Source organism: Anomaloglossus baeobatrachus, chromosome 5, assembly GCF_048569485.1.
Source record: "Anomaloglossus baeobatrachus isolate aAnoBae1 chromosome 5, aAnoBae1.hap1, whole genome shotgun sequence".
NCBI classification, from domain to species: domain Eukaryota; kingdom Metazoa; phylum Chordata; class Amphibia; order Anura; family Aromobatidae; genus Anomaloglossus; species Anomaloglossus baeobatrachus.
In genome coordinates, this window is record NC_134357.1 from 153,977,963 (window position 1) to 154,050,051 (window position 72,089).

Genomic DNA, 72,089 nt, shown 5'->3' on the forward strand with positions numbered 1-72,089 from the left:
GATGTTTTGGGCCACAAAGAAAGAAATGAAGTAATGTAACTCTCATGGCTCAGTTTGGAGATTCGATACAGTGACCTGTTGTTGCACGGTCAGTTCCTCTGTCTGCTTTTCTTGCCTGTCTAAATGCTTATGGTTTTAATTGTCATTGTTTTCTCTTCCTGCTCTCTCCTATCCAAGTGTTTCTCATTTTCCTGTTTATGTCTCCCTATCAAAGTCGTAGTTGACTTTTATATGTTCACCTTTCACTGCACTTAGGGTATGTGCGCACGTTGCGTACAGTTCACTGCAGAAATTTCTGCAGCGATCTGAAGTGCACATGTGCGCTTTAAATCGCTGCAGAAATGTCCGTAGTGAAGCCGATTCCATGCGCTCTGCCTGCAGCTCCTCCCATAGACAGAGCAGGAGCTACCGGCAAAGCGCACGGAAGAAGTGACATGTCACTTCTTTTTGCGCAGCGCTTCGGCAGTAGCCGAAGCGCTGCGCTCTAAAACGCCACGTGTGCACGGCCCCTGCACAATCTCCATAGACTGTGCAGGGGACGCAGGACGCATGCAGTTACGCTGCGCTACAAAGCGCAGCGTAACTGCATGTATTTACGCAACGTGCGCACATACACTTACAGTTGGGTGCAGGTACAGTATCTTTCTTTAGTAAATCTCCCTTTTTCCATTACCCAACCATGTGCGAGAGTATTTACGTTCATAACAATAACATTGAGAATCCTAACATTTTCTAATATACATGCTGTAAGGGCTCTTTTCCACTTGTGTACTGCTTCCAATGTGAGATCATCGGAAGCGATATGCTAATGACCCTCTGCTGCGGTATCAGCCAAGGGTCATGCGACTGTGATGCGATCTTGAGATGGCATCACATCACAGCTACGGAGAAGAGGGAGGGAGCACTTTCTCCCATCTCCTCCGATCTCTGTCTCTGCGTGCACCGCACTGCAGTCGCATAACGTGCAAGTGCAGTGTGATTTTACACACACGTGAGCCGAGACTCGGTGCAAAACGCAGCATGCTGCGATTGCACCGAGAGCCGATTCGTGTGGAGAAAATACAGGACAGAGGAAACTGTCTCATTGATCAACACTGGTGCGAGTGCAATCTGATTTTTTATCGGATTGATCTCACACCAGGAAATCGCGAGTGGAACAGAGCCCTAAGGATGTATTTCACAACCGTGGTGGTTGTCACTTGAATGCTCATAAACAATTTCTATACTTGAAGTCACATTCTGCGTAATTTGTCTTTCACTTTTCTTACAAGTATGAAAATTGCATATGGGTAGTCATGTTGTTAGGTCCGAGTGATGGTGGATCCTCTGGGCCGTGTACCGGATTCCCCCAGTGAAGCAACCTGGAGCTAACCCCTATACAGGGACTGTCCAGTCACCCCACCAGAGGGCCTAGGTACATGGTAGCCGGAGTACTAGCGGAACCGGGGTAGCGTCCCACAGGGAAAGGGTAAAACGGAGTCCAGTATGGGTGCCGGTTAGGAAGCTCAGGCGGGATCCGGGTTAGCTGGGTGTGACGGGAAGGCAGCTGGGTGAAGTCGGAGATACCAGAAAGGCACAGGCTGCCGAAACGGTGGTTGGATTCCCCACCGACGGACACCGGAGAACCTCTTGGCATTACTGGATTGAGGGACCGGTTATGGAGGCAGAGCAGGCTCTACAGAAGAGACAAAGTTTTAGTACGAGTAAGGCACAAGGGACCTGGACTTCTAGCTTGCAGAACTCGACGAACAGGCGACGCCCTCCAGGCAGGAAGCTCTTAATATACCTGACCCTGACTGATGCAATATCCTGTTAGGGAGTGCAGGGCCTTTAAGAGGAGGTCAGTGACCGCGTGCGTGCCCTAATGCACATGCGCGACGCCCGGGTGCCGGAGGCTAGAGCAGAGAGCGGTGCCGAGGAGGACGTGTGGCTGGAGGCAGGGGACCCGGGGACCGGAGCGGTGAGTGAGGAACGACGTCGGGACCCGGGGAGCGTGACAGTACCCCCCCTCCCAGGCCCCCCTCCCCGCAACCGGGACATGAAGGCACGAATCAGAGGAGTACCCACGTTCTCCCGGGGTTCCCAGGACCTATCCTTGGGACCATAACCTGCCCAGTCGACCAGGAAGTACTGCCGTCCCCTGACGGTCATCATGGCCACGATATCTCTTACCGCATAGATGTCATCATCGGCTATGGGAGGAGGAGGACAGGCATCAGAGGAGAAGGGACCGAGGACAACAGGTTTCAGCAAGGACACATGGGAGGAGTTGGGTATCCGCATGGAGGGAGGAAGCTGCAACTTGTAGGATACCTCATTGATCTTCCTGAGGACCTTGAAGGGACCTATGTACCGCGGACCCAGCTTGTACGATGGAATTTTGAGTCGGACGTACTTGGAAGCAAGCCAGACCAAGTGCCCAGGAGAGAAGCGATGAGGATAAAGATGTCTCTTGTCCGCATGTTTCTTCATTCGTGCAGCAGCATGTCTCAGGGAGGTCTTGACTGAGCCCCATATAGTGGAGAAGTCTCTGGCTAGGGCATCTGCTGCAGGTACATCGGAAGCTGGAGAGACTGGTAGCGGCACAGAAGGCTGGAGACCATAGACAACATGGAAGGGAGAACTGGAGGTGGATTCGCTGACCTGGTGGTTATGAGGGAATTCAGCCCAAGGAAGGAGCGTGGACCAGTTGTCCTGGTGGACGTTGACGTAGTGACGAAGGAAGGTAGTCATGATCTGGTTGACTCGTTCCACTTGTCCGTTTGACTGAGGGTGGTAGGCAGAGGAAAAGTCCAGAGACACCCCCAGGTGTTCACAGAGAGCCCTCCAGAAGCGTGAGGTGAATTGGGTTCCTCTGTCGGACACGATTTGGGCAGGAAAGCCATGCAGCCGGAAGATGTGCTGTATGAAGGCGTCCGCGAGCTCTTGAGCAGAGGGCAATCCGGCCATAGGAACAAAATGAGCCATTTTCGAGAACTGGTCCACCACGACCCAGATGACCGTATGTCCGGAGGACAAGGGCAAGTCCGTGACAAAGTCCATGGCTATGTGTTGCCATGGAATGGAAGGAGTCGGCAGAGGGAGAAGAGGACCAAAGGGCAGGTGCTTAGGCGTCTTGTTCCGGGCACAGGAGGAACATGCAGAGACGAAGGCGGTGACATCCGTACGAAGAGACGGCCACCAATAGTGACGGGCGATGACGCCCCAGGTTTTCTTCTGGCCGGCGTGTACGGCCACTTTCGAGGAGTGTCCCCATTGGAGGACCTTGAGTCGGTCGGTCTCCATGACGTAAGTCTTCCCAGGAGGGATCTGTGCCAGAGAGACGGGAGCCACCGGGATGACCTTGCTAGGACAGATGATGGGCTGGTTTGGCTCCTCCTCTTGATCTACCGGAACGAAGGACCGAGACAGGGCATCCGCCCGTACGTTCTTGTCCGCGGGTCGGCAGTGTAACTGAAAGTCAAACCTGGCGAAGAAGAGAGACCAACGCGCTTGGCGCGGATTCAGCCTTTGAGCGGAGCGTATATACTCCAGGTTTCTGTGGTCAGTGTAGATGATCACCGGGTAAACTGCTCCCTCCAAGAGATATCGCCATTCCTCCAACGCCATCTTAACGGCCAGGAGCTCTCGATCACCAATGGTATAATTGTGTTCTGGGGCTGAGAAGATCTTGGAGAAGAAGCCGCAGGTGACCATCTTCCCGGTGGCGGACTTCTGCATAAGTACGGCTCCTGCCCCTGCAGAGGAGGCGTCAACCTCCAGGGTGAATTGGCGGTTCAACTCAGGACGGTGAAGGACGGGAGAAGAAGCAAAGGACCGCTTCAGAGAGCAGAAGGTGGCTTCGGCCTCGGGTGTCCAAGCCTTCGGATTGGCCCCCTTCTTGGTCAGGGCGGAGAGCGGAGCAGTTAGGGTCGAGAAGTGAGGGACGAACTGGCGATAGTAGTTAGCAAAACCGAGGAAACGTTGGATGGCTTTTAGTCCCGAAGGAGGAGGCCAGTCGAGGATAGCAGAGACCTTCCCGGGATCCATCTGCAGTCCGGTGTCCGATATTACATAGCCCAAAAAGGGAAGGGATGATTGTTCGAACACACACTTCTCGTGTTTGGCGTATAAGTGATTCTTCCTCAGCCTCTGTAGCACGATCTGCACGTGCTCTCTGTGGGTACGTAGGTCTGGGGAGTAGATTAAAATGTCGTCCAGGTATACGACTACACAGACATAGAGGAGGTCCCTGAACACGTCGTTCACCAGCTCCTGTAAGACTGCCGGAGCATTGCAAAGGCCGAAGGGCATCACGCAATATTCATAGTGCCCGTCCCGGGTGTTGAAGGCGGTCTTCCACTCGTCCCCGGAGCGTATGCGAACCAGGTTGTAGGCCCCACGGAGATCCAATTTGGTGAATATACGGGCTCCCTGGAGCCGATCGAAGAGTTCAGGGATGAGAGGCAGGGGGTATTTGTTTTTCACTGTGATCTGGTTCAGTCCCCAGTAATCGATACAGGGCCGTAGGTCGCCTTCTTTTTTCTTGACGAAGAAGAAGCCCGCACCAGCCAGGGACGAGGACCTTCGAATAAACCCCCGTGCCAGGTTCTCGGTGATGTAGTCAGACATGGCGCGGGTCTCAGCAGGGGACAAAGGGTATATCCGTCCCCGAGGGGGTGTGGTTTCCGGCAGAAGGTCAATGGCACAGTCGTAGGGTCGATGTGGAGGCAATACCTCTGACTCCTTTTTATCGAACACATCTGCGAAGGACCAATAGGCTGGAGGAAGACCAGGTAAGGAGTCCGGGGCCGGAGGACGACGGACGGGCTGGACTGACTGGAGGCAGTTCTCATGACAAGATGAGCCCCAGCGGATGATTTCTCCAGTACGCCAGCTGACTGTAGGTTCATGTACCCGTAACCAGGGTAAACCCAGCAGAAGCGGATGAGACATGCGTGGCAGGACATAGAAGGCGATTTCTTCGGTGTGTAGCGCACCGATACGCAGTTTCACAGGTTTAGTGACGAACAGGACGGGGTCAGAGAGGGGTTCCCCATCCACAGAGGCTATCACAAGCGGTGTCTGCAGCGGGGTGACAGGTAATTGGTACTTGTCCACTGTGGCCTGGTGGATGAAGTTACCCGCTGCCCCGGAGTCGATATATGCCTCTGCCGTGAAGCGGGTTTCTCCTGTTGTCACCAGTACAGTCCATGTCACTGGGTCAGAGAGCTTCCCAGTACCTAGGGTGGCCTCTCCTACCAACCCTAGGCTTTGGAGTTTCCCGGTTTCTCTGGGCAGGCACGCACCTGGTGTGCGCCGTCTCCACAATAGAAGCAGAGACCCTTGGCGGCTCGTTCCGCTCGACGCTGCTCGGAGGACCGTAGCCGGTCCACTTGCATGGGCTCCATGGGCTCATAGATGGAGGAGCCAGAGAGCCCGGATGAGGAGAGGATAGGCTTCTGTGGAGAAGCAGAGTGCCTTACAGGGCGCCGCTCGCGGGACATTTCCTTAGCCCTTTCTTGAAAGCGGAGGTCTATCCGGGTTGCGAGGGCGATCAGGGCGTCCAAGGTGGAGGGGACGTATCGGCCGGCCAGCTCGTCCTTGATACGACTGGTAAGCCCCTCCCAGAAGGCGGCAGTCAAGGCTTCATTGTTCCACCCCAACTCAGATGCCAGCGTGCGGAACCGGATGGCATACTGACCTACTGTCAAAGTTCCTTGGCGTAGCCTGAGGAGGGATGAGGCGGACGAAGAGGCACGCCCGGGTTCATCGAACGCGGTACGGAAGGTGTGCAGGAAGTCCTGGATGTTGGTGGTTACTGGATCTTCCCTCTCCCACAAGGGGTTCATTCATGCCAGTGCTTCACCCTCCAGATGAGACATGACGAAGGCTACCTTAGCTTGGTTGGAAGCGAAGAGATGTGGGAGCAGTTTGAAGTGCAGGGAGCACTGGTTCAAGAACCCACGGCAGTTCTTGGGGTCCCCGGCATACCGAGGCGGAGAGGCTAGTCTCAGTTACGAGGTCGCAGAAGATGTCCCTACGGGAGCCGTGGATGTGGCGGAAGTGGACAGGGACGTGGCTGTGGATTGCAGTGTGTTCAGGCGGGTGTCCACTGACGTCATGAAGGCCAACATACGGGATTGGGTCTCTCGCTGATGTACCAGCTCCTGCTGCAATCCGGCCAGTTGGGATGCTAGTGCTTCGGCGGGATCCATGGCCTGTTCTTTCTGTTAGGTCCGAGTGATGGTTGATCCTCTGGGCCGTGTACCGGACTCCCCCAGTGAAGCAACCTGGAGCTAACCCCTATACAGGGACTGTCCAGTCACCCCACCAGAGGGCCTAGGTACACGGTAGCCGGAGTACTAGCGGAACCAGGGTAGCGTCCCACAGGGAAAGGGTAAAACGGAGTCTTTGGAGCCACAGAGTCCTTGGAGACAATTACGGGAGTCTAGTATGGGTGCCGGTTAGGAAGCTCAGGCGGGATCCGGGTTAGCTGGGTGTGACGGGAAGGCAGCTGGGTGAAGTCGGAGATACCAGAAAGGCACAGGCTGCCGAAACGGTGGTTGGATTCCCCGCCGACGAACACCGGAGAACCTCTTGGCAATACTGGATTCAGGGACCGGTTACGGAGGCAGAGCAGGCTCTACAGAAGAGACAAAGTTTTAGTACGAGTAAGGCACAAGGGACCTGGACTTCTAGCTTGCAGAACTCGACGAACAGGCGACGCCCCCCAGGCAGGAAGCTCTTAATATACCTGACCCTGACTGATGCAATATCCTGTTAGGAAGTGCAGGGCCTTTAAGAGGAGGTCAGTGACCGCGCGCGTGCCCTAATGCACATGCGCGATGCCCGGGTGCCGGAGGCCAGATCAGGGAGCGGTGCTGAGGAGGACGTGTGGCTGGAGGCAGGGGACCCGGGGACCGGAGCGGTGAGTGAGGAACGACGTCGGGACCCGGGGAGCGTGACACATGTGTTGACTGATGGGGCTATGGTAAAAAGTGCAATCCTAACAGTGTTCATGAAACACACTGTACACTACATTGCTAGTTTTCTTTGTGGCCCAGAAAACACTTTTAAGCAACTATGAAGACTTTTGTTTACATAGCGGTGCCCCATATGGCTGCTGACTTTCAAAAGCATGGCTGAATCCTTCTTAACTCTATGTAGAAATGGGAAGTCTCTTCCCTGTGTAATGGCCCAGTCACACACGACTTACCAACAATCCCGAAAACGATGCGACCTGATAGGGATCGCTGGTAAGTCACTGGGAGGTTGCTGTTGAGATGTCACACAGTCAGACCTTACCAGCGATGCAGGAATGATACAGGTCGCAGTAGCGACCTGTATAACGATCTCAGCAGTCACTGGGACCCTGTCACAGAGTGTCAAACACAGCATGTGTCCTGCCCAGCAGGACATCACCTTTGAAGAAAATGGCCTGGATCATTCTGCAACGACTAGAGATCTCACAGCAGGGGTCTGATCGCTGGTAGGTGTCACACATAACAAGATTGCTAACGGGATCGCTACTGCGTCACAGAAACCGTGACTCAGCAGTGATCTCGCTAGCGATCTCGTTATGTGTGACGGTACCTTTAGTCATTCCCCTCTTCAACTCATGACCCAGCAGCACCGATCCTTCCCCCCCTATGGGGAACGTGGCAGTGATGACTCATGCAAGAAAAAGAGACTTCCTTCAGCTAGTATATTTTTAATCATGGGATATCATAGACTTAAAGGAAAAGAAAATAATTAACTGGGTAGAAGGGCAAAAGGAGCAAATGTAAGTACATAGTGCTATATAATGTGATGCACTATATTGAGAGAATAAAACTTTTGAAGTAAGTGCTTCTTTAACTAACTTCTATTCACTCTTTACGTAGGAGAGTAGTAAACAACATTTCTGTCATTGTTAAATTCTAAATCTTCCGCCTTGCACTGTGCAGCAGAAATCAAGTAGAACTATATTTTGTGGGTCGGTAAAGTTATGGCTATGACAAAGATAATATATTTTTTTCTTATCTTTTATTACTTTTGTAGAACAAATGAACTGACCGTCATACGTTTTCAGTTTTTCTAATAAGACTCTGTGAGGGCTTTTATTTATGTGACAAGGACAAGCTGCAGTTTTCTTTGCTACCATTATGTGGTGCTTGCAACTTTCTTTATAGCATTTTATAACACTCTCTTAAGAGACAAATTTAACAAAAGAAATGGAACTTTATATTTATTTTTAAGTAGAACTAAAGTTTAGTGTGTATATATACTATATATATACTGTATATATAGCAAAAATTAAGAGACCACTGCAAAATTTTCAATTTTTCTGATTTTTCTCTTTATATTTATATTTTTGAGTAAAATGGAAATTGTTCCTTTATTCTATAAACTACTGACATGTCACCGAATAAATTTTGTATTTATTTTCTGAAAATGAGAAATGGTCAAAATAAGAAAACAATGTATTGCTTTCAGATCTCAAATAATGCAACCAAATTTATACTTCACCAGCAAAGTCCAGAGTAGTAAAAGGACGGCACTCACCGGGATCCAGCAATTATCTTTTATTTAGAAAAGGTGCTTTTAAGATGGCAGGAGCAGAGCAGACAGCGAGCCCCCTCACGGACGACGGCCGTTTCCCGTATGGATACGCTTCCTCGGGTCCATGTGGACAGGCATAGACCGGTGACACAGCCCTCTCATAAGGTGCCGGTCTATGCCTGTCCACATGGACCTGAGGAAGCGTATCCATAAGCGAAACGGCCGTTGTCCGTGAAGGGGCTCGCTGTCTGCTCTGCTCCTGCCAACTTAAATGCACCTTTTCTAAATAAAAGATAATTGCTGGATCCCGGTGAGTGCCGTCCTTTTACTACTCTGGACTTTGTTGGTGAACGCATACCTGCTGTGGACGTGCACCTTATCGCCAGCTACGTGGAGGTTCCTTGTCCATATCGTGGATTATTTCCCTTGCTGATGCATGTGGGTGGGTGGTGTGGCAATTATCTTTCGTGGATTTATCTAACCAAATTTATAGTGCCTCGCATGGGCCGTCATGCTGTGTTAGAGTCCAGGAGAATTCGTTTAAGGCTACATTCACACGACCGATCCGATTTTGTGGTCAGCAAAAACTGTCCGTTTTTTTTCACGTATGCATCAGTGTGGCATCCGTGTGACATCCTTTCCGTTCCGTATACGGTCCGTGTGTTAGCCGTGTGTCATCCGTGTGCCTTCCATTTTTTTTGTGGACCGCAAAAAACGGAAGCAGCAAGAAAGATAAATAGAGGAGTGGATATAGAGATAGATAGATAGATAGATAGATAGATAGATAGATATAGAGACAGAGAGATAGAGGGATGAATGAATCAATGAATAGAGTGATAGATAGATAGATACATAGATAGATAGATACATAGATAGATAGATAGATAGATAGATAGATGAGAAAGACATACTGTATATAATGTCCTACCCCTCTGCATATTCTAAGCTGGCACCCTTTAGTGACTTTCATGTGGCACTAAAGGGTGCTTAGCCGTGTATTTGGCCAAAAAATAAATAATTTTTTAAAAAAAATGACGTGGGGTCCCCCATATTTTTTGTAGCCAGCTAGGGTAAAGCAGACAGCTGCAGCCTGCAAACCACAGCTGGCAGCTTCAACTTGGCTGGTAATCCAAAACAGAGGGCACCCCACGCTGTTATTTTAAATTAAATAAATAATTTAAAACATTAAACACGGGGTCCCCTCCAAATTGGATCACCAACCAAGGTAAAGCGGACAGCTGTGGTCTGATATTCTCAGACTAGGAAGGTCAACCGTTATTGGACACTCCCCAGCCTAAAAATAGCAGGCTACAGCCGCCCCAGAAGTGGCGCATCCATTAGACGTGCAATCCTGGAGCTTTGCCCCAACTCATCTCGTTGCCCTGGTGTGGTTGCAAATGGGGTAATAAATGGGGTTGATACCAGATGTGTAATGTCACCTGGCATCAAGCCCTGGGGTTAGTGATGTCACGCGTATATCAGATACCTGACATCACCAACCCAGTCAGTAATAAAAAAAAAAATAGACAACAAAAAAGTTTTATTTGAAAAAAGACTCCCAAAACATTCCCTCTTTCACCAATTTATTGAAAAGAACAATCAAATCCGTGTCCAGCGTAATCCAATAAGGGGGTCCCACGACGATCCATACCATAGTCAATGTCTGTCCCAGTCAATGAAGGAACAGAATGTTCCCCACTGGCTGAGAGAGCAGTGCAGTGACCTGTACTAACATCAATGGGTCAGCCCAGGTCACTGCAGGGGATGACGAGCGCTGCCATCAGGAGGTTAGATGAGATCATTACCTGCTGTGACGATCTCCTGCTCTCCTGACGTCAATGCTGTCACTGACTTCTATGCCCACCGTGTTCATAGTAAAGAATCGTGGGAGCCCCTGATGTCACCGATAGTGACAGTCACGAGCCGCCTGCGAGACGTGAGAACGCGGTGGGCAATGGAAGGCAGTGACAGCGCTGAGGTCAGGAGAGCAGGAGATCGTCACAGCAGGTAATGATCTCATCTAACCTCCTGACAGCAGCACTCGTCATCCTCGCGGCTGCCTGCACTGCAGTGTGAGAAGCTGCTGACACTACAGTGCGGGCAGACACTGACACACTGCAGTGCGGGTATATGCTGACATTGCAGTGCATGCATATGCTGACACTGCAGTGCGGGCATATGCTGACATTGCAGTGCGTGCATATGCTGACACATTGCAGTGCGGGCATATGCTGACATTGCAGTACGTGCATATGCTGACACTGCAGTGCGGGTATATGGTGACATTGCAGTGCGTGCATATGCTGACACATTGCAGTGCAGGTATATGCTGACATTGCAGTGCGTGCATATGCTGACACTGCAGTGTGGGCATATGCTGACACATTGCAGTGCGGGCATTTTCTAACACATTGTAGTGCAGGCAAATGCTGACACACTGCAGTGCGGGCAGCTGCGGGGCTGGTGGGGGAGCGGGACACAGACTGCACGGGCACCTGGAGGTCACACGGAACTGCTTCCGTGTGGCTTCCAGGGATTTTGAGGGCCCATTGACTTGTATTGAATCACGGTCCGTTATTACGGAACAGAATAGGACATGTTCTATAATAACGGAACGGACATACGGCATCCGATGTGTTTTTTTGTAGGATCGGATGCACACGGAGGTGCTTCCGTGTACCATCCGATCCTACACAAAAGACATTGAAAAGATAGTCCTGTCCGTGGGTCCGCAAAAAAACAGGAACTGACCAGGACAAATGGAACAGTCATGTCAATGAGCCCTAAAGTGGTTGCGAGATGGTACATTGTTCCCACATTATCTAATACCTGGAGCACCTCCTCCTCAGATCAATGCTGGAGATGCAAGGGGGCCAGAGGGTCTTTTCTTCATGTGTGGTGGACATGTCCGATTTTACAACCCTTTTGGAAGATTATGTCTCAACTATTATCTGAACTTACAGGCAAAGCGGTGCACTTGGACCTGAGACAAATCTTTTAAATCTTCCAATGTGGCCTAAAGATAGGACCAACTTAAAACTGGTGACATTCGTGGGTTCGGCCTGTAAGCTTCTTATAGCTCAAATGTGGTGCACAACAAAGACACCAACCCTCACACAACTTCTGCTGAAAATTGATCAATTATATTATGCAGAAGAACTCTCAGCCCTTACACAGCAGAATATGCCCTCATTTACACGAGTTTGGAATGCTTGGCTAGTCTACAGGTCTAAACCCTATTTCCTAGCAATCACAGCGGAGAGGGGGGCGTGTGAAGTAACCCAGCAAAAGGAGACAGAATAGAGGCCCATGAGACACTTTTCTCTTCAAAAGGGGTGAACGAACTACTGATAGAGCATTTAATATACTAAGTATTGGATGAATGGAACCTAGACCAACTCTTCTTTCCTATCATCTCTTACTATTTATCTAATTCCTTGACCCACTAACTTCTTTTCAGGGCTGAATTTCCTGAGTTAAATTGTTGTTCTCTCTGATTTCAGCCATCATTTCTTACCTTACAACTCTTTTTGTATTAACTATGAAAAATAGATACATAATAATTTAGAAAACACGTAAATGATCTTGCTCTGGTTTAGCCCACTACCCTATTGAAAGTTTTTACTCTAGGTTTAGTTTTGAGTATATATGTATTGATGGGATTCAATTATAGTGGGATGAGCTAACAGTAATATGATTAATTGCAATTATGCTAAATTTGACTGTGTTTACTGTTTACTTTGTAATGCTAAAATTGTATCAATAAATAAAACATTAAAACAAACAGATCTCAAATAATGCAAAGAAAACAAGTTCATAATCATTTAGAAACAACAATACTAACGTTTTAACTCAGGAAGAGTTCAGAAATCAACTTCTGGTGCAAAAATTTAAGCAGTTCTTTGTTTGATGGCTTGTGACTATCTATCTTCCTCTTGGTTACATTCCAGAGGTTTTCAATGGGGTTCAGGTCTGGAGATTGGGCTGGCCATGACAGGGTTTTGATGTGGTGGTCTTTCATTCACACATTGATTGACCTAGCTGTGTGGCATGGTGCATTGTCCAGCTGGAAAAAAACAGTCCTCAGAGTTGAGGAACATTGCCTGAGCAGAAGGAAGCAACTGTTTTTCCAGGATAACCTTGTAGGTGGCTTGATTCATAAGTCCTTCGCAAAGTTTAATCTGCCCAATTCCAGCCTTGCTAAAGCATCCTCAGATCATCACCGATCCTCCACCAACTTTCACAGTGGGTGCAAGACAATGTGGCTTGTACTCTCGTCAGGCCTTCGTCTAACCATTAGACAACCAGGTGTTGGTCAAAACTGCAAATTAGACTCATCAGAGAAGATTACCTTACTCCAGTCTTCTATGGTCCAATCCTTATGGTTTTTGGCAAACGTCAGCCTGGCTCTCCTTTGCTTCTCATTCATGAAAGGCTTTTTTCTAGCTTTACATGACTTGAGCCCTGTCTCTAGGAGCCTGTTATGAACTGTTCTTGCCGTGCACTTCACCCCAGCTGCCATTTGCCATTCCTTTTGTAGGTCACTTGATGTCTGTGATGGGGGTGTACAAGAGAGCAAAGGATGGACGAGGCCGAGGAACGATCCAACAGGTTTATTAACAGGAATACAGGAACAGCACACGATTAGTCCACATAAAACAGATTCGGGGGCCCTTCCCGACAATCCTCGGACCGGATAACAAAGCAATCGTCCTTACAGTAGTCCAAAGAGTTCCACACAATTCCACGGGCCGCCACACAGGCCTAGCTCCGTCCGTGTCCACAGCCACCCAGGCTGGGGCTCCTGCTCTCTTCAAGTTTCAGCTCACTCTGAAGTTACAAAAAGGGAAATGCATTGTCTGTGCTGCTTGACCAGCCCACCATGTTTGTTTAGGGGGTAGGGGTCACACATCCTATCATCAATGGTTTGGTCCATCACAGGGCTCCAATATGTCTGCCAGCCACAGTAGATGAAGGGATCCCCTGCTGTAAAGAACAATGACTATTCCTTCACTGGCCAATGCAATTACAGATTAGATACACAACTCTGGAAAGAAGAGGACAGGCTATTTACATAATCACATTAGATGCCAAGACTACAATTGTATGAGAGAGACACATTGAGACCAGTAGCTCCCCCAAGAAAATACATGAATTACAACTAATACAACCAGGGAAATATACATATCATGACATAGTATCACAGCATATACAGTGAGAGGGTAAATTACATCTTCACAATCCCTCCCCCTCCCAACTTGTGTACGTACTAGGGACCTCTACAGGTCACTGGTTAAGTACACACAGGCAGAGCGTTACTTACATGTGGCTTCATGCAGCCACGAATTGGCATCGTAGCTCTCCCACATCATTGCCCAGGAGAACAGCTGCAGGCAGACCACCCATCACCCCAACCACACATCGCCTGACCCCAAAACCAAAGTTCAGATCCACAGTGGCTGTGGGAATAGTCCTCCATTGTCCACCAGCCAGTTCAATAACAATCCCAGGTCCTCTATGGATTGCCTCAGGCCGAACCACTCGGGGATCAGCCAGTGTGAGGAAAGCACCCGAGTCACAAAATCCAACAAGTCTCTGTCCATCCAGCACAACCTCCTGCAAGTGCTTACCTCGATGAGCAGAAGTCGTCATAACTGCGGGTCGCACCCCGTAAACTCCTGGTGGTGCAACATGGGGGGCTGAGTCACTAGGCCAGTCCTCACATAACGGTGCCACATCTTCCTCCATGGCACTGGGCTGTAAATAATTAACAATCCGATTGGGTGCAGGATCAGTCCTCATTTGAACAGCTGGGCAGGAGACTTGCCGATGCCCTGGCTGTCCACATTGATAGCATCTGAGCTGGGTCTCCCTCCATCCAAGGCGTCCTCTTGGGTAAGGGGTAGGGGAACTTGGAGGCCGACTCCCACCTGAAGGTGCTGTAGGGGTTTGAGGATGATTCCTCCATGGCCTGGCTGGGCATGAGGCCTGCAAATGCCCGGGATGCCTACAAACATAACACCTGCGCTCTGTTACTTCCTCTCCCCGGCGTATTCCAGAAAGTGCAGTAGAAGCAACTGGAGGCACATTAACACGGGTATCAACATGTGGTGGCTTAGAGGAACGGGGAACAATGGGGACAGAATAACTGGGGGCATCCGGTGTTGTGGAGCTGTTAGGCGTCTCTCCATCCTCCAACAGAACCCTCCACTGAGGCTTGATGGTGAGAGCCTCATCAGCGAGAGCAGCAGCTTCCTCCACTGTCGCTGGTTTTCTCTCACACACCCATTCCCGGATCTCAGCGGGGCACTGGGCAAAGAATTGTTCTTTTAGGATGACCTGCAGGAAGGTCTCCCAAGATAAGGCCTCCTCTGCCTCCAGCCAGCGATTACATATTTGTTTGAGTCTATGAGCATATATCTTAAAAGACACTTCCCCATCACAGGCTAAAGCACGGAACTGAGTCCTGTAAGTGTCTGGGGTCACAGCATAATGTTCTAGAATAGTCTGTTTAATATCCGCATACTCACAGTTCCACCGAGGGTCCATAGCTCTATAGGCTTCAGCAGCTCCCCCCTCTAGGAGCCCAACCAGATGCCGGACACGCTCCCTGTCCGGGACTTCCATTAATCGACACTGATGCTCAAAGTCCTGGAAGAAGCCCTCAATGTCGCCTGCAGCCTCATTAAACGGCTTAAAGTCTTTGCGGGACACCCTGGGAAGTTCCCTCATGATGGGTGCTGGGGTTACAGTCTGTCTGGAACCTCTCGCGGCTTCCACAGCGAGCTCCTTATCCAGCAGTGCCATCTCCTCCATCCTGCGCTCCTTCTCTTTAGCTCCACGCATGGCCTCCCTCTTATCTTCTATGGTGGCCTCATCTCCAAGCAGTGCCATCTCCTCCTTGTACCACACAACCCATTGACTTTTTTGGGTATTCACCTCCGGCTGCCGTCTTTCTTCCGTTTGCTGTGAGGATCCTTCCTCCACGTCAATTTGCGAACAGACTCCTTCTAGCGCCTCAATCAGCTGCTCCTTGGAGAGTCCTTTGAAACGAACTCCTACTTCACGGGCCTTTGATTGCAGGCTCCCCAAAGTCCAGGTCTTGTACTCTGCAGTGCTGGTTCCTGATGTTGAGCCATTGTCCTCCATTCCTTCTGCTCTGATCCCAGCGCTGCCAACCAGTTTGTGACGGGGGTGTACAAGAGAGCAAAGGATGGACGAGGCCGAGGAATGATCCAACAGGTTTATTAACAGGAATACAGGAACAGCACACGATTAGTCCACATAAAACAGATTCGGGGGCCCTTCCCGACAATCCTCGGACCGGATAACAAAGCAATCGTCCTTACAGTAGTCCAAAGAGTTCCACACAATCCCACGGGCCGCCACACAGGCCTAGCTCCGTCCGTGTCCACAGCCACCCAGGCTGGGGCTCCTGCTCTCTTCAAGTTTCAGCTCACTCTGAAGTTACAAAAAGGGAAATGCATTGTCTGTGCTGCTTGACCAGCCCACCATGTTTGTTCAGGGGGTAGGGGTCACACATCCTATCATCAATGGTTTGGTCCATCACAGGGCTCCAATATGTCTGCCAGCCACAGTAGATGAAGGGATCCCCTGCTGTAAAGAACAATGACTATTCCTTCACTGGCCAATGCAATTACAGATTAGATACACAACTCTGGAAAGAAGAGGACAGGCTATTTACATAATCACATTAGATGCCAAGACTACAATTGTATGAGAGAGACACATTGAGACCAGTAGCTCCCCCAAGAAAATACATGAATTACAACTAATACAACCAGGGAAATATACATATCATGACATAGTATCACAGCATATACAGTGAGAGGGTAAATTACATCTTCACAATGTCATCCTGTGGTTGCTGAGTGACCTTTGAATAAGATGACGGTCATCCCGGTCAGTTGAGAGTCGCTTTCGCCCTCTGCCGGTCTGCAGCTTTGTTGTCCCCAGTGTCTGCTGCTTGACCTTGATGTAATGGACTGGTGTCTTAAAAATTGTAAGGATGGAGGCAACATGACACTGACTGCATCTCTCTGCTAGTAAAGCCAGAATATGTCTGCACTCGATGCAAGCATGTTGCGTATTTGAAAGCCAAGGTAACTGATCTAAATAAGCAGCTTGCAACACTCAGGGGCATTGCAAACCTGGAGAGGAGTTTAGAGCTCACTGAGCTTTCTCTGGCTAGGGCCAGTGATATGGAGGAGGGTGGAGGTGGAGAAGATCAGGACCCTGAGGTAGGTAGTTGGGTAACAGTTAGAAGAAGAGGTAGGGGGAAAAGTGTCAGGGAGCCTAGTCCTGACCTGGTGCAACCTAGTAAATATGCCTGTTTGGCTGAAATTAGGAATGAAGGGCCAGGACTAGGGTCACTACAGCAGGACATTGCTCCTAGCAACCAGGAGAACAACTGCTGTAGGAAGGAGGTAAATAGGAGTGCAGCAAAGCCCAGACAGATGTTGGTGGTAGGGGACTCTATAATTAGGCGGACAGACAGTATGTTGTCTGCCGGGTGCTCGGGTTCGGCAAATTGCGGATCGGATAGACAGATTGCTGGGTGGGGCTGGGGAAACCCCAGCGGTCATGGTGCACGTTGGTACTAATGACAAAGTTAGAGGCAGGTGGAAGGTCCTTAAAAATGATTACAGGGAACTAGGAGAGAAGCTGAAGTCCAGGACCTCCAAGGTGGTGTTTTCAGAAATACTACCGGTGCCACGAGCGTCACTAGAAAGACAGCGGGAGCTTAGGGAGATAAACATGTGGCTTAGAAATTGGTGCAGGAAGGAAGGGTTCGGGTTCATGGAGAACTGGGCTGATTTCTCTGGCGGCTACAGGCTCTACAGTAGGGACGGGCTGCACCTCAATGGGGAAGGTGCAGCTGTGCTGGTGGAGAAAATGGTCAGAAGGATGGAGGAGCTTTTAAACTAGGATCTGGGGGGAGGGAGGGAAGTGGAGCAAAAAAGGGGATAGATAGAGCAGATAGAGATAGGGAGATGGTAGGGGTCAATGAAGGATTAGTGGGGGATGGGACATGCAAGGAAGGTAGGGAGGCTAGGAGTAATAAAGGTGTTAAAAGGATTAAATGTCTACTGGCAAATGCAAGAAGTCTTGCAAACAAAATGAATGAATTGGAGACTCTTATGTCAACCATGGATTATGATGTGGTGGGCATTACGGAAACCTGTCTGGATGAAAGCCATGACTGGGTGACAAACATACAGTGTTATAGTACATTTAGGAGGGACAGGAAAGACAGAAATGGTGGTGGGGTGAGTATATTTATCAAATCTAACCTAAAACCTGTGTTGAATGATGACATTGCGGGGAAATGCAACAATGTAGAGTCAGTATGGGTAAATGTGCATGGGGAGGTTAATAATGGAAAAATGCTAATTGGAGTTTGCTATAAGCCTCCTAACATACCTGAACAAATAGAGGGTGACATGCTGGAACAAATTGAAAAAGCAGCTAGTAATAATAATCGGGTTCTTATTATGGGGGATTTCAACTATCCAGACATACAGTGGGACATAAAATCTTCTGGTTGTGCTAAAAGCTGTAAATTCTTATCTACCATTCAAAACCATTTCCTCTCTCAGATGGTAGATGAACCGACGAGGGGAGATCATTTGCTAGATCTGATGCTGTCAAATAGACCGGAGACAATTTCAGATCTACAGGTTCGGGAGCACTTGGGCACCAGCGATCATAATATGGTAAGCTTCAACGTAATATTCAATAGAACATTTCAAAGGGGAAATGCTAAAACCTGGAATTTTAGGAAAGCTGATTTCAACAAATTAAGGGAAGAGCTTAAATGTGTAGATTGGGACAAAGTCATGGTAACTGGGGATACCGAACATAAATGGGAAAGTTTAAGGATATACTGCTAGAGTCCTGTAAAAAATGTATACCCTCTGGTAATAAAATGTCCCGGAATAAAAAGAAACCACTATGGATAAATAAGACTGTACAAAGTATAATAAAACAAAAACAAAGGGTGTTTAAGATCTTGAAGGCTGAGAATACAGAAATAGCATTTCAGGAGTATAAAGATATCAATAGGAAATGCAAAAAAGAAATCAAACAAACAAAACTAGCTACTGAAACAAAAATCGCCAATGACATTAAAATAAATCCCAAATCTTTTATAAATACATTAATGCCAAAAGGAAAACAAAGGATAGTATTGGCCCCTTAAAATATAATAACAAGTTAGTTATAGAGGACAAACAAAAGACTGAGATATTAAATAGACATTTCTCATCTGTGTTCACCAAGGAACTGACTGTACCAGGGATCATTCAACAAGTGAAAAATCAAAGTTCCCCACCAGGTATAATTAATTTAACACAAGAAGAAGTACTCCTACGTCTGAGTAAATTAAACAATGACAAATCCCCAGGGCCAGATGGCATTCATCCACGAATATTGAGGGAATTGAGCTCCGTAATTGACAGACCGCTGTATCTCATCTTTTTAGACTCTCTTGTAACAGGGTTGGTGCCTCAGGATTGGAGGATTGCTGATGTGGTACCGATATTTAAGAAAGGTAAGAGGGTAGATCCAGGCAACTACCGTCCAGTAAACCTGACATCAGTAGTATGCAAAGTTTTTGAGGGCATTTTAAGGGATGACATGCAAAAATATGTTGCAGAAAATAATATAATAACTGACAGACAGCATAGATTCATGAAAGATAAGTCGTGTCTAACCAACCTGTTGGGGTTCTATGAGGGGGTAAGTGCAAACCTGGATATTGGTAATGCAGCTGATATGATTTATTTGGACTTTGCAAAGGCATTTGATACTGTACCACATAATAGCCTTATACTAAAGCTCCAGAAGCAAGGACTAGGGGACACAATATGCAACTGGGTAAGGAATTGGCTAAAAGATAGGAAACAAAGAGTAGTCATAAATGGTATATTCTCTAAATGGGCTATAGTCAGCAGTGGGGTGCCGCAGGGATCTGTGCTAGGACCAATTCTTTTTAATCTCTTTATCAATGACCTTGTGGATGGGATTGATAGTAAAGTGTCAGTCTTTGCTGATGACACCAAACTATGTAGGATATTAAAAACTGACCTTGATAGTACAATATTACAAAAAGATCTGGATAAGATGTCAGAATGGGCAGATACTTGGCAAATGAGATTTAATGTTGATAAATGTAAAGTAATGCACCTAGGACAGAGTAATCCTATAACTGCGTATACATTAAATGGAAGTAAACTTGGGACTACAGATCAGGAGAAGGACTTGGGTATTCTCTTTACAAATAAGCTGAGCAGCAGCACTCAATGTCAAGCAGCAGCTGCAAAAGCAAACAAGATTCTAGGGTGTATAAAAAGAGAGATTAGATCACGTGATCCCAACCTATTGTTACCCCTCTATAAATCACTTGTAAGGCCACATCTGGAATATGGGATCCAGTTTTGGGCTCTACATTTTAAAAAGGACATTCCGAAGTTAGAGTCAGTTCAAAGGCGGGCAACTCGACTATTACAAGGAATGGAAGGCTTTCCATATGATGACAGGTTGAAAAAGTTAGATATGTTTAGCTTAGAAGAAAGACATCTCAGAGGAGATCTCATTTATATGTATAAATACATGTGTGGTCAATATAAAGGACTGGCACATGACTTATTTCTTCCAAAGACAATACTAAGGACCAGGGGACACTCACTGCGAGTGGAAGAAAAGCGATTCCGACAGCTAAATAGGAAACAGTTAGAGCAGTCAGACTGTGGAATACCCTACCACAAGAGGTAGTAATGGCAGATACTATAACAGCTTTTAAAAAAGGGCTGGATGATTTCCTCAGTACACACAACATTGTTGGTTATAAATGACTTGGTGACCAGGTGTAGAACTGGTGGAGGAAGGTTGAACTAGATGGACCCAGGTCTTTTTTCAACCTTAGTAACTATGTAACTATGTAACTATGTAAATTGAGCCATTGTTTTCCTCACTCAAGACTTTTCTTTTCAACTCCTTTGGTATGGTTAAAAGTTATTTTTCATTCCTATTACCTTTGGGATATTACTAGCACTTGTTTTGCCATCCAACTTGTCCTATTGCAAGAGGATTGTGAAGACCACAGCAGTGTTTTTTGAGGCTATGTGCGCACGTGTGCGCTCTGCACCGCACCGAAAATGTGCGCTTCAGAGCGCAGCTGAAAAGCTGCGTTCTGAAGCGCATGGTGACGGCAGATTCGTGCGCTCTGCCTGCAGCTCCTGCCATAGACAGCATGCAGAACGCACGAAAGAAGTGACATGTCACTTCTTAGAACGCAGCGATTCGGCAAGCAGCCGAATCGCTGCGTTCTAACATGCTACGTGCGCACGGCTCCTGCACAATCTCCATGGATTGTGCAGGTGACGCAAGACGCATGCAGTTACGCTGCGGTGCAGAACGCAGCGTAACTGCATGTAATACGCACACGTGCGCACATAGCCTTATACTTTCCCCCGTTAAATAAGATTTGATTCAGGTTGGAAATCAACTGACACTGGAATGGAATGGCTGTCAGATATGTAGAGAAGTTGATTTTTTATAAAACTGTGCAGTGGTCTCTTAATTTTTGCCAGGGCTGTATATATGTATATATAAATATATATATATTTATTTATTTATTTATTTTTTTGTAGGCACTTAGCCCCTTCATTACCCAGCCTGTTTTCACTTTCCTGCTGACCAGTGCAAATTTTGCAATCTTGACCAGTGTTACTTTACGTGGTAATATCTCTGGAGAACAGTTTTTTTATGACACATGGTAATTTATGATATTGGTAAATTTGGGACAGTATTTTTTCTTTATGTTTGAAAACAGTGGAAATTTTTAAACTTTGAATTGTTATGGTCTTTAGCCAGAGAGTTATGTAAAAGAAAATAACAAACAACATTTCCCACATGTCTACTTTACATCAGCATACTTTTTGAAACATAAGTTTTCTGTGTTAGGTAGTTTATCAGTAATGTCTCATTTTTCCAACAAAATTTACAAAACCAATTTTGTTGGGACCACATCAAATTAAAAGAGACTTTGAGGGGTCTATGCAGGCTTGGTCTGGCCCGCCGAGAATCCCCCGATAGGCCTCGGGCCCTCAGTGGGCCCCAAATGCCTTAATTAGTGCGGAGCTGTGTACAGCGCCGCGGGGCCGCCGGTTTTTCACGGCCGGCGTTATGTGCGGCAGACTGGGCAGGGCCCCCACGCTCTGATGGGCCCCCCTCCCATGCTCTGAGGGCCCCCCAGCCTTTCAATTACAAACTGCAGCGATAGCACAAGTTCTGTACTATCGCTGCAGTTTTTGCAGGTGCAGAAGGACCTGCGGTGACATTACAGTCATGTGACTCACTGTAGGTCCTGCACCGCGCGCTACTCAAATGTATGTGCATCCTTCAGACACGCGTACATGTGAACAGTGCGGCCGGTGACAGGAGACGGAGGAGCTGCTCAGCCCCGCACCGACACAGCGGCCGTCATCACACTGCCGGAGCAGCAGAGGAGAGGACGCAGGGCTGCAGGTAAGCACTCAGGAGCCGAAGAAAACAAAAAAAATCATTCTCACCTGTTCTCCTCTGTTCCCGCGGTGCTCCAGACCTCAAGACACAGACCCCCTCAGTGACCCGTCCGGTGCACGGAGCCGCCGCTGCAGGCTGACTTCATTGCTTTACTGCAGTTAAATGCTTTACGGCACCGCAAAGCATTTAACTGCAGTAAAGCCATGATGGCATCCTGCAGCGGCGGCTCCGTGCACCGGACGAGATCATGAAGGGGTCCATGAGCCTGCGGACTGGTAAAGTAAGGACAGCGCAGAAACGGAGGACAGGTGAGAACGTGTGTGTGTGTGAACAATGGCATAATAGGGGACAGAAAGAGAGGCCCATTGCTAGAGTACACAAGGCTGGGGGGCCCATTGCTAGAGTACACAAGGCTGGGGGGCCCATTGCTAGAGTACACAAGGCTGGGAGGCCCATTGCTAGAGTACACAAGGCTGGGAGGCCCATTGCTAGAGTACACAAGGCTGGGGGGCCCATTGCTAGAGTACAAGAGGCTGGGGGGCCCATTGCTAGAGTACACAAGGCTGGGGGGCCCATTGCTAGAGTACACAAGGCGGGGGGGCCCATTGCTAGAGTACACAAGGCTGGGGGGCCCATTGCTACAGTACACAAGGCTGGGGGGCCCATTGCTACAGTACACAAGGCTGGGGGGCCCATTGCTACAGTACACAAGGCTGGGGGGCCCATTGCTACCCCCAGTATCAGTGTCATTATCCTGTACTCCAGTGTCAGTGTCATTATCCTGTACTCCAGTGTTAGTGTCATTATCCTGTACCCCCAGTGTCATTATCCTGTACCTCCAGTGTCAGTGTCATTATCCTGTACCCCCAGTGTCAGTGTCATTATCCTGTACCCCCAGTGTCAGTGTCATTATCCTGTACCCCCAGTGTCAGTGTCATTATCCTGTACCCCCAGTGTCAGTGTCATTATCCTGTACCCCCAGTGTCATTATCCTGTAACCCCAGTGTCAGTGTCATTATCCTGTACCCCCAGTGTCAGTGTCATTATCCTGTACCCCCAGTGTCAGTGTCATTATCCTGTACCCCCAGTGTCAGTGGCATTATCCTGTACCCCCAGTGTCAGTGTCATTATCCTGTACCCCCAGTGTCAGTGTCATTATCCTGTACCCCCAGTGTCAGTGTCATTATCCTGTAACCTCAGTGTCATTATCCTGTACCCCAGTGTCAGTGTCATTATTCTGTACCCCAGTGTCATTATCCTGTAACCCCAGTGTCAGTGTCATTATCCTGTACCCCCAGTGTCAGTTTCATTATCCTGTACCCCCAGTGTCAGTGTCATTATCCTGTACCCCCAGTGTCAGTGTCATTATCCTGTACTCCCAGTGTCAGTGTCATTATCCTGTACCCCCAGTGTCAGTGTCATTATCCTGTAACCCCAGTGTCAGTGTCATTATCCTGTACCCCAGTGTCAGTGTTATTATTCTGTACCCCAGTGTCAGTGTCATTATCCTGTAACCCCAGTGTCAGTGTCATTATCCTGTACCCCGAGTGTCATTATCCTGTACCTCCAGTGTCAGTGTCATTATCCTGTACCTCCAGTGTCAGTGTCATTATCCTGTACCCCCAGTGTCAGTGTCATTATCCTGTACCCCCAGTGTCAGTGTCATTATCCTGTACCCCCAGTGTCAGTGTCATTATCTTAGGCTATATGTAATTACCTTTCAGGGGGCCTCTATATGTGATGATAGTACAGGAGGAGCTTCCGTATAAATACTGTATATGTAAAAAAAAAAAAAAAAAAAAAAGCCTGATCTGTCTATAGAGCAGTGTGGTCAGAATACACAGGACTAGTGAAGGGTTTATCCAACATGTAATACTAGTTTGGAAACTATAGTGACGACAAATATTCACCAGAGTCTCCAAATGGAAAAGTGTATTGGGTGGTAATGCTTCACACCTCCACATACTGACTCTTAGGGTATGTGCCCTCAATCAGGACTCATTGTGTTCTGCATGGAGCGGGTCCTGACCTGCGGGGCCGCGCGTCTTCTCTGCAGGAGACCGCAGCTGCTTGTACCCACGATCAGGCTTCAGTGCGCTGCGGTCTTTCAGTTGTGTTCTCCCTACGGAGGAGCATGCGATTACGCAGCAAACAATTGACATGCTGCGGTCTAGAAAGAAGATCCGCAGGTCAGTGTTTGCTGCGGAAACAAGAATCACATTGGGCACGGGATTTCTAGAAATCCATCCACTGTGCTTGTACTTACAATGCAGCGTTTTGGATGCAGCTGAACCATGTAACAGCCAACATGCTGCAAACACTGATCGTGGACGGCTGGGCACGCACCCTTACAGGGGATTTCCCAGATAGATGGCGGCAGAGGGGGATTAATGTTAGTAAATGTCTCCTTGTGAAGATGCTGGATAACGTTCTGCTTCTGTTTGATTATTGTTTGGCTGATGGACTCGGTGGTTTTCCTAGGACAAGGAATGTCCGTGTGTAAGAAAAACTGCGACTGACTGTAAATAACAGATTCCATTATTAACCACATAAGAGGCTACAAGAAATCCTGTGCAATATGCAGGCACAGGACAGGGCTCTATGCGCTCTGTGGAGTTTGCTAATAGGCGCACATTATACTGAGAGAAGCCGAAAATGTACAAGTAATAAAAACGTTTACAGTAGTTATAGTGCGGGCCCCTAGAGGCAATTTCCCTGGTAGGCCCCTGGCATCCCAGTCCGACCCTGGGTCTATGTGACAGAAAATTTCCAAATGTGACACCATTTTAATAACTGCATCCCTCAAAGCGCTCAAAAACATTTAATAAATGTATTAACCCTTAAGGTGCTTCACAGGAATTAAAGCAATATGGAAGGAAAAAATGACATATTTTACTTTTTCCCACAAAAGCTTTTCATTTTTACAAGGGTAGCTATCTTTGCATTTTTACAAGGGTAACAGGAGAAAAAATACCATAACATTTGTGGTGCAATTTTTCCTGAGTACGCCTATGTCTAATATGTAGTTGAAAACTACTGTTTGGGTGTATGGCAGGGCGTGGAAAGAAAGGATCGCCTTTTGACTTTTGGAATGCAAAATCAGCTTGAATTGATAGCGGATGCCATATGACCTTTGCAGAGCCTCTGATGTGCCTAAACAGTGAAAACTCCCCACAAGTGATCCCATTTTGGAAACTAGAGCTCTCCGAAAATGTATTTAGATGTGTGGTGAGCATCTTGAACCCACAGATGCTTCACAGGATTTTATAGCGTTCAGACATGAAAATAAAAAATCATTTTTTTTCCACAAAAATGTTGTTTTAACCCCAAATTGTTCATTTTAAGAAGCATAAGAGGAGAAGGTGGATGATACAATTTGTTGTGGTATTTCTCCTGAGCACCACAATACCCCATATGTGGTGGAAAACTACCTTTTGGGTGCACAGCAAGGCTTGGAAGGGAAGCTATTTGAGCATAGATGTATCAGGAATAGACTACAGCAAGCGCAATGTTGCATTTGAAAAACCGCTATGGTGCCAAAACAGCAGAAACTACCCATATGTGAGCCCATTTTGGAAAATACACTTTTGCAGGAATTTGTATAGGGGTGTAGGGAGCATTTTAAACCCACTGATGAATTACAGAATTGTGTAACATTAAGCTACAAAAATTCAAAATTATTTTTTTCCCGCAAAAATGTTGTTTTAGCCTCAATTTTGATGAGATACTACAGTGGAATCTCGCTTAATGAGTAACCCAGTTAGCGAGTATTTTGCCTAACAAGTAAAGCTTGCTGTAAATTTGTAACCAGATTTACGAGCAAGCTTTGCTGTACGAGCAAAATTCTCACCGCACACACTTCCGGTTCTGTACATCCACCGCGCTCTAACCCGCTCTTGCAGTCCACACAAACACAAACACACACAAACACGCACACACACATATATTATGCTCACCTTACCTTTCATTCCCTCACCGGCCTCCTGGAACTTGCTTGTATCGGGTAACCATCGCAACCGATATAGGACCTTCCTCCCAGCGCGCTGACATCAAAGGCAGGAGCCACTTGAGGCAGGAGCCACTTGCCTCTGATTGGCCAGCGCGCTGCCTTTGAGTAGTGGCTGACAGGGGAAGGTCCTCCCTCGTCGCAAGGCTTGCCGATACACATGCTGTACCTGCGGACTACAAGACCCAGGAGGCTGGCTATGGAACGGAAGGTACACATTATGCTCACCTTACCTTCCGTTCCATTACCGGCCTCATGGTTCTTGTAGTTCGCCGCTCCAGGATGTGTATCTGGTAACAATCGGCGATGAGGGAGGAACTTCTCCTGTCAGGTGCTACTCCAAGGGAGCGCACTGGCCAATCAGAGACAAGCGACTCCTGCCTTTGACGCGCTGGGAGCTGAAGGTCCCGCATCCGTCGCCTTGGTTACCCGATACACATCCCATACCGGCAAACTACAAGATACAACAGGCCGGCGATGGAACGGAAGGTAAGGTAAGCATAATATGTGTGTGTGCGTGCTTGTGCATGTTTATGTGTGTTTGTGCATGTTTGTGCGTGTTTGTGTGTGTTTGTGTGTGTTTGTGCGTGTTTGAACGTGTGGAATGGTACAATAGGGGACCAGGAGAGGCGGAGCTTCTGCATCTAGGTCATCCCTCTGACTCAAGCTCATCCCACCTCCTGTCATCATAGAATCTCATTGGTAACAACTGTCATCTCCGATCTCAGTAATGGTCTTTACTGAATACAGATTTGACTTCAGAATTGAGAATTTTGATAATGACTGATCAATTGTGGCAGAGAAAAAAAGTAAATTTGTCTGATAAGGTATATTATAAAGTTTCTTATTTTCATGTGTACTATCGATTAATGAAATAAAAATTTAAATGACGGTTACACTTTAACTTTCATTACTCTCATCGCTGATACATGGTAATGCATTACACCTGTCAGTGATGTAATCACAGAAGCCTTTTAGAGCATGCTCCTGGCATGGTCTAAAAGGCTTGCATTAGCTGGTTGGCCACGAGACCTTGAGGTGATCTTGCTGAAATGCTGATCAGTTGGGAGCATTTCTTCCCATTGCAAGAGCTATATCTTACTCAGTTGAGGTTTTCTTTTTTATTGTTACTTGGATAATTTTTTTTCTAAAATCTTTAGTGAACGTTTTCCCTTTTTTATTTCTTCTATTTTCTGGTCAAACTAGGAACCTGACTGGTAATGTGATCACTTATCACTGTACTGTACAATACTTGTTACCATGTAAAAATGCCAGAAAGTCAAATGAGCATACACACAGGCCTCAAGTTGCCATTGCAATCAATCGATAAGCCACAATCTGATTGCAGAGATGCCGAATAGATGGCAGAGGTAGCACTCTCCTACTATCTATCCATTTTAATTGGATGTTGTCACGCTCCCGGGATCTCGGCGCCGCTCCTTACCCATTGATCCAGTCTCGGGATCTCGGTGCGGCTCCTTAGCCACTGATCTGGTCCACGTGCGTACTGACCATGGCCGCTGCTCCCGCTCCTGATCCCCTGCGTCTCCCGTGCTCCCTGCTCGGCGGTCCCGCCAGCTTGCTGTGGCTCGGGATTCTGCCCCCGCCTCCCCTGCGTCCTGTCCCCAGCCTCATGTGCTTGTCTCCTGCTCTCGGGCTTCGCGCATGCACATTAGGAAGGACGCGGGCACGCTCATTCACCCCTTCTTAAAGGGCCAGCGTCCCTGGAACAGGATATGGCCGATTACAGGTGCAGGGTATAAAAGACTTCCTTTTGCATACAGGCGCTGCTTGTTCAATGAGTTTTTGCAGCTTAGTCTCTTGTGCTAGTCTAAAAGCCCTCTGTGTTTTGTTCCTGGATTAACCCTGTCTCTGCCCTCAGATCCTGACGCCCGGTGTGTGCTCCAGCTCTTCTGGCTCCCTGGAGATTTACCGGTGTCCGTTAGCAGTGGACCTCACCATCTCCAAAAAAACATACTGATAGGGAATTTAGATTGTGAGTCCCAATGGGGACAGTGTTGCCAATGTATGTAAAGCGCTATGGAATTAATAGCGCTATATAAATGAATAAATATTATTATTATTATATTATTATCTTCCCTCTTCTCCGCCACCAGCTCTGGATTACATCCGACGTCTCCAGCCTGCATTCATCACTGGTTCCGGATTTCGCCTGCTGTCTTTGCCCGGTTCCGGTCACCGTCCAGATTTCCTCCAGTCCGAAGTCACCGCGGGAGCGGCCCCTTTATTCTGCCTGGACTTTCCAAGGATGCTCCCCATATCCCGCCTGTGTTCCAGATGCTGTGCATCTAGGCCCTCTGGGGTGGTCGCCAGACATTCCCTGTATAGGGGTTCGCTACTGGTGGCTTCCCTGGGGGAGTCCGGTGCATGGTCCCGTGGATCCACTCCTGGACAGAACGCTACAGATGTCCAGGACTTTAATATTGATGACTTATATTTAAGATACGTCATCAATGTCTGATCGGTGTGGATGTGACACCTGGCATTCCTGTTGTTCAGATGTTTGCAATACTGCGGCCTACTGGAACTACACAATTGTATGGCTGCACAGCACAGCTCTGTCAACTGTAAAGTGTACACGGTAGGGTACGGCTTATCAGCCCTTTATTCAAGTTAGTAGGTAGCCTATGTCCATTACCTGTCCTACACTATTCCATCAACAAAGCTGTGCTATGCAGCTTCGCAACTGAGTCGTTCCAGCCAGCGAAGGCACCAGGAAAAGAGCTGATTGACTTATTGTATTGAAACAACAGAACACAGCCCGATAAGCAACACATCCCATAAATCAGTGGCTGAGACCATACCTCATGCTGTCTCCAGTTTAAATAGCAAAAACCTGCTGACAGATCCCCCTTAAGAAACTTAAAGAGGTAAATAATTATGAGACTGTAGTAGTGATTGAAAGTGTCACTGTGTTGAATTAGGAAAAAACACTTGTTCTATTATCTGTGCTGAGCTCATAACATTTTTTTTATTGGTTTATTGCTAATAACAGAACATTTGTAACATTTTCCAATAAATACAGTTTTTATTGAGGTTAAACTATTTACAGTTCATCAGTAAACATCTTCTACAATAAGGAGTACAAGTGACATTGAATTATATTTTGTTTCCCTTAGGTCTATATTACTAAGTTTAGAATATTAGCAACTATGATTTATTTGCTGTTGCCCACTAGTCGTACTATATATGCAGTAAGAATCCTTGACGTTTTTTGATTCCTGTGTTCTAGTTTTTCAGAGAACTGTGTACTTAATCGCTACTTCCTTGGGGCTATAAGCTTTAGTAAATACTTTCTCATGGTTTCTTTCTCTGGATGTCAGATAATTCAGAACACAGTAATCAGTTTAAATGCTGTTTAAATTTAAAGGGTATTGTACAGGACATTAACATTGATGGCCTGTCGTTAGGATAGGTCATGGATATCTGTTCTGTGGAGGTGTGGCACGTGGCACCCCAATCAGCTGATATTCTGGCATTAGCTGCAGCCTGAACTGCTCAGTTGAAGAGCTGCACAGCACAGCTCCGTTAACTATACAGTGGCCACAGTTTGGTTCTGTATATCCACCCTCTATTCCAATCAATAGGGGGTGCTTATGGCCACTATTCCATTGAAGGAGCTGAATTGTTCAATATTAGCTAGAGAAGTCCAAACGCTTTTAACACAAAAGTGACAGACCACTAAATCAGTGTGTCTGCCACTACTTTTTATGCTATTGTTATACGGGCATCACACAAGACGGTATATCGTGTGATATGTCGGCGGGGTCACGTCTTAAGTGACACACATCCAGCATCGTTTGATATATTGTAGCATGTGACAGCTACGAGCAACAGTGAACGAGCAAAATTACTCACCTTATCGTTGCCCTGTTCATCTCCGCCCCTCCGCTTCTATTGGCTGGCCGCTGTGTGACATCGCTGTGACGCCGAACGTCCCACCCCCTTCAGGAAGTGGATGTTCGCCGCCCACAGCGACGTTGCTAAGCAGGTAAGTGCGTGTGACGAGGGTTTAACGACTTTGTGCGCCACGGGTAACTAATTGCCCGTAACGCACAAACGATGGGGGCGGGTGCGATCGCTCGTGGGATTGCACGATAGATCGTCTCGTGTGACGCCCGCATTAGACTGGGAAGGATAACAAAGTTGAAATGTTCCTTTTACCTGTATTCACTTATAAAGTCTTTAAAGCACCTTTGTGGAACTGGTATTTAGCACCATTAGCTCACTGTATGTGGATGATAGTTTTTGTGCCATATTTTCTAAATAGCAGTGTAGTGGTATTATTTATTTACCATCTGGTGACAATATGCGGTCATGATGTGGGGGCATTATTTGGGACTTGTACAGTGATATTATTCATAAAACAAGTAACATATTTGTGGAGACATGGGGGTCAGTGGGTGCTCTAGTCCGCTGGCCCGGCCGCCTTTAGAAAGACAGCATGGCCCAGGGCTCATCCCAACTGAACGCCCGACCTCCTTAACCATGGGCAGAACACTACTCAGACAACACACGGTGAGGGAATCACAATATTAAGACTTTATTGGATCCCCAAACAATTAACGGCACATAGCACATAACCAGCAAAAGACACAAACGTAACAAGCAACAGAGTCTCTCCCTTCCACTGCCTCACCAGGGATTTAGAATGTCTGTGCCTGAGAGCTTCCAGGGCTACTTACTCCAATCCAGCAGCACCCCGCTTTCGGCGGGCACCCACCGAGAATGGAATAACGCCAGATTTAGGAAGCTGGCTGAGGTCTGCAAAGTCTGTAGTCAGTTGACTGGATTGTCCCAAGCTGGATTCCTTCCTTAGGTAGTCCTTGATATCAAAGCCGAATCCTTGATTCGATGCTGAAGTCCATATAGTGTTATAATCCATGTTTGGTTATAGCTTGCCAATCGGATCCGCAGGTCCTAGATTGGTAGCATGTAGAAAGAGTCTCTCTGGGCAATGGACAGTCCTCCTTCTTATACCCCTGAGCTTTCCATTCAGACGATTGGGGTCTTCATGATTGGTGGATAAGATTGGGCTCTTATTGGCTAGATTTCAAGTCTTGTACAGAATATCCCAGTAATAATGGTCAATGGCAGAGACAGCTAAGTTAAATCGCATCCAGCAAACACATCTGTCAGGTTTCCGGGTTTTCCAGTCCTCTTTTGAAAGAGCTTGCCCTCGGTTAACATGGAGTTTTATGTTCTGTTGCCCTACTTCCTGTCCAGCTGCTTAAAAGGCCGCCTCTAAGCCTAGTCCAGTGCCTGAGTATACTGCTTGCTGTGTGCTCCTGCTTTACTGCTGCTGCTACTTGATTACCTTTGGATCCTCCTGAAAATCTACCGACCGACTCTGGACCACACCCGGTTTCTTCAAACTGTGCCCGGACTCCGTCTGCCGTCTTTGGTCAGCACGTCTGCCCGGTTTCTTCCGGTTCGTAACCATTCTGGACTTTCATCCCGTACGGACACTTCTGGACTTTACCGCTTACCCCTTGTGTCCCGGCTGCGGCGCATTTAGGCCTTCCGGGGTTGATTGCCGGACAGTCCCTGTATAGGGGTTCGCTCTGGTGGTCTCCCTGGGGGAGTCCGGTGCGTGGCCCCGGGAATTCCCTCCGCTCCGTTTCGGGAAGGTATTTCGTGTGTTTGTTCTGCTGTGTTTGTTCTGCTGTGTTTGTTCCGTTGTGTATCTACCGTGGTTACATATCATAAATATCTTGTACCACAAACTCGTCTCTGGCTGTCATTGCCCTAACGTTATCGAAATCCTCATAAACATACAATAGTATTACAACATCGTAATACAATGGGTATCTGGCCTTCAGTTGCCAAAACAATTATATGAGTCAACAAAAACTTCAATACTAAACTCCCAAGAGTCTTGTAGAACAATGAGGGATTATCCCCCCCATCTATAAACAAACTGTCTTCATGTCTGGCTAAATTTTAAGAAAGTTAACCCATGCTAGGCCCTGACATGTCCATGTCGTCACAATATTGATATTTGCAAACTTTATTACTATGGAAAGAATCTAAGGCACATATATCTAACCAGAGATTGTGCTACATATGTATATAAAGATCCACTATACATTGGCTCAATAGTTGGGACCTATACTATATGGAAGCAGTGTGAATGAAGTTTAGTAGTAGTTGCTGCCAAATTCCTGAGTAGTAACCCTTTATGATAGTGTTGGATGCTCGATACTTGGAGACCATTTTAAGTCTTCCCACACAACTATGTCAGTAAGATTATATTTAAGAAAAGACATACGTCTCTCTCATTCAAGGTCCCTAGGAGGAAGCCCGTGCAAATCTCTAGACAGATAACACTTCATATGCAGATGTGTACAGTAAAGATGAAAGATATTTGCTTTGTGAACTTATGACTGATTACTTTTTCCTCCTTCTGCCTTTCCCCTCCCTTTGGGCTTTCTCTGTCCTTGGACTCCATCCATTCGCCTTTTCTATCTAGAAGCTTGCTGCCTATCATCAGATGCTGTCCTTCAGGATATCTATAAAGATAGGACACTGAAGTAAGTACAGCCTCTCCAGAAGGGAGGCCGGGCTGCACATACATCACACCATGCTTCCCGCAACTCTCAAACTGTGCTGTGGTATTTCCCACCAACATCTCCGCAAACTCACCGGTACAGTATACCACTAATGCAATATCACATTCTTCATACAATATTTCATAATACTTTTTGCTGTATTTCATTAGCTCAATCATGTTATTATAAAGGCAAGGTCTACTTGTTAAATTTCAATGACTTAAAGTGATTTTTCCCTTACAGATATCACAGTCTCTTGATTTCTTAGGAAGGTTACTGGTCTTTTAGATTAATTAGGGTTATAGTCTATTGAATTCTTGATTTAATGCCCGGTAAATGTTTATCTGGTCTTCAGATAGCCCATTGTTACAATTTATTGTGATGAACTATACTAATATAGCACATAGTATGTATGGTAGTTATTTTTGCAACTTGTAAATGAATGTTAATGTGAGAAAAAGATGAAAAAATAATGACTCAAGTCAAGTATGTGAGCTCAGTTAACCCTTGTCTGCTTGTCTACTATGGGGTCAATGTGACCGGATGCAGATTAGTACAACTAGTGATTTTTTTCATGGTACCAGACAAGGGTTAAAGAACTATGTCAAGACTCTATGTTAAATAAGCATTAGGTTCTAGATATGGACCTATATGACTTTTGTATTATAATGCAGTCAGTGCAGTACTATCACTATTTCTATTATAATGCACTCAGCGCAGTACTATGACTATTTGTATTATAATGCACTCAGTGCATATGACTATTTGTACTAGGATTTTTAGCATCAATATTTTATATATATATATATATATATATATATATATATATATATATATATATAAAATATATATAAAAAAATATATATAAAAATATATATAAAAAATATATATATATAAGATATATATGTGCCCTGATATATATATATCATATATATATATATATATATATATATATATATATATATATATATATATTGATGATCTCATAGTTATAAGTAATTTATAATTTTTCTGAATGGACTACATGGTGGCTATTTAAATACCACGTGTAGAACGTTACAAGTAAAATAGAGATTGAACTAAAATGTGCGTCTAAGAATATATACATCGTAATAAGACATTGGGCTCAAATTCTTCAAAATGGCACTTGTGGCTTATGAACTTAGAAGAAAACCAAAAATGTTGTTTTATTTTTGTCTTTAATAGCTCTCCAAATAGAATAATGGGCCCCACATGTCCTCTATACAGAATAATGGGTCCAACATAGCCCTCTTTACCGAATAATGTCCTCACATAGTCCTCCATACAGAATAATGGCCCCACATAGCCCTCCATACAGAACAATGGGCCCCACATAGCTCTCCAAACAGAATAATGGGCCTTCCATAGTCCTCCATATAGAATAATGGGTCCCACATAGGTTTCCAAGCAGAATTATGGTCCTCGCTTAGTCCTACAAACAGAATAATTGCCCCCAGTCTTCCATACAGAAAAATGGGCTTCACATAGTCCTCCATACAGAATAATGGGCCCCACATAGTCCTCCATACAGAATAATGAGCCCCAAATAGTCCTCCATACAGAATAATTGGCGCCTGGCATAGCAGGCCAAATAAAATCAGCCTCACTCTGTGTAAATTGGTTCGCGCTCAAGTGTCATCCAAGTGCATTGCTTTTTCCACAGATCCATAGACATGATCTGACACTTAGATCAACATCACTTATGCCTCCTTTTTTTCCTCAAACTTGCACAGCCCATAGAATTTCTTAGTACCAGTATTATCTGTGAACACCACAGGTAGCTGAGAAAATCAGTCATGTGCACGGGCCCTAAGACTAAAGGGGGCTTTACACGGTAGCGATATCGGTACCAATCGGTATCCATCGTTTGTGCGACACGGGCATATCGCTGCCCGTCGCGCAAAAAATTGTGCTCCCCGGTCCCACAGCTTACCTGCCCTGCGACGTCGCTCTGGCCGGCGATCCGCCTCCTTTCTAAGGGGGTGGGTCATGCAGCGTCACAGCGACGTCACACGGCAGGCGGCCAATAGAAGCGGAGGGGCGGAGATGAGCGGGACGTAAGAATCCCGCCCACCTCCTCCTTCCGCATTGCCGATGGAGGCAGGTAAGGAGATGTTCCTCGCTCCTGCGTTGTCACACACAGCAATGTGTGCTGCCGCAGGAACGTGGAACAACATCGCTAATGAGAGGTAAACTATTTTTTGTTTTAGGACGACCTCTCCACGGCAAACGATTTTGGATGATCGTTTTAGGTTGCACATAAGTGTCACACGCTGCGATATCGTTAATGACGCCGGATGTGCTTCACTAACGACGTGCCCAAACATTAACGATATCGCAGCGTATAAAGCCCCCTTAACAGTCCTCTAACCAATGTGGAGAGACTAAAGCGGGCTTTACACACTGCGATATCGGTCCCGATATCGCTAGTGTGGGTACCCGCCCCCATCTGTTGCGCGACACGGGCAAATCGCTGCCCGTGGCACACAACATTGCCCAGACCCGTCACACGTACTTACCTGCCCGGCGACGTCGCTGTGACCGGCGAACCGCCTCCTTTCTAAGGGGGCGGTCCGTGCGGCGTCACAGCTGCATCACTGAACCGCCGCCCAATAGAAGCGGAGGGGCGGAGATGAGCGGGACGTAACATCCCGCCCACCTTCTTCCTTCCGCATAGCGCCCGGGAGGCAGGTAAGGAGAGGTTCCTCATTCCTGCGGTGTCACACGGAGCGATGTGTGCTGCCGCAGGAATGAGGAACAACCTCGTTACTGCTGCAGTAACGATTTTTGAGAATGGACCCCCATGTCACCGATGAGCGATTTTGCACGTTTTTGCAACGATGCAAAATCGCTCATCGGTGTCACACGCAACGGCATCGCTAATGCAGCCGGATGTGCGTCACCATATCCATGACCCCAACGAGTTCGCATTAGCGATGTCGTAGCGTGTAAAGCCCCCTTAAGATGAGGGATCTACTACACGTCGAACACTTTCGAACACCAGCGAACAGCATTGAAAACAATGGCAGGCAAACAAAAACACATAGATGGATAGATGGATAGATAGATAATAGATAGATAGATAGATAATCGATAGATAGATGGATAGATAGATGGATGGATAGATGGATAGATAGATAATAAATAGATAGATGATAGATAGATGATAGACAGATAACAGATGGATAGATAGATGATAGATAGATAGATAGATGGATAGATAGATGGATATATAGATGGATGGATCGATGGATAGCTAGATAATAGATGGATAGATAGATAATAAATGGATAGATAGATGGATAAATAGATGGCTAGATGGATAGATAATAGATAGATAGATAATGAATTGGTTGATAGATATTACTGCTTTTATTTATGATGTATGTGTTTTCCCCCGAAACAGTATTTCGCATACAGCCGTGACCCTGTGGGACCTTGGGTCTGAGTTCTCGCAGGGTTACTGCCAATGAGTGACGTCACTCTATTTCTAGCCAACCGTGAGAAATGTCTTGGAATTACCCCTGTAGTCTCGTTCACGGGGCTGCATTGAGTGCTATGTCAGGCGCCGCTGGATCAGCATACTGTCACGCTCCCAATGTCCCAGCACCGCTCCTTACCCACTGATCCGGTCGCACCATCCCAGCACCGCTCCGCTCCGTACCCACTGATCCAGTCCACGTGCCCACCGGTCACGGCTGCCACTCCCGCTTGTGCTCCCCTGCGTCCTGCCCTTGTGTCTGACTCTGAGTGGTCTGACTCTGAGTTGTCTGGCTCTGATTCTGAGGCTCATGCTTCTGTATAGGATCGGGCCGCGCCCACTCTCCTGGTCTTATAGCCCCAGCACACCTGAAGCAGGATATGACATAGGGCTGTGCTGGGTATATAAGACTGGCCTTTACATGTGGGCGGGGCCTGATCAACGTATCTTGAAACTTAGTTTTGAAAGCTAGGTGCTCAGGTCCCCTTGTGCCATGTCCCGTTACCAGTACTACTGCTTGTCATTACTACCCGGCACCTGTACCAGTATTCCTTATTGTCCTAAGGAACTCCATGACCCCGGTGACTTTGTTCTACCTGTCCCCTGTGGGACGCTGTTCCCGTCCCGGCCACGCTAGTCCTCCGGCTACCGTGTACCCAGGCCTCCGGTAGGGTGCACGGTCCAGTGGACCCACCTCCTGGACCTTACACATGCAAGCGTCGTGGGACCTCGTGTGGATTACGTCGGACCTGGAAGGGTATTTTGGGTTTTAATAAAATGGTGAAAGAGGGGGATTTTTTGTGTTTTATTTTAAATAAAGGATTTTTTGGTATTGTGTTTATTTACTGTCACTTATAGATTAGTCATGGCATGTTATAGACGCTGCCATTACTAATTTTGGACTTAGTGGCAGCTATGGGCTGCTGCCATTAATGCCTTATTACACTGATTGCCACTGCATCTCGGCAATTGGGATGAGCCGAGTAGAGATCCTGGGACTGTTGCATCTAATGGATGCGGCAATTCCGGATGGCTGCTGGCTGATATTTTTAGGCTGGGGGGCTCCCCATAACGTGGGGATCCCCATCCTGAGAATACCAGTTTTCAGCCGTGAGGCTTTATCTTGGCTGGTATCAAAATTGGAGGGGGACCGCACGCCGGTTTTTTTAAATTATTTATTTATTTATTGTACTGCACAATATAGACCCGCCCACCGGCAGCTATGATTGGTTGCAGTGAGACAGCTGTCACTCAGCGTGGGGGTTCGTCTGAATACAAACAATCACAGCCACCGGTGAGCAGGGAATGTGTGAATATGTTATAAGACTAATCAGGGGGTTCGAGAAGATGAAAGAGCTGCCGCGGGAGCAGTGTGACAGCCGCCCGGTGATCGGTAAGTATGAAGCGCTTGCCCCTACCCCTTTGCATCTGATTCTGGTCCCCATACACTTTATAAGGGGAGCAGTATCTGGCCAAATACCAGCCCTCCGAATGTATGTTGCCTGATTTCTATTTGTCTGTGTATGATACATGTATGTGTCTGTGTGTGAGTGTGATATGTGTGTGTTTACTGTCTGATTAATTTCATATTCCTCTTCTAGTGACATCACTTCCTTGCAAAACACAGGGAAGTGATGATCACTATGTCCCAAAAACGCGAAATAACGCAGGGAATAACACAGGAAAACGCAATGAAACGCACAGAATTTGCTACCTGCGTTATTCCCTGCAGTATTTCAGGATTACATTACAGTCAATGGAGTGAAAGACCACAGGGACCTGCGGAAAAGAATTGACATGCAATTCTTTTTTCTGAAGAAAACATGCTGCAAAACCTGTATGTGAAAAGCCAGTTACGCTTTTGGTGATCGAACCGTTATCGAAAATAACCTGGAACTGTCGAATTTGAAGCTAATTGTTCGCGTTCGTCGAACGACTCGAACATCGCCGAAAACAGGTCGAACTTGAGATTGGCGAACAGTTCAATTTGAACACCGCTCATCTCTAGACGGGACAACACTTCAAGCTCCAGCAAGTCCTTGTCATCAACAGAAGAGGATGAATTGTAGGATTAATGGTGTGTTAATAGGTGGTGGTGCCAAGGTGTGTTAATAGTAACTAAGGTTTTGTTTTTTTTGTTTATTTTTTCATTTTAATGCTAATTATGTAATTTGTCAACATATTGTAGACAGTGTCCTGGTCTGTAAGAACTACTTAGATTTATACTCCTGGTGTATGGTTATACCAACTTTAAGTAGGGGTTCAGCGTGCGCTCAGTCATCTTTATGGCAGCTATATAGAGAGAAGAGAGCAGGAGAGGAGTCAGCACAGTGCCCACTGTGGTGGTGGCATCATCACTATGACAGTGACATATCATTGTGCCTTCACTCCTGCTCTCTTCTCACTGTGGCAGTGGTATCATTACTATGACAGTGACAGAGTGCTGTGCCACCTCTACTCTTGCTCTCTTCTCACTGTGGTGGTATCATTACTATGACAGTTATGCGGGCGTCACACGGTACCATCTATCGTGCGATAGCACGAGCAATCGCACCTGCCCCCGTCGTTTGTGTGCCACGGGCAAATCGCTGCCCGTGTCGCACAAAGTCGTTAAACCACCGTCACACGTACTTATCTGCAGAGCAACCTCACTGTGGGCGGCGAGCATCCTTTTCCTGAAGGGGGAGGGATTTTCGGTATCACAGCGGCGTCACACAGCCGGCTGACAATAGAAGCGGAAGGGCGCAGATGAGCGGGACGTAAATATTCCGCCCACCTCCTTCCTTCCGCATAGCCAGTGGGTGCAGCGGGACACAGGTAAGCTGTGTTCATTGTTCCCGGGGTGTCACATGGAGCGATGTGTGCTACCCCGGGTACGATGAACAACCAGCGCCATGAAAAATAAACTATTTTTTAAAAATAAGTGACGTGTACACGGCTCACAATTTGTGACCGATTCTGCGTCGCTCGGAGGTGTCACACGAGATGACGTCATGAATGATGCCGAATGTGCGTCACGAAAACCGTGACCCCGACGATGCATCGCACGATAGATCGTCTCGTGTGTTGCCCACATTACAGAGTGCTGTGCCACTTTCACTCCTGCTCTCTTCTCACTGTGGTGGTGGTATCATTACTATGACAGTTACAGAGCGCTGTGCCACCTTCACTGCTGCTCTCTTCTGACTGTGGTGGTGGTATCATTACTATTAAAGTGACAGAGCGCTGTGCCACCTTCACTGCTGCTCTCTTCTCACTGTGGCGGTGGTATCATTACTGTGACAAAGCACTGTGCCACCTCTACTCCTGCTCTCTTCTAACTGTGGCAGGGGCATGATTACTGTGACAGTGACAGAGCGCTGTGCCACCTTCATTCCTGCTCTCTTCTCACTGTGACAGTGGCATCATTACTGTGACAGTGACATTGCACTGTGCCATCTTCACTCCTGCTCTCTTCTCATTGTGGCGGTGGCATCATTATTATGACAGTGACAGAGCGCTGTGCCACCTCCACTCCTGCTCTCATCTCACTGTGGTTGCCATAAAGATTTGTCAAATCTGATTGAAGGGGTTGTGTAACACCCCGGGGTTGAGGGGTTTGGGGGGGTTTCACCCGATACGTCGCCGGGTCGGGGGTGCAGATGCTCTGCATTGTCATGGGCTAGCCTGGCCCAGTGTCGTGACCCCGAGACGTACAGGAGGATAGGAAAGGTGGTGGATGGGAGGCAGGACGGAGGATGGGAGTGGTAGTGACGGTTAGGAAAGTCTTTTATGATCGTGACGCCACTTGTGGTACGCGGCCAGGGATGGTGCTGCTCTTGAGGGCTGATGGTGAAGGTCGTAGCCAGGATGCTGTCACTCCCCACAGGTGGATCAGGATTACCCCGGGGAGGATGACAGAGGACGGGTGGGGGTGGTGGTAGTTCCCGTTGGCGCCGAAGCGCTGGGCGACGGCAGCAGTAAAGGAGAGGCAGGGGCTGCGGTTCCATGTCTTTTACTCACAAGCAGTTCAGACGCTGCACCAGAGTACTGATCTCTGCCACAATGGGCTCCAGCCGATCTCGGATAGTCGGCGGTCACCGCCGGTGCCCGTGAAAGTCTTTTCGTGAAGTGTCCCTCGGTTGCTATCCGGAACCCGGGCCAAGCCTCCTGCTCCAAGCCACGGGCCCACGAAGGAAAGAGGAACACTAACTCCCGTTGTCAGTGCTAGATGTTATCCCAAGTTGTGCCCGGGAAGGTCTCCTGTACTGTGATGGTTGTGCCTACTTCTACCCCAAGTGGTGTTGCCTCTCAGTGGCTGTCCTAGTGACGGGGAAGTCCCATGCTCTGTGATAGCTAACTACCCTGTTTGCCCTAGTCCAACCCTCTGTGGGAAGGCTCCTTACTGTTGTTTGTGTTTGTTTTCTGACCGAGCACTCCGCCCTATAAACCAGGCTGTGTTCATAATCCTTATACCAGGAGTCCTAGCTGCCCAGACATGGATGTTAGTCCAAATACTGACATTTCAAGTTAGAATTTTTAGTCTAGCTGCCCAGAAACGGATGTTTTTAACCTAGATAGTGGCCTTTTAGTTAGGTACCCGGATTATTGAGATTTACCTTGCCGTTGGTTTCCGGGCTTACATGCATTGGCCAATTCATAAACTAAAAATCTCATTTTTTCATATAGCAGTAATGCAGTACCAGAGTTCCCTTATACATTATTGGCATTTTAGTGTGCAGCTGTATGCATCATGTATTTGCTATGTTTTTTCAGCTGGCACCTATTCACACTTGTAGGATGTGTGGGTCAGTTTATTTGAAATATTTGTTTTTGTGAAGGCACCGGCAGTTAACCCCCCTCCTGACCCGGGATAGATATTACCCCTGAAAAGTGGAGTAATACCCTGTTGTGCCTGAAGCCAAGGGCGCCACAGTTGTCTCACAAACAAAGTTGATTTTAATCAATAGAACTTGGAATAATAATAATTTCCACAATTGGATGTATTTAACAAAATATTCCTGTGCTGAGATAATCTTATATATGTGTCCCTGCTATGTATTGTGTTATGTGCTATGATCAGACCATATCCCTGTATGGTCAGACACGGCCATTACACAGTATACAGCAAGGACACATGTATAAGATTATCTCAGCACAGGAACTTTTTTTTAAGCACATTCAATTGTGGAAATTATTATTATTCCAAGATCTATTGATTAAAATGAAATTTGCTTGTGGGAAAACCCCTTTAACTGGTCAGAGTGCAGGTCTGCTTTGCCCACAGCCAGTGCTGCACACAGTGTAATGGCAGCGAAGGCTCTGTGGAAAAAGCTGATAGGACCCAGACCTATGGTATGCAATGTTGCTATTCAGATGACTTTTTTCTCTGTGTATCGGATAAGACTCACCTATTCAAGTCTCTGGTTGTTTTTACATGTGCATTGCAGTTCCTTAACATAAGAAATATGTATTTTGTCTTCTAATCTGTTAATAACTGCTGATGTATAAACACGGAGGACAACTGAGATGAAATATTGTCTGTTTGTCCTGGATTATAATTGGTTGTTTGCTTTTTTTTTAATTGCTTGTGTATACATAGCCTAGGAGAGAGGAAACGTTTGCTGATAAACATGTAAAATAATGATTTAGCACAATTTACATTTAGTATATTGTTACAATCTAAAACTAAAATGTATTTTGAAACTTCTGCTTGAGTTAAAGTTACATTTAACATTATGTATTGATATACACCATATTGCTTATATTAACTCTAAAAGTTTATTTTTAAAAAATAAAAAGGAATAACTTGATTATTTTTGGACTCTGATTGCTGGGAGTCCCACTGGTCCCGAAATCAGGGCTTTAGATTGCAAAGTACATTGCTGGGCAGCCTCGTCTTGATTGGAGTGCAGGTGCACGTGTGCCCGGCAACCTGAGTTCTGTTTTCCTAGCCACCACAGTCCCCATCATTTGGGTACACTTGGCATCGCCAGGCAACTTCCATTCTGTGTGTGCCGTCCAAATATTCCCCTTCCCCCAGGCCAACGTAACTGTGGGGTTAGTTACACTCAGGTCCCTGTACTGGAAAAGAAACAGATTTATTTTCCAGAATGGGGACTTGAGCAGAACTAAGAGCACAGTTACTTTGGCTGCGGGGGAATATTTGGAGGGTGCACACAGGACGGACGTTGACAGGCGATGCCAGTAACACACCAGTTGATGGGGAGTGTGGTGGCTAGGTAGTCATGTGGCGCCCTGGACAAGCCAGGGGCCACAGAGAACAACACCTACACACCCCACACTCCCGGTCAGGCACACCGAAGTCAGACACAAACCCTTGTTGCCTTCCTCCAGGGGCTGGTGTTCACACCAGGGGGGTGGGCCAGGCGGTTGGCCCCGCCCACCGAGGAGTTCACAGTCCTGGAGGCAGGAAAAGCAGAGAGATCAGTTTGAGAGTGGAAAGTGGAAGGAAGGAAAGTGGTAGTAGAGCAGACTGAAGTTGGTCCGGGTGTGTGGCCCGGACGGATCAGCAAGGTTGGCAAACGGTGGTGACCGTCTGCAGGAGTGGCCTATTGGAGCTAACCGTAAGGACCGTGGACGGGCGGTGGCCCGGCGGTACCGGACCGGTACGCAAAGAGAAGCCAGCACCATCCGGCAGGGGCTTACGGACCCCGGCAAGGCTAGGAGTCGCCGTGAATTTGCCAAATCCGTTAGCGAAGGGAACCTCCTGGGTTTCCCAGCAGACAAGTCCCGACAGAAGGCAACCGTCCAACCGAGAGAGGGAAACACAGTCACCGCCAAGGCTAAAGTTCCCAGGGCCAGAGCCTGCGGGCAAAAGGGGCTCCTCCAGCAACCATCCAAGCTGGGGAGCAGGTTACCGGTGGGAACCCATTGGAACCGTTACACTACATAAGTGCAGGGAAAGGCAGTCACCATCAACCCGCCGGGAGGAACAGCACCGCAGCCATCTGTGGGACCCGTCCATCCAGCCGTGTGTTTTACCGAGAACTGTGTCCTCATCATTGGCTGAGTGAGTACCACCGTGCCGTGCGGCACAGCGCTGCCCCCGCGACCCTGCACCTCACCAGGCCCCATAACCCGCCTGCCATCCATCCGTAACCCATCACCGGGCCCCGGGACAACCAACCCCCTACCCACGGAGGGGAGAACTAACATCAAAGCTGCTCCCTGTCACCGCTCCCAGGATCCCCGTCCAGAGCAGCGGTGGTGTCACCAATATCACCACAACCGTGGGTGGCGTCACGGACAATAACCAATTCCCCACGATCCAATCCCCACCCTTTTCACTCACGGGCGAGGAGTGCCGCTCGAGTCCCCAGGATCCGGCCCACCGCTCAAGCCACCACCGAGCAGCAGCAGCCGCAGCAGCAGCGGCCGGACCCGAGCAGTGGGAGAGCGCAGCGTCCCCTCCTGTCCCCGCGACAGTCAGAACAGAGGTTGCTGGATGATGGGGACTATGGTGGCCGGGTGCTGTGTCAGGGCAGGTAACAGAACAGGGACTTGTGCATTTAGCTCAAGCACCACAGTACTCGATCAAGCACTGAGCGTTCCGAACACCCCAATTCTCAATGCAGTGTCCAGCATGCTCGTCCATCACTAGTGACAAGCTTTGAAATAAAATTTCATCTATATATTATCAGTGTCCTCTAAGTCTGTAATGCCATATCTTATATCAAACATCTTGAAGGTTTTTCAAATAACAAAATCTCACAAATTAGGTTGTGGCTTGTCTTAGATTGTTAGAGCAAGAGAGTAGAGGATGTTCTCCTTTTGTCTCATTACCTTGGCACATTTCAGACAATAGTTTGCATATTTTTCCTTTCCAAGCCACACACACATACTGTACATACATCATTATAAAGGTGACAGTGAAATACACCGACCATTCTTCGAGCCATGACTTTTGTCAGCACCATGGATAGAGATTTCACAGTTTCTCTGCAGCTGACATGTTTGTATGATGACCTTGAAGAATATGCCATCTGGAGATCATTATTTCGCTATACAGGTTGCCTAATGACCTAGTATGTCACATTGTAGTTCTCATTTCTTAAAAATAGGTTGTAGGTTTATTTTAATAAATCAGTACATTAAGGTTATATTAGGAAAATTGTCACTTTGACTATTTTTGTTTCCATGTTCATTAAAAGTAGTATAAATGATCATTAATAACTCTGTCTTTCAATATCCTTGTGTTTCTAGGCTTACAACGCCCGGCTGTTGGTGCTTTTGGAAGAGAAATGTCAAAATTTATTTTGAAGACTCCAAGAGGTTTCCCACATATACCCGCATCTCTGCAGAAAATGTTATGTACAAAACTAGGTAAGTTAGTCCATGATTGAATAATGTAATATTTAAAGGGGCCTTCCATAAGGAACACATAGCATCTCTCCTTGGGGTACATGATACTTTTCATGTAGAGTGAGGAAAAAAAGTATTTAGTCAGCCACCAATTGTGCAAGTTCTCCCACTTAAACAGATGAGAGATATCTGTAATTGACATCATAGGTAGACCACAACTATGAGAGACAAAATGAGAAAACAAATCCAGAAAATCACCTTCTCTGATTTGGCAAGATATTTTTGCAAATTTTGGTGGAAAATAAGTATTTTGTCTATAACAAAAGTTCATCTCAATATTTTGTTATATATCCTTTGTTGGCAATGACACAGGTCAAACGTTTTCTGTAATTCTTCACAAGCTTGGCACACACTGTTGGTGATATGTTGGCCCATTCCTCCATGCAGATCTCCTCTAGAGCAGTGATGTTTCGGGCCTGTCACTGAGCAACACAGACTTTCAACTCCCTCAAAAGGTTTTCTATGGGGTTGAGATCTGGAAACTGGATAGGCTACACCAGGACCCTCATATGCTTCTTACAAAGTCACTCCTTCGTTGCCCTGGCAGTGTGCTTGAGATCATTATCATGCTGAAAGACCCAGCCATGTTTTATCTTCAATGCTTTTGTTGATGGAAGCAGGTTTGCACTCAAAATCTTATGATACATGGCCCCATTCATTCCTTGATGTCCACGGACCAGTCGTTCTTGTCCCTTTGCAAAGTAATAGCCCCAAAGTAAGATGTTGCCACCCCTATGCTTCACAGTAGGTATGGTGTTCTTTGGATGCAACTCAGCATCCTGTCTCCTCAAAACACAATGAGTTGTGTTTCTACCAAACAGTTCTACTTTGGTTTCATCAGACCATATGACATTCTCCCAATACTCTTCTGGATAATCCAAATGCTCTCTAGCAAACTTCAGATGGGCCCGGACATGTACTGGCTTAAGCAGGGGAACGTATATGGCACTGTAGGATCTGAGTCTCAAGCGGCATAGTGTGTTACTGATGGTAGCCTTTGTTAAAGTCCTAGCTTGATGCAGGTCATACACTAAGTCCAGCCATGTGATTCTGGGATTTTTGCTCACCATTCTTGTGATCATTTTGATCCCACGGGGTGAGATCTTGCGTGGAGCCGAAGATCGAGGAAGACTATCAGTGGTCTTGTAAGTATTCCATTTTCTTATTATTGCTCCCACAGTTGATTTCATCACACCAAGCTGCTTGCCTATTGCAGATTCAGTCTTCCCAGCCTTGTGCAGGGCTACAATCTTGTTTCTGGTGTCCTTCTGTTTGAGGTTGTGGACAGGTCTCTTTTATACTGATAACAAGTTCAAACAGATGCTATTACTACAGATAATGGGTGGAGGACAGAGAAGCCTCTTAAAGAAGACTTTACAAGTCTGTTAGTGCCAGAATTCTTGCATGTTTTAGGTGACTATATACTTATTTTCCACCACAAATTGCAAAAAAATCTTGCCAAATCAGACAAAGTGATTTTCTGGATTTATTTATCATTTTGTCTCTCATAGCTGTGGTCTACCTATGATGTCAATTACAGGCCTCTCTCATCTTTTTAAGTGGGAGAACTTGCACAATTGGATTGGTGGCTGACTAAATACTTTTTTCCCCACTGTATGCTCACCCAGTATGTGATTAGTGTTATATCAGCTGTCACTATTGGGCTGCAGGTCAGACTTCATTCAGATGAACCTTGGATGTCTGAGGAAAGTATGACAACTGCAGCTAATCAGTGGTCGCTGATTGTCTGCAGCTCTCAGGTTGCTGAACAATGGCAGACCTAGTACTGATAGTGCTGGACATATGTTACTTTTATTTTACACTGGGGAATATGGCATTCAAGAAGTGGTTTTCCTAGTAGTGCCAGCCACCTTTAAGTTGAAAGGCAACAGTGTATATGTTAATAAAAACCTCACATGCTGAATTTTACAGGAATTAATAAAGTTTCGGACAGAGAGAGCACGATGCTTTCCAGCCAAGAGTTGTTTTACTGTTCTCAAGCTGAAGACACACTACATCAAGCAATGTGTATGCTCCAACAAGATGGTTGGCAGGCTGAAACATATCAGGTATGGACACCGGCAAGCTGATCTATGCCAACTAGCAGCCTACTGTCATGCGGTGTTCTTCTCTAATTTCCTCAGGTGTCTTGGCATCTCCAGACTCTGTTCACACTGCAGAGTCTGACATGACACCTGGTGCTGTTGAGTTAATCTGTCAGAGCCGGGCGTAGACCGGTTTTGTGTTCACTGTTCATCAGTCTAGCAGGAGTTAATTCCTGCTGGCTTGTGATTGCTGCTGTGGTCACAGGTTGCTGAGGACCTATCACAGCCACCCCTGTCCTTTAAAAGATGGTAAAACCTAGTCCCTCATGCCGATTATAGCTCTAGCTTTGCTCCAGCGATACCGGTTGTGCGTGCTGATCCAGTTGTTGGTGAACTGTTGTATGCTATTTGATGTGGAAATATCTTTGTTGCTTGTTTATTTCCTTCCTGTGCTTTATTTCTCCCTGAGCACATATTGTCTTTTCCCCTGTGTGTGCTTGCAGTGAGTTTGAGTCTTGCTTGGTTTTCCCCTTTCTGTCGGTATTTGTGGCATTCAATACTCCAATCCTAGCCCTCCCCGGGGGTGAGGGAAAGGGGGTGTTAGTCAAGAGCAATTCATGTGTACCTTTAAAATAAGGGACAGTTTAGGGTGCCTAGTCTGAGAGCAAGTCTAGGTGCTCCTATTCCTAGTTAATGCATCATACCTTGTGATACATTCAATCCTTTTTCTAATTCATGTTAATTATTTTCTGCAGAACAGTGACTGGATTCTCAGCAAAACATTCCCAAGGATAGGAAAAGTATTTCGAGCTGAAGCAGTAATAGACTCGCCACCAGAACACATCTACAGTGAACTTTTTGAAAAACTTGAACAAATGGATCAATGGAACCCAAGCATCAGCAAAATTCAGGTAAATAAAGTTATAATTTTTTGTAGGTAGGATAGTAGTATATCAACATTCATTTTCAACAAGAAGTTCAAGAATCTATGATGCTAAAGATACAGCAAACTCCAGAAGTACACTATTTCTGTACTCGTATTAAAGGTATAGTGCTAGCTGAGACATTTTATGACATATTTAAAGGGTTCGGATCACATCTCATTAATAGATTTTGAGTGTGGGATTTGCCCCTCTCTGCATTTTGGGAATATCTTATTACTTTGCAGTAAGTGTCACAAAGAGGCTCTCATATCTATTATGAGTACAGAAAATTCAGAAGTGGTTTTGGTGGGATAAAAATTGATGACCATAATATTTTCACATATCCTATACATAGAATAAGGTACAGTTTTACATTTCTATGTACATTTTTAATGTCAATTATGTGGGGCTTTTTTCAGATTCTACAAAAAATTGGAAGAAATACTCTACTGACGAGAGAAATCACAGCACAGATCCCTGCAAATATGGTCAGCCAGAGAGACTTTGTTAGTGTTCGACACTGCTATCGAAAAGGATCATCACTGTATCTTATTGGAACTGCCACTGAGTCTCATTTAATGCCTCCCCAAAAGGGAATGATAAGGTAGGCACATTTCTTACAATTAGAAAATACTAAGTTTAGGGCCCCGATCATCAAAGTGTTTTCTGACATAAAACGCTATGAAAAATTACAACATTTCTGAGGAACGTGAATTTGCAAAAAGAAAGTTGTGACTCGGCATTTTCATGCCTCTTTCGGATAGCTGCGCCAAAGTGGACGGAGTTGGGGAGGAGCCAAGAGATGAGAACGGTCGCCTGAGAAATTCATCAAAAGTGGCGGCATACACTGATAGGATGCATTGACTTCATTATGAGGTCGTGTTATTTGGACTGGCATACAAAACCAGACAGAGCCTGTGGAGGACAGTGGTGCCATTTCTGGATAAAAATTCACACAGATCACTAAACTTAAGTCCGCTTTACACGCTTCAATATATCTCACAATCCGTAATTGGGGTCAAGTTGTAAGTGATGCACATCCGGCATCGTTTGTGAATTATCTGCGTGTGACACCTACGTGCGATCAGGATTGAACGCAAAACCGTTGATCGCAAACACATCGTATCTTTGTCTAGAATTGAATGTTTTGTTGCACGAACCTAGTCAATTGAAACGTGTGACATCCCTCATACGATTTTGATGTCTGAGGCTATGAGCGCAGGTGTGCGCTCTGCACCGCAGCTTAAAAAAGGTCCGCTTCAGAGCGCAGCTGAAAAGATCACAATGTCTGTCATTCACTAATCTCTGTCAGTCGGTCACTATCTCTGTCCCTCTCTCTCTGTCAATGTCAGTCTATCCCTCTTACCCCCTCTCTCATACTCACCGTCGCTTCCAGCTCTGCTGCATGAAGGTGACCGGAGCTGCAGAAGACACCGCCGCTCCTGTCAGCTCCACGGAGCTAATGAAGGGAATAGCGTGATCAGCTGAGCTGTCACTGAGGTTACCCGCTGTCACTGGATACAGCGGTGGCCGCAGGTAACCTCAGTGACAGCTCAGCTGATTGCGCGGCTGTCTTCAGTTGCTGCGTGGAGGTGACAGGAGTGGCTGTGTCTTCTGCAGCTCCAGTCACCTTCATGCAGCAGAGCTGGAAGCGACGCTGGACCATCCTGGATTACGCCGGACAAAGAGGGCTTTTTCGAGCTTATTAAAGTGGTGAACGAGGGTATATGTTTGTGTTTTTTATTTCTAATAAAGGATTTTTTCGGGTGTGTGTATTTATTTACTGTCACTTACAAATTAATCATGGAAGGTATCTCGGGGAGACGCCTGACATGATTAATCTAGGACTTAGTGGCAGCTATGGGCTGCCAATAACTCCTTATTACCCCGATTGCCAACGCACCAGGGCAAATAGGGAAGAGCCGGGTACAGTCCCAGAACTGTCGCATCTAATGTATGCGGCAATTCTGGACGGCTGCTGGCTGATATTGTTAGGCTGGGGGGCTCCCCATAACGTGGAGCTCCCCATCCAAAGAATACCAGCCTTCAGCCGTATGGCTTTATCTGGCTGGTTTTAAAATTGGGGGTGACCGCACGCCGTTTTTTTTAATTATTTAATTATTTATTTCACTGCACAGTATGGACACGCCCACCGGCTGCTGTGATTGGGTGCAGTGTGACACCTGTCACTCAGCGTGGGGGCGTGTTTCACTGCAACCAATCATAGGCGCCGGTGGGCGGGGAAAGCAGGGAATACGAGATTGTTTAATGAGCGGCCGGCTTTTTCAAAATAGTAAAAGCCGCCGGAGCAGTGTGAATGCCGTGCAGCGCCGCGCCGGGGATCGGGGATCGGTGAGTATATGAGAGAGGGCTGCTCAATTCAGTTACTCAGGAGTTTAGCGGTCACCGGTGAGTCCTTCACTGGTGACCGCTAATCAGGACGTGACACAGACAGAGCCGCAGCATGACAATGAAGTCGGGTGAAGTTAACCTGAGTTCATTCTGATCGTGCGGCTCTTTCTGTGTCTGCTGTCATCTGCCATTCATCTCTGCTACATGGCTGTCTGTTTCTGCTGTTAGCAGCCATGTAGCAGAGCTGAATGGCAGATGACATAGTAAAAACGCATCCCTACACATTACACACGCTTGACAAGTCAATAAATAAAAAAAAAAGGGTGCCCAATGCATAGGTCACAAAACACATGATCTAAAGGATCGCACACAAAATTGATCAATTTAACATAGACTACTAACGCACGTGTGACAGCAAATGAACGACCTACGTGTGATCTCATTAGATCACATATGCGATCTGGGCGTGTCACATCGCAAACGTGATTGCACAACAAATTGCAACGTGTAAAGCTGGCTTTAGGCTATCACTTTAACCTCTCAGTAATTCACTTGTTTAGCTCAAACAAAAGTCTATAATTCAACTACTGTAGTTGAGAAATAACATATCTGTTTTTGTAGGGCAGAAGCTGGTCTCACCTGTATCGTTCTCCGGCCCTTAGATGGCGACAGTGGGAAAACTCATTTCACGTGGCTTCTAAATCTAGATCTCAAGGTTAGCCTTTTATTAATATGTTTATGCTTTTCATAGTTCCGTAATTGTAACTACTTTAGGCCCCTTTCACACGTCAGTGATTCTGGTACGTTTGTGCTTTTTTCTACGTACCAGAATCACTGACATACGCAGACCCATTATAATCAATGGGTCTGCTCACACATCAGTGATTTTTCACTGAGCGTGTCTCCGTGCGGCGTACCCGCGTGTCCGTGATTGCCGCACGGAGACATGTCCATTTTTTTCTGGCATCACTGATGTCCCACGGATCACACAGTGGTGTGATCCCTGAAACACGTGCCAGAAAAAAACGTACATATAAAATAAAAATCATTTTTACTCACCCGGCTTCAGCCGCACTCTTTGCAGCCTGTTCTGCCTGCTGCTTCTGAGCTGGCTCATTACTGTCATGCATATTCATGAATGCACGACACAGCCGACCCAGAAGCAGCTCCTGCGGGGGTCAGCACCGGCCGGATGCTGCACCACGGGAGCGTTCAGCACCATGGAGAGCGGGATCGGGCACAGGTGAGTTAATTTCTATGTGCAATCACGGATCACGGAGAACGGAACCCGGATTGCATTTAGACAACCCACGTGTGCCGTGAATCACGGCACACGGAGGGACATGTGCGTGTTTTACACGTCAGTGAAGAACGTCTGTGTTTTTCACTGATGTGTGAAACGGGCCCTATATGAAGGGTTTTTTTTACGTTATTTGTTAAAGATACACATTGAAAATATGGCACTATCAATTCACAACTTCACATATGACATAATATTTGTGATAATATAAATACTATATTTGTCAAACTATTAGATATACTGTCACATGCTCCAAAATCTGAAATTTAGGCAAAAAAAAATTAAAGCTTATAAAACTTTCCTCTTGGTGAAACGGAAGTAATGCTGTAGTCTCTTATGAAAATGTTATAAAAATCTTATACTTGTCTCCTGCACTGGCCCCTGACTCCTGGAGCTCACACGACATTGTGTGCTTACCTTGGATCACTGATTGGCTGCAGCGCTCACAATTTCCTTGGATGAAACTCAATCATCCAACGGAAGTGTTAGTGAAGAAGCCACTAGTAGCTTAATAATGTCATGTGGTCTTCGAGAGACCAAGCACCGACATGATGCGGGAAATGAGTGTAAAGGGTTTTTTTTATCTTACAAGGAGGAAAACAGCATTTAAGAATGGGTCGTCCAAGTAGTTTTTTAACAGATAGTAAACAATCTGTAACTTTTCTTCTCTACACATTTTCTTTCCATAGGGCTGGATTCCGCAGTCGGTGACTGATCAAGCCTTGTCACAGTCACAAGCCGATTTTATAAAACATCTGAGGCGACATCTGTCATCAAGGGAAAACATGTGTTAGCCGGTTACAGCGGCGTCGTTCAAATAACAGTACAATATATGTTGTTACTAGTGAATATACATATTTGAACTGATATAGCTTTGATTTCTGGTGTTAAAGTGTTTTTTCCTGGAAATGTTTTATAAATTCTAGCAATTTCTGAAACCAACATTTTTGTAATGTACCTTAAAAATTCAGCTGAATTTGACCACTTTCTGCTTTCTTTCAACACCCAACATGACTTTTGGAGACGGGATGGACTCCCACTCCACCTTAAAACAACCATGACTACAGTAAGCCTAGACACTGAAATAAATACACTTTATTCTGATTGTCAAAATGGCCACAGCTTTACTTAAATCACAGGATTAAAACAATCACAGTAGGAGTCGGGTGAAGTGCTAAACATTGGGATTCACAAGTACTGTGCTATCCTCAGCTGTCTGACAAACAACACCAGGCCAGACAGTCATAAAGGGGGCAGCACGCACTGGCTTGCCACTCAAGTAGAGCCAGTAAACTTTCAGGGCACCAATGACCCTATCATCTTCACTCCTGTAGTTAACCCCCGTACCCGTCCCTAATTGACGTTACCATAATGACATCCTTCAGGCTGGCCACCAAAGTCTGTTCACGACCATGTTACATCCTCTATTAGTTAAAATTAGTCTATCTTAACTTGTCTGCAAGTTCCACCATGACTCCTACCCCGCAAAGCTGGGACAGGTTATAAAGTAATAGCCACATATGACAGTTTTTAGCCTTTTTTGTATAATTTAAACACCTAGTTCAATTAAGCAAATATACAAGTAGATGCACTAATTAAGAAAAGGACTAAACTTGGCAAACCTCCAACTCACAAGGAGTCATCCAACAGCTGTCAGGAGAGGAAAAAAAAAACTTGTGGAGGAAACCTCCATGGAACCATGGCTGTAAAATTGCCCTATCCTTGAGATTAGAAGGTTAATGCTAACTTTAGCTCTTTATAGCCATGATAGAATTGGACATGGGATGAGATATATGAAGGCTAATTCAACAAATAAAATAAGGCATTTATCACTATAGAAGTAATAATCAAATAAAGAGTTGTACTATAATCAATATAATAGGGCAGCAAGGCTGGTAATGTTTCCTTCAGTTCTGGTGAGAGACAGAGGGAGAGAGAGAAAAGACAGAGAGTTATATCCTCTTTCTAAGCCTCACCCTTCCATTAAGAGACCAGGCCCAGACTTACTGTGCTCCTTCCTCTTAAAGCAGAATCATTCTTGCTTAAATTCTACAAAGCTATAAAATAAAACTACAGAAGTTATAGCTCCACCCCTCCCAAAGTCATGTACCCCTTAGCTTAATGCTTCGGGGGTGTCTTTCTTCAGTCACATGGAAGGAAAATGCTCTGATTTTGAGATGTCAGTAAACTAAGACTGTCTTCTTCACTTTACTACAAGCAGCAACCCTTTAGACCAGTGTTCCCCCAACTCCAGTCTTCGAGAGCTACCAACAGTGCATGTTTTCAGGATTTCCTTTGCATTGCACAGGTGATAATTTAATCACCTGCACAGATGATGATTTCCCCACCAGGGCAATGATAAGGAAATCCTAAAAACATGTACTGTTGGTGGCTCTCGAAGACTGGAGTTAGGGAACCCTGCTTTAGACAATGTCCCACATCAGCTCTTTGCTGGTGCCAACCTTCACCCAAGCTGCACCATATAATCATGTCATCATTGTGTCTTGTGGATACAAAAAAAAGCCCAAATTAAGCTGCCTGTGAAGGAAATGGATCACTCACTTTTATGTCTCCAAAACACTGCTCCGGGTGGTCTATACCCCAGTAATTTGAGGATGACTAATCAGAGGGCTGGAGAGGTAGCAGGTACCAAAGCTGAGGGGTATTTAGATTAATTAACTGGTTTGAACTTATTGAGAGGGTTAAACCAAAGATGTACGGACATCTCAAAACAAGAGCAGTGTCCTCTACTGTCAAGAGAAAAGAACCATAGAAATTGTGGTCTTCGACTAAGGGACAAAAAGTTAAGAAGTCCAGTTGTATTCTTTAAAAAATATTTATTTTGTCAGAAATTGGAAAATCTTATTTTATTTCTTGGAAAACACCTTAAAGCATCTGTGTATTAAGCAAAGAAGTACTGTGTATTGGGTCAATTGTCATCTATGAGCAGAATCATTTATATTCCAGTGATAGTAGATCTGTATCGTGCTATGAGAGGCCCTGGACATTGACGTATTGAAATTCTATAATAAAAAGTAAACAAACTGGTGAAGGCAGCATATTCGTTTAAAGAGAATTTTTTCAACAGTTTTCTGAGAGCAGAATGCAGTAAGGGCAGAAGCCCTGATTACAGCGATGTGTCACTTACTAGGCTGCTTGCTGTAAGTTTGATAAAATTGCTATTTTATCTGCTTCAGATCTACCAGTTTTTTGAATGCTGACGTCTGTATAACTCCACCCTCAGCACTGATTGGCAACTTTCTGTCTACACTGTGCATGGGCAGAAAGCACCGAATTGGTTGCAAGAACAGTGATATGCAGAGCTTATGAATATGGAGCACTACAATGCAGCATGTTTACTAGTCCTCTAGTCACAGTCTCCTGCCGATACAATTGTGATTTTATCAAAACTACAGCAAACAGCCCAATAGGTGACACATCACTGGAATAAGGGTGTTTTCCCCTATATAATGTTACTCTGTGATTAGGCTGCAAAAACTGGTGACAGATTCCTTTGAACAGGAATGCAATCTCTTTATTGGTTCTGCCTACAACTAAAGAATCAATAGACATAGAATTTTCTAAAATCTTTCCAGCCTCTAAGATTCTTTATGTGCCTTTGAATCAAACTAAAAAAACATTGTTATACCTCTGTATGAAGCTGTTAAGTCCAGCACATGGAACCACTGTAACACTGAAGTGGCAAGGGCCCACAAGTAAGGCCTAAGACACGCGGCATGAAAATCGGAGCAAGTGGAATGCGCTAAAACATCACATTCCACTTGGACCAATATTACTCTATGTGTCAGCACCCATGAGCGATTACTTTCACAGCCCTAATCAGACCAAGAAAACAATCACACCATGCTGCAATTGTAATTCATTCCTGGTTTCTCTCGCACCCATTCAAGTCTATGGGGTGAGAGAAAAATCGCACTACACTCGCGGTACACTGGTGTACTGCGAGTGCAGGGCAAGAATGGCAATAACCGGCTATGGAGGAGAGAGGGAGATAAATCCCTCCCCTCCACAGCGCCAGCCTGCCCCTCCTCAGCACTGGTCCACCCCTCCTCAGTGCCGGCCCGCCCCCCGCAGCTGAGGTCCGATCGCATGATCGGACCTCAGTCGCAGTGACACTCGCATGACACTCGGCTCCCACTGTGCTGCTAGCATGAGTCAAGTGTCATGCGAGGATCGCACTAGTCCCTCGTGTGGCCCCGGCCTAACATTGACTCTGAGGGCCCACTGTTCAGCTAAATACCAATATTACATTAGCCATTTTCACGGATTTACCTTGCTTCATTTTTATAATCAACTGGGTTTGTTAAACAAATAATCAGATGCTGCTTTTATCTGTATAAAGTGAATCAAATATATTGGGTCAAGTACTGCTCATGCTGGGGGGTAACTGGTCAACAGAGCCCACCGGGGGATTCACCTGTTCTCTGGTGGGCCAGTCCAAGTATGCGTGGAAGCTTTTCTAAGGCTTACAGCAACCTTAAACTGCAGAAGCAATGTATACTGTACATACAACTATCTCACCCATACAGCATTTTCCATACACTTTCCTAGTTAGGCTGCCATCTACTGACTAATCTTTGCCTTCTACAATGCAAAATATCCCAAACTACAAATCTAGAGGAACTTTCTTATTATATGAATTTAAAAACACAATTGATCAATATTTTTTCAGATTTTTTTTTTTACAAATCCAAGTCAATACTTTTAAAATCCCCTACAGAACAATAAAAGACTTGACAGCATGGGTCTTTTTAAGAGACCACCCAAATGTTAGACTCTTCAGGTGAATGAGGGACAATTGGGGGGTCATGTAAATGAAATTTGTATATATAGACACATGTATAACTCTATGTACTGTATACAAGTTATAAACTTGCCTGATATTTAAAGCTTTGTATATATATGTATTCCGTAAACTCTTAATATGTATTATTTTTAATACTGTACAGACTAGCAGAATAAATATTATGTTTTATGTACATTATGTGCCAATGTCTTTTGAATGTCATGCTTTATTAGCTTGATTTGACATGTGCATTGATATTTTTCCTAAGAAATCTCTCACAAGTGGTGGTAAACTTTCAAGGTGAACTAGACTCGGGCTGTAATGACATATTGACAACCATTATGGCTGCCTATGTCAACATTCCATGACTGAGTAAGCAAAAAGATCTCATTTGGAAACTGTCACATGCCTAATTTCTATCAGATCCCACTTGTAAATAAAGTCATTTGCAGAACATTTTAATATTATGTGGAATTGCTTAACCCTCTCAGGACCAGGCCATTTTTTGTTCTTTCTTCGAAAAGCTTTATTTTCATGCCAACTTTGCTGTATGAGGGCTATTTGCAGGATGAGTTGTAGATTGATTGACACCATTCACTTTATTATACGCATAAGTTATATTACAAATGATTTACAATGTTACACCGTTCATTGTTCTATACAAATGATCTGCCAACATGATTCCTCAGGGCAGTATGATCACAGAAGCACCAAATATGTAGTAGAACTATTTTTAAATTTTAGTAGTCAACAAAATTCAAAACTTTGTAAAAAAAAAATGTTTAATGTCACCATTTTCATTTTTTATTTTTCATTCTATGGAGCTGTGCAGGAGCTTGTTTTTTTGTGACAAGATGTAATTTTTATTGGTACCAATTTGGTATACATATAGCATATTGGTTATTGTATTTGTGAAGTGAGTTGACGGACAAATAACAATTCAGTTTAGATTATTTTAATTAATTTAATATACTCATAAATATGAATCTTACAGATAAGGTGATACCGAATATTTTTTTTTTTTATTTGTTCAATGATTTTTTTTATAAAAATAGCGGTGGATGAGAGACAGGTGTAGGGCTGGTGCTCCAATAGCCCTGCCAGAACAGAAAAGACACAACTTGCAGACCTATGTAGTAGTCTAGACATTAAAAATCCTTCCAGGGACACAGCGGTACAGTAGCACTAATTGTCCCCCTCCCCATAGGTCTTTAAAAGAGCAGGGAGGTACAGCCGATGCAACACAAAGCCCTATGGGGAGGAGGGCGATTGATGCTATTGTACGCTGTGTCACTGGAAGGATTTTTAATGTCCAGACTACAAAATGGGTGTGAAACTTATGTCTTGTGGGTAGTGCCAGGCTTCTGTGACCAAGAGGCCTACACCAGTTACTGTAGCATGTCTTCCTTTTTCTAATTCTATTCTATTGCCAGTAGCACCAATTGTCCCCCTCCCCATAGGTCTTTATAAGAGCAGGGAGGTACAGCCCATGCAACACACAGGTCTGTGGGCTGGCAATAGAATAGAATTAGAAAAAGGAAGACATGCTACAGTAACTGGTGTAGGCCTCTTGGTCACAGAAGCCTGGCACTACCCACAAGACATACGTTTCACACCCATTTTGTAGTCTGGACATTAAAAATCCTTCCAGTGACACAGCGTACAATAGCATCAATCGCCCTCCTCCCCATAGGGCTTTGTGTTGCATGGGCTGTACCTCCCTGCTCTTATAAAGACCTATGGGGAGGGGGACAATTGGTGCTACTGTACCGCTGTGTCCCTGGAAGGATTTTTAATATCGAGACTACTACATAGGTCTCCAAGTTGTGTCTTTTCTATTCTGGCAGGGGTATGGGAGCACCAGCCCTACACCTGTCTCTCATCCACCATATTTTTCTTCTGTCAATAGTCTAGAGACCAATGGCTATGCCAAAACTGTGGTGCTGGACTGTAAAATTTATTTTTGCTGTTTTGGAACCTTTTTAATCCCCCTAATGGTGTATTCTGTGACTTATGTTTAGCCTCCCATTGAATTCAAAGGGGTTTGTCAAGCTTTGATAAAGGTGTGAAGTTCAGTTTGTTAAAGGTTTGGCGAACGTACCCTTTGTTTGGTTCAGTTCGGTGAACCGAACCACAGGAGGTTCGCTCATCTCTACTCACCACACATCTAGACAAGTTTCTTGGAGGGAGTCTAGTATTCAAAGATCCCTTTTACACTGTTTATGCACGTCAGGGGCTATCCAAACACAACATGATGCCCGCAGATCATTCCATCAAAATCTGCACTCCAAAATGTCCATCTTTATTTTTGGAGCTCTGTAATGTATCCAAACAGTAGTGTTCCACCACATATGGGATATCAGCATACTCAGGAGAAATTGCACAACACATTTTTAGATTCATTTTCTCCTGGTAACCTTGTGAAAATAAGAAAAATTGAGCTAAAAAAAAAATTTTGCAGAGGAAATGTGTTTTTTGAAATTTTTATGGCTCAACATCCTAAAATTCTGTGAAGCACCTGAGGGTTCAAGGTACTCAGATCCCTTCTAGAAAAGTTTTTTGAGGGATCTAGTTTCCAAAATGGGGTTACTTGTGTTGTGTTTCCACTGTTTAGGTAAATCAGGGAATCTCCAAACGCAACATGCCATTCGCTAATGATTCCAGCCAATTTTGCGTTTGAGAAGTCAAATGGAGCTCCTTCCTTTCCAAATCCTCCCGTGCGCCCAATCAGTTCTTTTGCCCCAAACATTGGGTATTGGTATACTCATAAAAAATTGCACAATAAATTACCGTATGTGGTCCATTACACCAAGACATCAGTTTTACCATATAGTGAACACAGTGAATAAAATATCTCAAAAACATTGTGCAATCACACTTTTTTTGCAATTTTTCCGCATTTGGATTTTTTTTGCTATTTTCCAGTACACTATATGGTAAAAGTCATGGCTTCAATTAAAAGGACAACTCATTCCACAAAAAACAAGCCCTCGCATGGCTATATTGATGGAAAATTAAACAAAGTTACGGCTCTCAGAATAAGAGTGTCAAAAAAATAACTGAAAGCGCAAAATCAGCTGGTTCTGAAGGGGTTAATTCTGCAACATTCACTGCGTTTGACTCGATGGGTGTTTTCAGAGTCTAAATTGTCACTACCAGGGCCGGTGTCAGCACCCTGCATGCCCGGGCAAATGCCGGGGCCCTGGAGAGCCGGGGGGGCCCACTCGGCCTCGTCAGTTCTGGTGCCCCTTGGCCGGGGCCCACTCGCCTTAGTTCTGCTGCCCCGGGCTGAGTTCCAGGGACCGCAGTCCTCAGCAGGAATCTGCGGTGCCGTCCCTTTAAGGAATGCAGACTTCCTGGTTTGAACTTCATCTGTGGGCGGAGCTACCGACCGACGTCCTGCTCAGTCCCACAGATGAAGGAGGTGCAGTGCCAGCCAGCAACTTCCCAGCACAGCACTTCTTTCCGGCGCTGTGTGGGTCCCCTATCCACCGTGATCAAGCAGTATGTGCCCTCCCCGCCCCCCGATTTATGGGCCCCGGTGAGCTGTATGGGCTTCTCCCCCCCTAGGTGTATGCCCTGCCCCCCAGTGCCGTATGTGCTGGCCCCCGGAGCTGTGTGTTTTGGCCCCGCAGAGCCGCGTGTGTGTGTGTCTCTGTATGTATGCAGCAGAGCTATGTGTGTCTGTATGTATGTAGCAGAGCTATGTGTGTATGTATGTATGTATGTAGAAGAGCTATGAGTGTATGTATGTTGCAGAGCTATGTGTGTATGTATGTAGCAGAGCTATGTGTGTATGTATTTATGTAGCAGAGCTATGTGTGTATGTATGCAGCAGAGCTATGTGCGTCTGTATGTATGTAGCAGAGCTATGTGTGTATGTATGTATGTAGCAGAGCTATGTGTGTATGTATGTAGCAGAGCTATGTGTGTCTGTATGTATGTAGCAGAGCTATGTGTGTATGTATGTAGCAGAGCTATGTGTGTATGTATGTAGCAGAGCTATGTGTGTATGTATGTAGCAGAGCTGTGTATGTATGTATGTAGCAGAGCTATGTGTGTATGTATGTATGTAGCAGAGCTATGTGTGTATGTATGTAGCAGAGCTATGTGTGTATGTAGCAGAGCTATGTATATATGTATGTATGTAGCAGAGCTATGTGTGTCTGTATGTATTTATGCAGCAGAGTATCTGTGTGTGTCTGTCTGTATGCAGCAGAGCTGTGTCTGTATGTATGTATGTATGCATGCAGCATAGCTTTGTGTGTCTGTCTATATGTATCCAGCAGAGCTGTGTGTCTACATGTATGATGTGTATCTATGTATGTCAGTGTATATGACTGTATAGATGTTTCAGTTCTATATGTATTTTTGTGAGTTTGTCTTTAAACATGTATATATATGTGTACGTATGTGTGTGTCTATGTGTGGATGGGGCCCACTGGGACTCTTCCGCCCGGGCCCACAAAAACTTGGAGCCGGCCCTGGTCACTACACCCATAGGTGAATTCCCAAAGCGGTGTCATTTCCAAAATTTGGTCACTTGAGTGGGCTTCTGTTGCTCTGGCACTTAGAAGCTCTGCAAATGGAGTCCGCAAATTATTCTTGGAAACTTTGTGCCCCAAAAATAAAATGGCGCTCCTTACTTCCCGAGCCCTGCTGTGTGACCAAACATTACTGTACAGTCACATTTGGGGTATTGTCACATTGAGGAGAAATTGTGTAACTCATTACGGTGCCATTTTTTACCTATTCCTTTTGTTAAAATTAGAAATCTAGGGTTAAAACAACATTTTAGTGGTAAAAATGTATTTATTTTTCTTCACTGCCCAATATGATAAAACTTTGACACATGTTTAGTGTCAATATGCTCGCTGCACCACTGGATGAATTCATTTAGCAGTGCAGGATGTAAAATGGGGTAACTTAGGGAGTCTGCTGTTCTGGCATCTCAGGGGCTTTACCAATGTGACATGGCACCCGCAAATCATTCCATCTAAAGCTGAACTCAAAAATGGTGCTCCTTCTTTTCTTCATTATGTACTATGTCTCAAAAGTAGTTTTGGACCACATAATGGCTTTTGGAATACTTAGAAGAAATTGAAAACAAATTGTTTGGTCCATTATCTCCTGTAACCCTAGTGAAAATAAAAAAATTGGGGTTAAAGCAACATGTTTTGGTTAAAAATGTATTTTTTCATTTCCACAACTGAACGTTATAAAATTCTGTGAAAAGCCTGAGAGATCAAGTTGCTCATCAAAAATCTAGATAAATTCCTTGAGGGGTCTCCTTTCCAAAATGTGGTCACCTATGGAGAAGCTACACTGTTTATGCACATCAGGGTCTCTCCAAACATGACATGGCATCCGCTAACTATTCCAGACAATTTTGCATTTAAAAAGTCAAATAGCACTTCTTCCCGTCCAAGCCCTGCCATGCGCCCAAACAGCAGTTTTCCACCAAATATGGGGGATTGGCGTACTTAAGAAAAATTGCACAACAAACTGATGGTGCATTTTCTCCTGTTACTCTTGGCAAAATGAAAGATTTGGGACTAGACAACAATTTTGTGTCAAAAATGTATTTCTTCATTTTCATGGCTCAATATTATAAAATTTCTGTGAAAAACCAGAGAGATCAAGTTGCTCAACAAACATCTAGATAAATTTCTTGAGAAGTCTAAATTCCAAAATAGGGTCACTTGTGGGGGAGCTCCACTGTTTAGGCACATCAGAGGCTCTCTAAACGCGACATGGTGTCCGGTAACTATTAGAGATGAGCGAACCGGTCGCGGTTTGGCTCGAGGTCGGTTCGCCGAATGGAGCTCCGGTTCGAGTTCGGTTCGTCGAACGTTCAACGAACCGAACTCAAACTGCATAGGAAACAATGGCAGGCAATCACAAACACATAAAAACACCTAGAAAACACCCTCAAAGGTGTCCAAAAGGTGACAAACAACTCACAACACAAACACATGGGAAAGTGACAAGGACAAATTCTCATGTGAAAACAAAACAGCGTTACGAGGAAAAAGAGGACGAGACACAGATATAGGCATGGCATGCCCTTCTAAAATCATGTAAAACACGGCAAGGTGACTCCAAGCGGAGTCTCCCTTTTTTCCAAAAATTGGGCCACCCCTTCAGTGGCAGCACTTGTGCCCCAGTTGTACACTTCACAGCTAGATTTGCATCAAGCATATTCAAAAATACGCTATTCTTAACCGTCCCCAGGATGACACCGGGGTAGGTAGCAAAGTCTTTCCTGATCCCAGCTCTGTTCATCTTGGATCATTTTTAAAAAACACAGCAAGCAAGGGTTACTCCAAGCGGAGTCTCCCTTTTTTTCCAAAAATTGTGCCCCACACACACCCACCCATTCAGTGGCAGCACTTGTGCCCTAGTTGTACACTTCACAGCTAGATTTGCATCAAGCACATTCAAAAATACGCCATACTTAACCGTCCCCAGGATGACACCGGGGTAGGTAGCAAAGTCTTTCCTGATCCCAGCTCTGTTCATCTTGGCTTCTTTTAAAAACAATGTAAGCAAGGGTTACTCCAAGCGGAGTCTCCCTTTTTCCAAAAATTGGGCCCCACACACACCCACCCCTTCAGTGGCAGCAGTTGTGCCCCAGTTGTACACTTCACAGCTAGATTTGCATCAAGCACATTTAAAAATATGCTATTCTTAACCGTCCCCAGGATGACACCGGGGTAGGTAGCAAAGTCTTTCCTGATCCCAGCTCTGCTCATCTTGGATCATTTTTAAAAAACACAGCAAGCAAGGGTTACTCCAAGCGGAGTCTCCCTTTTTTTCCAAAAATTGTGCCCCACACACACCCACCCATTCAGTGGCTGCCCTTGTGCCCCAGTTGTACACTTCACAGCTAGATTTGCATCAAGCACATTCAAAAATACGCTATTCTTAACCGTCCCCAGGATGACACCGGGGTAGGTAGCAAAGTCTTTCCTGATCCCAGCTCTGTTCATCTTGGCTTCTTTTAAAAACAATGTAAGCAAGGGTTACTCCAAGCGGAGTCTCCCTTTTTTCCAAAAATTGGGCCCCACACACACCCACCCATTCAGTGGCAGTAGTTGTGCCCTAGTTGTACACTTCACAGCTAGATTTGCATCAAGCACATTCAAAAATACGCCATACTTAACCGTCCCCAGGATGACACCGGGGTAGGTAGCAAAGTCTTTGCTGAACCATGACTTGTTCATCTTGGCTTCTTTTAAAAACAATGTAAGCAAGGGTTACTCCAAGCGGAGTCTCCCTTTTTTCCAAAAATTGGGCCCCACACACACCCACCCCTTCAGTGGCAGCAGTTGTGCCCCAGTTGTACACTTCACAGCTAGATTTGCATCAAGCACATTCAAAAATACGCCATACTTAACCGTCCCCAGGATGACACCGGGGTAGGTAGCAAAGTCTTTGCTGAACCATTACTTGTTCATCTTGGCTTCTTTTAAAAACAATGTAAGCAAGGGTTACTCCAAGCGGAGTCTCCCTTTTTCCAAAAATTGGGCCCCACACACACCCACCCCTTCAGTGGCAGCAGTTGTGCCCCAGTTGTACACTTCACAGCTAGATTTGCATCAAGCACATTCAAAAATATGCTATTCTTAACCGTCCCCAGGATGACACCGGGGTAGGTAGCAAAGTCTTCCCTGATCCCAGCTCTGTTCATCTTGGCTTCTTTTAAAAACAATGTAAGCAAGGGTTACTCCAAGCGGAGTCTCCCTTTTTTCCAATAATTGGGCCCCACACACACCCACCCCTTCAGTGGCAGCAGTTGTGCCCCAGTTGTACACTTCACAGCTAGATTTGCATCAAGCACATTGAAAAATATGCTATTCTTAACCGTCCCCAGGATGACACCGGGGTAGGTAGCAAAGTCTTTCCTGATCCCAGCTCTGCTCATCTTGGATCATTTTTAAAAAACACAGCAAGCAAGGGTTACTCCAAGCGGAGTCTCCCTTTTTTTCCAAAAATTGTGCCCCACACACACCCACCCATTCAGTGGCTGCCCTTGTGCCCCAGTTGTACACTTCACAGCTAGATTTGCATCAAGCACATTCAAAAATACGCTATTCTTAACCGTCCCCAGGATGACACCGGGGTAGGTAGCAAAGTCTTTCCTGATCCCAGCTCTGTTCATCTTGGATCATTTTAAAAAAACACAGCAATCAAGGGTTACTCCAAGCGGAGTCTCCCTTTTTTCCAAAAATTGAGCCACACAGACACCTTCAGTGGCAGCACTTGTGCCCTAGTTGCAAACAGGATGTTTTTTGTTCAAATCAAAGTTTATTAGAATAGAAGAAGATAATCAAACAATTGCACAGCGCGCAGGCTGAGGGTATATATCCAAGCTAGCTGCTAAAAACACAACAGTTCTTTGACTACACCTGCGCCACTGGCGACCAAAAATAACAAGTACAATTCGTATGTGTTTGAAATAGGAAGAACAAGTTGAAAAAAAAGAGATAAAGAAGAGGAGGTGGAAGAAGAATTTAGAGACAGTAAAGACAACAGAAACGTGGGAAAGTAAGATGAAAGGGGAAGGGTACAAAGAGTTCCCACCCGAGTGGACGCGCCCTCCTACATCAAAACCACATTTTCAAGGCTAACCTTCTAGGTACAGAAATAAGAGAATGGAAAATTACCTACATACCTGCCCCCCCGTGAATCCATAGACCCATATCCGGTGAGTCCCTGAACATGATCCACGGGGCCCACGTAGTATCAACTTTGTCCTTGTTGCCGAGTGTCTGACCTATCAAGGTCTCCATCCTGAAGATCTCGTTGCACTCTGCTATGAATTCATCCCGTGATGGGATTCTAGTTTGCTTCCAATATCTTGGAATTAGGTTTCTGGCAGCTGTTAAAAAATGTCTTAATAAACCTTTCCTAAACCCTGAAGCAGAAACATTCCCGAGGGACAGGAGAGCTAACTCTTTTGTGGGCCGGATCTGCCTCGAGGAGAGTTTATTGAGTAACTGGAAAATGCTCTCCCAGAATGATCTCACCGGGGGACATGACCACCAGATATGAGTGAGGGTTCCCCTCTCCTTTTGGCATCTCCAGCACACATCAGAGGCTGATGGAAAGGCAGCATGGATACTCACAGGACACCTATACCACCTAGATAGGATCTTGTAGCACCTCTCCTGTGATATCACATTCAGCGAAGTTTTACCAATAAAGAGAAGGGTTTTGGTCCGCTCCTCAGCCGAGAATGACCTCCCCCACTCTCTCTCCCATTTCCCAAAGTACCCAGGCAAGCCGTCCCTCGCACCTCTGCATCTGAGAAACAAGTCATACAAGGTCGAAATGGTATGGCCTGGAGGATCCTTCTCTAGGCAAAGGGCCTCAAAGGGTGTGAGTGCCCTATAGATGTCTACCCTCCTAGCCATAGACACTATAAAACTTTTCAGCTGTTCGAAGAAGAACCACATATCTTGAGATTTGGTGATATCTGAAGAGTAATTATCTAGGGGTGTAATACCTGTGTCTGAGATAAAGTCACGAATAATAGGATGGTCACTCTTCCTTTTATGGAGGAATGTTGATCTATGGAAACCCGCCTGAAAATCTGAATTACTATGGACCGGTGTCAATGGGCCTGGAATGGAGGACAAGTCAAGATATTTATTACCTCGGGACATAAAATTCCGCAATTGCTTTGTGATAAAGGGTACTGTGATAGAGCTGGAGCTGGGTGGTGCTCTGGTCCAAATAACTACCTTCGGATCAACATCAGATTGCGCGCTTTCGGCTTCCACCCATCTTTTCGTTTCACCTGAGTTAAATAGATCCAGAACGCACGTCCCTAAAGAGGCGTAGCTATACAAAAGGAGATTAGGGAGTCCAGTTCCTCCCATATCCCTTGATCTACTCAATATTTTGTGGGAAATACGTGGGCGTTTATGTGACCAGACAAATTTGGTTATGCTAGATTTCAGACGTGAGAAAAAAGAGGCCGGCAATACTAAGGGGATGGTTTGGAAGTAATAAAGCAGCTTCGGTAACAGGTCCATTTTGATCGCATTTATCCTCCCAAACCATGAAAGCTGGAGTTTGCAAACAGGATGTTTTGATTTGCATCAAGCACATTCCAAATCCACAAGCATTTACTCTCCCCAGGATGACACAGGGGTAGTAAATTCCTGGTGGATCCATGACTTGTTCATTTTGATGAACGTTAGTCTGTCCACATTGTCACTGGACAGACGCGTGCGCTTATCTGTCAGCACACACCCAGCAGCACTGAAGACACGTTCAGAGACAACGCTGGCAGCTGGACACGACAAAATCTCCAAGGCGTAACTGGATAGCTCTGGCCATTTTTCTAGATTTGAAGCCCAAAATGAGCAAGGCACCATTTGCAAAGTCATGGCATCGATGTTCATTTGGAGATACTCCTGTATCATCCTCTCCAGCCGTTGACTATGTGTCAGACTTGTTGTCTCTGGTGGCCTTGCAAAGGAGGGTCTAAAAAAATTATGAAAAGATTCCATAAAATTGCTGTTACCAGCACCAGATACAGTCCTACTGGTATGGGTAGACTGTTGAAGATGACGAGACCGTCCCATGTTTGTCAAGTTACAACTGGGAGAATCACTCCCTGCACCTGCACGGTTGTTTGGTGGAAAAGCCGAGTTAAGATCGAGTAACAGCTTCTGCTGATACTCCTGCATACGTGCGTCCCTTTCTATGGCTGGAATTATGTCACAAAATTTGGACTTGTACCGGGGATCTAATAGTGTGGCAATCCAGTAGTCATCATCACTTCTAATTTTGACAATACGAGGGTCATGTTGGAGGTAGTGCAACAAGAAGGCACTCATGTGTCTTGCGCAGCCATGCGGACCAAGTCCACGCTGTGTTTGTGGCATAGAGGTGCTACCCGTTCTTTCTTCCTCTGACATCTTCCCCCAACCTCTTTTAACTGAAATTTGACCAAGGTCTCCGTCATCTGCTGAATCTTCCATGTCCATGGACAGTTCGTCCTCCATTTCTTCATGTTCTCCTGCACCTTCCTCAACATTTCGCCTGCTACTATGCGCCCTTGTTGATCCCTGTCCCCCATGGTCCCATGCCTGCTGCGTTGGTGATGATGAACGTCTGGACCTTGGTGATGTTGTTGTCCCTTGCGCATATGAATCCTCCTGTAGTTCCTCCCCTTCCTGTTGTCCCACCCCCTGACTCCGAATAGTGTTTAGCGTGTGCTCCAGCATGTAAATGACTGGAATTGTCATGCTGATAATGGCATTGTCAGCGCTAAACATATTCGTTGCCATGTCGAAACTGTGCAGAAGGGTGCATAGGTCCTTGATCTGAGACCACTCCATCAGGGTGATCTGCCCCACCTCTGCATCTCGTTGGCCCAGGCTATACGTCATGACATAATGCACCAGGGCTCGGCGGTGCTGCCACAGTCGATGTAACATGTGGAGAGTCGAATTCCAGCGTGTCGCCACATCGCATTTCAGGCGATGAACCGGCAGGCCGAAAGACTTCTGGAGAGATGCAAGTCGCTCAGCTGCGGCGGTTGAACGGCGGAAGTGAGCAGACAGTTTTCGTGCCCTGGTCAGAAGGCCATCTAGGCCGGGATAGTGTGTTAAGAATTGCTGGACAACAAGGTTCAACACGTGAGCCATACAAGGCACGTGTGTCACCTTGCCCAGGCGAAGGTTCGCACCCAGGTTTGCAGCATTGTCGCACACGGCCTTACCAGGCTGCAGGTTGAGTGGAGACAACCATTTATTAAACTTGGACCGCAGAGCTCACCACAACTCCTCAGCTGTGTGACTCCTATTCCCAAGACATGTCAAGCTAAAGACCGCCTGATGCCGTTGCGCTCTGCTGCCAACATAGTAATGAGGGGTGCGTGATTCCTTCTGCGCAGTGAGAACGCTGGTGGCCTGACCAGGCAGGCTTGGGGCGGAGGTGGAGGACCCAGATGAGGTGGAGGAGGCAGAAGCAGTGGCGGAACTTGGACAGACAGAGGATTGACACACAAGTCGTGGGGACGGCAAGACTTGTGCAGCAGACCCTTCACCATCTATCACCATAGTTACCCAGTGCCCAGTCAGCGACATGTAACGTCCCTGTCCATGCTTACTGGTCCAAGTATCGGTGGTGAAATGCACCCGTTGACACACAGAGTTTCTCAAGGAAGTGGTGATGTTGTGTGCGACATGCTGGTGTAGCGCGGGCACACCTTTCTTAGAGAAGTAGTGGCGACTAGGCATCTGGTACTGGGGCACAGCGACAGACATAAGGTCTCTAAAATTCTGTGTGTCCACTAGGCGGAAAGGCAGCATTTCGGTAGCCAAGAGCTTACAGAGGGATAGAGTCAACCTCTTAGCTTTGTCATGGGTCGCAGGAAGTGGCCTTTTATTTGACCACATCTGAGGGACAGAGATCTGGCTGCTGTGTGTAGACGGTGTTGAGTAGGGTGTCCCTGGAAAAATGCAGGTTTGTGAGGAAAGTGCAGGCGGAGACATGATGTTGCCTTCATCCAACGTTGGTGCTATCGATGTCTGAGAGAGCTGTACACACTCACTTGTTTCCCCTTCCAAACCAACTGATGACCTACCAAGCAAAGTGCCTGTTGCAGTTACAGTGGTGGAAGTTGTGCGTGGAAAACCAGGTGTGACAGCTGTCCCCACAGTCCTAGAAGATGAAGAGCGCGCGGATGCACTGGAAGGGGCAGGGCGTGGATGGTTCGCTCCGCTAGGCCGCATTGCAGCACGGTGAGCTGCCCACCGGGACCTATGATATTTATTCATGTGACGATTCATGGAAGAAGTTGTCAAACTGCTGAGGTTTTGACCTCTACTAACAGAATCATGACAAATTTTACACATCACATAATTTGGGCGATCTTTTTCTATGTCAAAAAAGGACCAGGCTAGGCAAGGCTTAGAGGGCATGCGACCTGATGAGCCCCCCCGACTAGTGCTCAGAGGCAGAGTGGTGGCTGATGATGCAGTTGTAGACGTGCTACCAGTGCTCCGACTCTGTCCAGGAAGGCGCAAGGTAACTTTGTCGTCGGTTGCATCCTCCTCCACCGCCTCTGTTGACCTCCTCGAGTGCCTGACTGGGGGTTGACAGTAGGTGGGATCTAGAACTTCATCATCAATTGTTGTGTTTGCACTCCCCTCCCCCTCAGACCGAGCCTCTTCTTGCCCTGACTGAATGTTTAAGTTGTCATCCCAATCTGGTATCTGGGTCTCATCGTCATCAGTATGTTCCTCATTGTCTATAACCACAGGTGTTACAGTTTGTGACAAAGGGTCAACATTACGCTCAGAAACTTGGTCCTCATGGCCTGAATCAGAGTCACAAAGGTTCTGGGCATCACTGCAGACCATTTCCTGGTCTGTACTCACTGTAGCTTGGCAGCAGACCTCTGATTCCCAGGCTATAGTGTGACTGAACAGCTCTGCAGACTCAGCCATCTCAGTTCCACCATACTGTGCAGGGCTGATGGAGACTTCAGGGCTGGGAGAAAGCAAGTTTGATTGGGATGACAACTCAGAGGACTGGTGTTTTTTGGATGCGGTACTTGAAGTGGCTGAGAGGGTACTTGTTGGACCACTTGAGATCCATTCAAGCATTTTCCTATTTTGGCCATTATCTAGCTTTGTTCCTGTTGTTCGTGTTCGTAAAAAAGGGAGCACATCGGATTGTCCACGGTAAGTAGTAGACATCTTACTTTTGCTGGTAGATGGTCTATCTTCAGCAGATGAAAATGGAGTTTTGCCACCTTCCCCACGGACAAACCCTTTTTTTCCTTTTCCACCACGCCTCTTCCCCTTTCCACCAGCATCTGTCATTTTGCCACTCATGTTGATTTGCGACAAGTGAAATGTGGTAGTAAAAATTGAGAGGTGGTGTAGATTGCAGCGGTGGTCTAGCTTTATTAACAGCAGAATAATAAAGAATAAATATCCCTGACAATGCAACTACGGCCCTAAAACTGGCAGCATAAATTGCTAGTATAATGGCTTAGTAACAATGAGTTTGAGTGTGCAATGCAGGCAGACGTGCTGCAAATATCTTTGCACTAGTGGGACTATACAGAAGTCCAATAGCCACGTTTAGGATGACACTAGGTACACTCAGTGTTTGCTAGTATAATGGCTTAGTTATAATGAGTTGGAGTGTGCAATGCAGGCAGACGTGCTGCAAATATCTGTGCACTACTGGGACTATACAGAAGTCCAATAGCCACGTTTAGGATGACACTAAGTTCACTGAGTGTTTGCTAGTATAATGGCTGAGTTATAATGAGTTAGAGTGTGCAATGCAGGCAGAGGTGCTGCAAATATCTTTGCACTAGTGGGACTATACAGAAGTCCAATAGCCACGTTTAGGATGCCACTAAGTTCACTGAGTGTTTGCTAGTATAATGGCTTAGTAACAATGAGTTGGAGTGTGCAGAGGACAGGAGGGTACAGTGCCAGGGTTGTGGGTCTGGGTAGAGGAAAGGAAGCCTGCCTTTCTATTCCCTCCTAATGGGGAAATGCAGCGAGGAAATCCCTGACCTTAGCTACACAGACGCTGTCATCTTGTGTAGCTGTTAAACTGTTTTCAGGACCTGTCACCTATGGCTCTGACCCTGCCCGTATGAGCCCTTAAAAGGACTGATAGAAAGTGCTATCCCTAAGCTGTCTAGCGCTGTGTATGGAGCGCATACAGCAGTATCGGCGATAGGACTCAGGACGGAGCTGCGCCAGTGATGTCTGACACCAAGGACGCAGAAGAGATAATGGCGTCCGGACGGGCAGATACTCGTTTTTATAATGCAGGGACATGTGACATGGACATCCTATCACACATGCCGTTGCTTCTCTGGCTAAAAGTCCACTTAGCTGTGTGTGTGTCTGGGATTGGCTGACATGCTGGCCCTCCCCACTACACGCGCGCGCTTAGGGAAGGAAGACAAGGCAAAAAAAAAAATGGCGATCGCCATTATCCATACAGCAGTGATCTGAATGCGCTGTTCCCGCACACTATACACTGAAATGTCATAATAGTGTGAGTCACAGAGTGACTTACACTATTACAGCGGAAAGCCAGCTAGGAATTAGCTGTTTTTTTGCTGCTAGAACCGTTCTCGAACGTATCTAGAACTATCGAGCTTTTGCAAAAAAGCTCGAGTTCTAGTTCGATCTAGAACAGCCCCCAAAATCACTCGAGCCGCGAACTGGAGAACCACGAACCTAGAACCGCGCTCAACTCTAGTAACTATTCCAGACAATTTTGCATTCAAAAAGTCAAATGGTGCTCATTCCCCTCCTAGCCCTGCCATAACAGTAGATCTCCACCACATATGGGTTATCGGCATACTCATTAGAAATTCCACAACAAATTGGCTGGTGCATTAAACTTCTTGAATGTGATTTTGAGCAGTATTTGGGGTGCAGTTTTTAGAATGGTGTCACTTTTGGGTATGTAGTGTCACCTAGGCCCCTCAAAGTCACTTCAAATGTGATGTTGCTCCTCATCTTTTGATACACAGCCAAGATAACACACACAGCTGGGGGCTGCAGCTATTTTTTCCAATTATTTATTTATTTTCACACTCCACTTTGGGGACCCAGACAGTTAGTGTGAAGGCAACCAATCACAGATGCCGTCACGCTGTCAGTCTGACTGCAAGCAATAACAGATACTGTCACAGAGGGTGGACAGGGCAAGCAGTGAATATTCATGAGATTTAATGAGTGGATCTGGAAGTGTACCGCCCCCGTGCCAGCAGCCGAGCCACTCGGATCCGGAACCGCAGTGGCTCGAGGGGTGTCCGGACCCAGGGGTTCGTGCGGATTCTCGAGGTTGAAAAGGGGAATATGTACAGGGGAGTTAGAAGTTTGTGACGCCACCCACGGTGCGTGGTAAGGTGAGATACCACCGCTGCTGTTGGGGAAAGGGGGAGCCCGGTGGCCATGGTGCGGCAGCAAGGTGTTTTTATCCCCTCCGTGGGTAGGGGGTCTGTGCCCCGGGGCCCGGTGTTGGTAGTGCAGGAGTGGGGTGCCGTTGGGAGAAGGAATGGTTTCTTCATACTCATTCAGTCCAAGAATACCGACACTGACAGCTTGTAAACCAGAATTCTGAGCACCACTGCAGCCAG

General features: G+C 46.1%; 1 protein-coding gene across 1 annotated transcript; it reads left to right on the forward strand.

Annotated features, from left to right (window-relative positions):
• The first annotated feature begins 32,659 nt into the window (after positions 1-32,659).
• On the forward strand, positions 32,660-56,388 carry LOC142311011 (steroidogenic acute regulatory protein, mitochondrial-like). The gene is made up of 7 exons (XM_075348977.1): positions 32,660-32,745; positions 44,357-44,476; positions 46,448-46,584; positions 47,316-47,471; positions 47,903-48,087; positions 50,457-50,550; positions 51,825-56,388. Exons 1-7 carry the CDS (start codon positions 32,682-32,684, stop codon positions 51,927-51,929), a joined length of 861 nt encoding a protein of 286 aa, XP_075205092.1. The 5' UTR covers positions 32,660-32,681; the 3' UTR covers positions 51,930-56,388.
• Positions 56,389-72,089: the final 15,701 nt, after the last annotated feature.

Bases quoted from the DNA above. Each gene is read 5' to 3' on its own strand.
- LOC142311011 (XM_075348977.1), top strand. From the start codon at position 32,682: ATGCTTCCCGCAACTCTCAAACTGTGCTGTGGTATTTCCCACCAACAT. The intron at 47,472-47,902 runs GTAAATAAAGTT...GGCTTTTTTCAG, and splicing joins CAAGCATCAGCAAAATTCAG to ATTCTACAAAAAATTGGAAG. The intron at 50,551-51,824 runs GTTAGCCTTTTA...TTCTTTCCATAG, and splicing joins TTCTAAATCTAGATCTCAAG to GGCTGGATTCCGCAGTCGGT.